The 69,510-nt window shown below is 48.6% G+C and overlaps 1 protein-coding gene across 1 annotated transcript; it reads left to right on the top strand.

The window, feature by feature from the left end:
• The first annotated feature begins 18,078 nt into the window (after window positions 1-18,078).
• Window positions 18,079-67,502, top strand: Slc6a5 (solute carrier family 6 member 5). The gene is made up of 15 exons (XM_050122097.1): window positions 18,079-18,618; window positions 21,045-21,183; window positions 23,515-23,646; window positions 23,897-24,070; window positions 33,927-34,068; window positions 36,876-37,008; window positions 41,624-41,758; window positions 43,426-43,529; window positions 46,222-46,346; window positions 50,483-50,595; window positions 51,479-51,610; window positions 53,392-53,491; window positions 58,419-58,519; window positions 64,322-64,489; window positions 67,347-67,502. The coding sequence occupies exons 1-15, from the start codon at window positions 18,094-18,096 to the stop codon at window positions 67,500-67,502; spliced, it is 2,379 nt and encodes a 792-aa protein (XP_049978054.1). The 5' UTR covers window positions 18,079-18,093.
• The last annotated feature ends 2,008 nt before the right edge of the window (window positions 67,503-69,510 follow it).

Raw genomic sequence — 69,510 nt, 5'->3', positions numbered from 1 at the left:
AATAAATATAAATATAAAAATTATTTTACAAGTATGAGTGTTTTGCCTGCATATATGTATGTGCAGTGCCCACAGAGGCCAGAAGAGAGGCAATAGATCTCCGGGGTCTGTAATTACAGATACTTGTGAGCTGCCACGTGGGTGATGGGAACCCAGGTCCTCTGCAAGGGAGGCAGCTATTGCTCTTAACCTCTGAATCCTCTCTTTAGTGCCCCTCTCCACAATGCCCAGTCTTAACCTCTTTGGAGACCAACAAAGCACGTATGACCTGCATGCAAACCAGCTTTACCATTCCCCTGAGCCGGGGACAAAGCCATCTTGGTCTCCCTCAGGGTTCTTCCCTCCTAACTGCCTATGAGGGAGCCACATGGAGGCTGGGTAGAGTCCAGCCAGAACATTCACCTACCTGCCCCAGCGTGGTTTTGTTTCGAGGGCAGGTTGAGACAGGGCCTCACTCTGTAGCCCAGGCTAACCCTGAAGATTGCAGGGATACACCACCATACTATCACGGAAGTCTTTCAGCCAGCATCAGCCAGCGACTCTTCTCAGCACTTGGTTGGAGATACATCTCACACACCTTTGTAGTTATTATTTTATTACGTATTCATTATTATTTTTCAAGACATGATTTCTCTGTAGCCTTGGAGCCTGTCTTGGAACTAGCTCTGTAGACCAGGCTGGCCTTGAACACACAGAGATCCACCTGCCTCTGCCTCCTGAGTGCTGGGATTAAAGACGTGTGCCACCGCCGCCCAGTGACTGTTTTTATTTTATCCGTTTGTCACTGCTTTATTTTCACAATCTGCCCTCGTTTCCCTGTGCACTTCATGTCTAGGCATCATCTAATCTCCCCAGGTCAGGTTTTAGTGAGGACCCAAGTGGCAGCCAATGAGAATAGCTGCTGTCAGTCCCATGGGTGTTTCTCACAGGTGAGAACATTCTGCCGGCTTCTTCGTTCAATGCAGGACCTTAAGGAGTTCCCTGCATCCTTGAAATGACATCACCATCATCACCCTCCATTTTGGAGCTCCCCGAGTTTAAATTACTTCATTTTCCTATTTAATTTCTAAGTTAGCATGCTGTAGATGATGTATCTTGTGGTCTGCCTTCTGGAATACCCTATATGTATACGTACTGCACGCTAACGCTAACTGATGGCACCAACGAGTGTCCTATTTGTCACGGGAGATAATTAGATCAACTCTCATTTTTCAGATGAAAACAGAATAGTTGAAAAATACGTCCACCAAAATGTCTTTTTCGTGATAAAAACAGGCTAACACCGCCAGAGAACTGAACCGAACCACTATCGCTCTTCTGCCAGCCTTTGCAGAGGGTTTGCAAGGCTGGGTGGTGTCTGCACTAGGTCTCTCTGAGAGCTTCTTTTTGGTCCCTGCCTGGCATAGTAACCAAGTTCTGCAGTCTTGTTAAGCAGGTGTGCCCCTGAGCCTACACTTAACGTAGTCCCAAGCTTGAGGATACAGGATGAGAGTTAAGAAGACTATCAGGGGCTGGAGAGATGGCTCAGCGGTTAAGAGCATTGCTTGCTCTTCCAAAGGTCCTGAGTTCAATTCCCGGCAACCACGTGGTGGCTCACAACCATCTGTAATGAGATCTGGTGCCCTCTTCTGGCCTGCAGGCATACATGTAGAAAGAATATTGTATACATAATAAATAAATAAATAAATAAATATTAAAAAAAAAAAGAAGACTATCAGGTTTCTCCCTATCATTGTGGGAATCTGGGCTTCAAAATCTAAATAAGCTCTATGTTTTACCTCAGGGTCAGGGTCTTATTTTGGAATATTAAGGACAAGGTAGATTTTTGGTGTTGGGGGAGGGAATTAGTATTTCTCTTTGCAGAGACACAGAACCAGTAGAGTGTGGAAGTGTGTAGAAAGATACTTACTACCAGATTGGCTTGTGCTTACAGAGGCTGAGAAGTTCTCCCAGCTACTGTCTGCAGGTTGGAGCCCAGGTTGCTCCAGTACAAGCCTGAGAATAGGAACCCTACGTCCAAAGTAGATAGGCCGGTGCAATCAGAGAGAGTGTTGCCTTCCCTGCACACTGTGACTGTTTCCCCACGGCTGAGCCTGCGGACCACGTACTGCAATGCTCCTCACTGAAAGGGGAGACTGCAGTAAGAAAGCAGAGCAACAGTTACCCGCTGAGCTGGCATTCCTCAGGGGAGTCTGTGGAGAGGACTATTCTAAGTCCCTCATGGGCTTATCCATGCCTGTCTTCCCTCCGCTCTTCACTCATCTTGCAAGCATACCCGTCTATCGCTGTGAGTCAGCTCCGCCTTTATAAGGACACGAATTACATTGAATGAGGGTGCACCTTGAGAACCTCAATTTAATTCAATCACCTCCGTAAAGACCTTACTTACCCGCTAGAACCACACGCTGAGGATCTATCTGCTGGTGGTTTGGACTCCAATCTGTTCTCAAGAAACCCAACTCAACTCTTACTCTGTCAGATCTCAACAGTATCTGGCGCACAGGTTTGTGTGTGATGGACACACTTCCTCATTAAAACCCTCCCAAAGAGTTTAGAGCTCAGAAGGTCGCAGCACCCAGTAAATGGCCTAGGAGAAAGCCCCCCCCCCCCCCCCCGGCTCTCTTGCTCTTAGCTGGGAATGCTGAGGCAGACAGCCTGCTTAGTGATAGACATCCAGTAAGAGCAACACAGGCTGTGGAACGACACACCACCTGGGGCTCTGTATCTGTGTGGCCCCAGGTAACTCACCGAACCTCTCTAATACTGTTTCTTGATCTGTAAAGTACCTCCCATTGTCAGACTGTGGATCAAAGGCACTGAACACGGTATCTGGATCCCAGCAGCCAGTGCCATCTGGGGATGCTGTAGTGAGCAGTGTTCTGCCCTGCATCCGAAAGCCAAACAGTGGTGGCAATAGACACTCAGACTTCCCTGGGGACAGACGCTGCTCACCTCACTGAGGTGACCTTGCTAGGTCAGGTTGAAAGAATGGGTTTGAAAACCAGTTCAGCTCAGTTCAAGAAGAATGGCTGGAAGGTCTGTCAATCAAGTAAGGTGGCAAAGAGTGCTCTAGTTTCACAGACATTGCATCAACTTGGCAAATGTCTGCTTGCTCCATGGTGGCAGGCTTGGTGGGACTTTGCAAGGCAAGTCCATTGTTTGTGTCAGTAGAATCTGAGCTGCTGTAACAAAGATGCTAGCTAACACCAGGTGGCCTTTTCCCTTTTTTATTAGTGTGTTCATCTATGAGGATGGGAAGCCGTTCCCTGGAGCGGTCTGCTTTCTAGGGTGCCGGAGTTTGAGAGAACAAGACAGAAAGACTGACAGAGATCAAGACCAGAGAGAAGAAGGTGCTATGGGCAACCTGGCAGCCATCGGCTTTCATGTTCTCACCGTGCTCTGTCTGTCCCCTGTCAATCATCTGTGTTAATGTTCTAACCATGCTCTGTCTGTCTCCTGGCTCCCTGAGAGGCAGTCATCTTTAAGTTGGGTTTCTACCCCTTGTAATCACAATTCCCGATGAGATAAAGTCCCTTCTTAAATGTCCTTTCTATGCTATAAGACCAAGACTTAGCAGGGCTGGGAGATGGTTTAGTAGTTTAGAGCCCCAGCTGCTTTTCTAGAGGATTCAGTTTCAATAACCAGTGTTCATGTGGGGGTGGTCATAATCAGCTGTAACTCCAGTTTTGGGGAATCCAGAGCTTTCTCCTGGCCTCTGTGGGCACCAGGCACACGTGTGGTACACAGACATTCATAAAGGCAAAATGCTCATATGAATAGTAAAAATTAAATTAAACAACATCATAGAGCTGGGTGTGGAGGGGCACACCTTTAATCCCAGCAAAAGGGAGGCAGAGACAGGTTCTCTCTCTCTCTCTCTCTCTCTCTCTCTCTCTCTCTCTCTCTCTCTCAGTTCTGTTCCAGCCAGGGCTACATAGTAAGACCCTGTTTCAAGAAAAGAAAGAAAGACAGAGAAAAGAGAGAAAGAAAGAAAGAAAGAAAGAAAGAAAGAAAGAAAGAAAGAAAGAAAGAAAGAAAGAAGGAGGGGGGGAAGGAGAGGAAAAGAAAAGACACAGTAGCATCACAGATCACAATAGAACTCTCGGGAACTCAGAAAGCCTTCTGGTAACATGCTGTAGATGCCCTCCGTGAAAGCCTTGTCTCACAAACAACATCCTAAATGTCTTTGCTGGCATCAGGTTGAACAGCCCACACGGGGCACAGTCCACCTTTTTCTCTCAGTATCAGTGAAAGCAGGCCTTCAAGAAACAACGGGAGCATTGAACCATGCCCATCACAGACGCCAACGTTCCCCAAATGCTCCCTCAGGGGTCAGTGACAGAGGGGCTTTCCTTTGTTGGCTCCACCAATCACCCCGACCCTAGGATGGCTTGCACGGAGCTCTTCATTTTGTGCCCCCCTCCCCAAGCTGTGCCCAGGCTAATGACCTGGAAAAGCACGTCATCATGCAGACAATTTGCGGAAAGCAGAGGGAGCCCTGACCCAGGCGTTTTCCCTGCAGAGGAGCTGCTCACGGACCCTGCTTGTTCTGACGACATTTGCATCATTTCCCAAAACTGTGTAATTAAATCCTGTGTAAACAGATGGGCTCATTTGTTTGGTCCTAATCGCTGTAAAACGTGGATATTGTGTGTACTGACAATTACGAATATTTAGATTTACCAAGAAATATTCTTTCATTAAAAAAAAATCCTTTATGGTAAAGAGAAATTCTGTTTGTTCTTTAGAGAAGCACACAATGCCTTTTTCGTCAGCCAGAGGTATCCTGGGAGGAGGAGTGGGGAGAAGCACAGAGCACTGTCCCCCTCTGTAGCTAGCGATTGCTGGGCATCCCCAGGAGGAGGAGTGGGGAGAAGCACAGAGCACTGTCCTCCTCTGCACAGTGTGGGTGCATCTTCTCACACAGCTCTATGACAGTGTATACAAATGAACTAACAAGACTAGATTCCCGGCTATGAGCAGTTTCATGTCAGGCGCCCAACCCAAGAGTCCAACGCGGAGATGTGGGCAAAGATATATACATAGATGACACAGAGTTCAGGTTTAATGGTTCCTGGAGGGAGGGGGACCTTATTCCTCAGTGGTGTAGCCACTGATAAGTAGCCCTCACTCAAGCAGGTAACCCCACTACCTGATACTCATGAGAGAACCCTAATGAAATACAGCAAGTCTCACACACATCAGGACCAGGTAGTCCCACTACCCGATGCTCATGAGAGAACCCTAATGAAATACAGCAGGTCTCACACACATCAGGACTTGAAAGTGGGAGGGAGGCTTATTGGAAGAGATTAGAGGGGACAATGGGGCAATGTGACCAAAGTTCACTCTGTATGTGTGTGTGTGTGTTTGTGCGTATGTAAGGGTAGGGGGAGATAATTGTGAAAGAATGAATATGTCTCTTAAAATCATGCCATCTGCATTTGCAGAGCTCGCAGCTTAGTCCAGTACCTCCCCACAGGATCTCCCAAGGCAGCACCGCTCCATATTATCCAGTCCAGATAGCCAGTGGACACTAGGAATTTATTTACTGTGACTGAAGAATAAAATTTTACATTTAGTTTCATTTTAATTAACTTACATGTAAATAGGAAAAGACACTCGAGGGGTGAACAGTTGAGAGGTAGTGGATGCTAGAAAGGCTTAGGGTGTGTGCAAACCCTGACTATGGAAAACTAGGGAGGAGAAGCAATGAGCCTCTGGGAGGAGGGCTGCGGAGGTTTCTGTAGTTCCAAAGGCAGAGTACAGCAGGAGCTGGCATTTTCAGGGGAAAATACACACACACATGTACACATGTACACACGTACACATGTACACACGTACACATGTACACACACACACACACAAAGAGACAACATCCGTGCCCTGTTAAGAAAGATGAGAAGAATAAAGACTTGGCTAACAAATCCAGACATGCTGGGCTTCACATAAGAATCGGTGACTTCTTGGGTAACTTCCAAATCCAGTATCTCAAGGAAGCTGTTTCATTCTGTCCGTCCCTGTGCTAAAGCCTGCGGGACACTCACTGGAAGTCACTCGCCACTGGGAACCAGTCTTGCTGAAAGGAAAAGCAAGATGGTGAGGCTGAGTAACCGCTGAGGACAAACAGCTGAGGAGTTCCTGAGCTTGGCTCACACTTATCACTCTCTTCTAACTATTGTGAGTTCGCCGCACAGGGACAGGTCTAGATTAGAATGCAAATACTAAGAGAATGCTTAAGAAGATTCAGGATCATTTCCAAGCCCTAATGGTAACATCAGGGTCAGATTCTTCACGGCCATTGTTTGATTGGGTCTCATCCTGTGGCATGCTACAGCCTAACAAAACCGGTAGGCACAAATTTGGCAGTAATGTCCACGGTCCCTTTGACAAAAATTTCAAAGGTGCTTGCATGCACAGACAAAGCCTGACAGTTCTGACCCAGCGGAAGTGCTGTCTGGCGGCTGTTCTCTGCGAATGGCATCAGGGTCTACCGGCACCATCCAGGACCACTGACCTGCCCTCTCAAACTTAACTGAATCTTTGCACAGCCGTGCTTAGCTCCACAAGCTACCTGATCAGCGAAGCTTGCCCGCATTTGTTCCGCTCTGTTTGTGGAGATTCATGCAAGGTTTGCCTGACAGTGAACTCAAATCCTACCCCAGGCTAAGTAGGACAGCCAGAGAAGACCAGGCAAAGTGAGGGTTTACTGACTTGGCAGACAACCGTGTCAATTAACTTGTACCCAATGCATTCAAAGAATTATGGCCTTCAATACTGAATGTGACTAAGACCCACCCTCTCATGGGAGGCTAGATCTCCTACTTTTAGTTTCGGGAATCTGAGCAGATGGATAATCACAGAAGCCTCATAACTGGAAAATTACTGAACAGTTACCAAATGCACACAATGAGTAAAGACGCTACCGAGAACAGGAAAGAACACAGAACTGAATGTATGGTGTTTACCAAAAAGGCATTCATGGGTAGGAAAGAATAAAACTTTAATCTGGTGAAATTCTCATTGTTTTCATGTTTACTGGATGTTAAAGATGGGATAGAAAGAACATGACAATACCACATTTTCAGGTCTCTGTCATCTGAAGGTCTTAATTAGACCTCACTCCCTTCCCAGCAAAGCAAGGCGAGGGGACAGGATTTCAGATGCAGGATTAGCCCTGGGAGCTGGCTCAGCTGGTAGCATGCTTCCTAGCCTGAGTGGAGTTCCAGGCTCCATCTCCACACCTGCAATTCCAGCATTCAGGGTAGGGGCAGCAAGATCATAAGTGCAAGGTCATTCTCGACTATGTAGCGAGTTCAAGGACAGCCTGAGTGTCCGCTCTGGCTTCAGAAATAAAGGAGGACTAATGATATGGATATTGGCACCTTAATTACCGGGCTTCCGTGTTTTGCACTGTCTACAGAGAAAGACAGGGGCTATGGGTACTGACTAACACGCGCGAGTGGGAGGCCTGCTTGGTGAGTCTTCTTGTTAATTCGGGTGACAGATTCAACTGCTGAATCCATTCTCTTAAAAATGTATAGACAGGATTTTAACATAAATTTGTGGGTTATCGTACAGTTAGACTTTAGAGTCTAGCCTCCCTGTCCTTTCCCCTTTCCCCTTGGCTGCCCTTATTGCCCCCTGCTGTGTCCCCAATCACAGTAATGTTCACACCATTAGTCAGTGAGTATAATTCCTAATCGCCTCCTCCTACGTGTGCTTCCACACCTGGCCACAGTGTGTGCACATGTGTAAGACTCTAGCTTTCGTTTGCTTTTTATTTTGAATTTATTTGTTTATTTTGTTTTCATGTCCTGGTCTCAGTTTCCCTTTCCTCTTCTTATCCCAGTCCCCCCCCCCATCTCATGTCTTCACACCTGCCCCCTCCACTCCTCCTCCATTTCTCCTCATAAAAAGGCAGGCCTCCCATGGATATCAACCAGCCATGGCATGTCAAGTTGTGATGAGACTGGGTACCTGCTCTCCTATTAAAGCTGGATAACGCAACCCAATATGAGCAATAGGATCCCAAAGGAAGGCAAAAAAGTCAGAGACACCCCCTGCTCCCACTGTTAAAGAGTCCCACAAGAAGACCAAGGTACACACGTGTAACATCTATGTAGAGGGCCTAGATCAGTCCCATGTGATCTCCCTGGCCGGCAGGTCAGTCTCTGTGAGCCCCTATGAGCCCAGGTTAGTTCATTCTTGTGGGTTATCTTATGGTGTCCTTGACACCACTGGGTCCTATAATTCCTCTTCCTTATCTTCTGCAGGACTCCCTGAGCTTGGCCTAATGTCTGTTTGTGGGTCTTTGCACCTGTTTCCATCAGTTGCTGGATGAAGCCTCTCTGATGACATTTGGGCTAGGCACTGATGTGGGAAGTTTTTCTGTCTATGTGCTGCTTTTATTGGTTAATGAATAAAGCTGTTTCAGCCAGTGGCTTGGCATAATAGAGCTAGGTAGGAAAACTAAACTGAATACTGGGGAAAAGAAGGTGGACTCAAAGAGAAGCCATGTAGCTGCCACAGGACACAGACACCTTCGCTGGAGCCCACTGAAACTTTGCCGCTGTGGCCCTGACCTTGTGGTGTTGCACAGACTAGTGGAGAGGGGTTAGTTTAGGATATAAAAGCTAGCTAGAAATATACTTAAGCTATTGGCCAAACAGTATTGCAAATAATATATTTCCTGTGTGTTTATTGAGGGACCAGATGGGACAGAAGCCTCCCCCAACAAATTGGTGCCAACATAGTCAACTAAATCCACTTAAAAACCTGAGAGATCTTAAAAAGGAATTCTAGACACACACACAAAAAAACCAGAGTTTAACACAGATTCTTGCTCTGTTTGCTGGCAGAAAGCAGAGACGTGGCTCCTTTAAGAGGTTTCCTGACTCAGCTTTAGCAGTAAAAACTACTTGGCTTCTTTAAAAGTGGTGACTTTCTGGTTCACCAGTATGAAAGGTTCTGACTCTTTTGGGAGGTCTAGCTATGGAGCATTTAAATAGGGTCTGTGAGCAGCATGTTACAAATTGCTTAATGGTGACACAGACCTGCTGCAATCCTGGATCTGGGGCAGAAGAATGGCTCTCAGAGGCAGTGAACATGCCTCCACTATGTTGGAATGAAAGGAGCAAGCAGGCAGGACCACAGAGTTGGTCCTAGTCATAGCTGCTTAGCAATTTAAAAAAAGGTGCTTCTGGTCAGAAAATAATTACAAATATACAATAAAGACAGATTCAGATTTAAAACAAAAAGACCTCTATATGGGTCACCTTGTTAGATTAATGTATGTAGGCTTAGGAGAGAGAAAAAATATAGAGTTATTTTTAAAAAAAAGTAAATTGTTAAAAAAAATAAAACAAAATCTTTAAAGAGACAGAATACAGACAGTCATAGATTAAAGAAATAAAGAAAAATAAGCCATGTAAAGATAAAATATCAACCGAGAGTTTGGATTTTGTATATTATTGTGTTTTCTTTAGAATTTGACAGTGAAGGAGCTAAGTACAGAGAGACCTTTCATTGTATGGGCTGATAAGCTAAACCAACATATATGTTTTAAAGGTATCTTGACTTCAAAATTTGGGTCTAAGGTTATGTCACTTTGAAAAAGAGTTCTACTTTTGTTTCCACAGAGGATGTGAACCTGTGGATTCCTTACAGACTAATGTGATTTGATGGATCAAGATTCCCCCCTGAAAGGTCACTATAAACAACCAAAATTACTTCACCCAAAAAAAAAAAAAAACCAGTTTGAAAAGAACTATGCCCAAATTCCCAAATATTGTTTATAAATGTTTGTTTACATTTAAAGGGGGATGTGCTATAGAGATGGATACTTTACATTGGTATGGATCTTGGTTTATTGACTGCTGGCTTCTTTGAGCCTCCAGTTGCCAGGCTTCTTGGTCTCCCTATTCCCCTAGTCATTGCTAGGTCTCCTTATTCCCTAGGGAAAGGTGAGTGCACTATCCACCCATTCTGCAGCCCCACTATGCAGGACAATCAGACATGATAGGGAGCCAAGTCAAGCAGGAACCCAGTTTATTACTGTGAGAGTCAGCTTATATAGCTTAAGTGAGATGGTGTGATGTGGGGTATCCCCATCCAATGAGAGGCAGCCAAACCTACCCTTTGGCTGGAGGGGCATCTCCTTAACTTTTGCTGTTTCATCCTCACTCAAATTTGAGTCAGGCTTTTCTCTGTTCTACAGACCTGAAAGTACTTGAGTCAGGCTTTTTTCTGTCATGTAGGCTTTGAGGTACAGGCCCTGAGATAATTTTGGCCCAACAATTGATATAAACTTAAGGCCAATTTGGTTATATGTATATTTCAGCTCTTAATTAAGGTAATGTGCTGTGCAGCTCATTTAAAAATGTAATGTATAATTAAGAAATTCAGGTAATAGATAATCATCTATAATAGTCAAGCTATTATAAGCATGACTACAGAGTCATGTTAGTTAGGTTTTCTAGATATATAGAGATATATTTCAATTAGATAGATAGGTATTCTTCAAATCTTCCAGAGACCTTCAGAATATGGCATTTAAAATCTTTTAAAAACTTAGACTTTTTATGACAGTGAGACACATCTGTTCCTAGTAGCACCAATCTACTTGGAACCTCCTTATGGAGTTTGTTTGCAAACTCCATTTGGACAAGAAACTGCTCTTGCCTGAACTGCTTGACTGAACTTTCAGGACCCACAGAAAAATGACTACTAAACTTGCCTAAAGGTGAGATAGTCCTTTGGGGTTCCTGCTTCATGAAAGAGTCTGCCAGAAGGGCTGGAGAGATGGCTCAGAGGTTAAGAGCATTGCCTGCTCTTCCAAAGGTCCTGAGTTCAATTCCCAGCAACCACATGGTAGCTCACAACCATCTGTAATGGGGTCTGGTGCCCTCTTCTGGGCTGCAGGCACACACACAGACAGAATATTGTATACATAATAAATAAATAAATAAATAAATAAATAAATAAATAAATAAATATTAAAAGTGTCTGCCAGACATTCTGCAGGATACAGAAAAAAGTTACTGCCGATATAGGCAGAATTGTCTTTGAGATTTCCTGCTTCACGGAAAAGTCTGTTGGATTCTATGGGCCAGTAGGCTGAAGATGGATGCCTGCAATGGCACAGAAGAACTCTGGGTGACTGTCCAGGCAGCGAGATTTCTCTGTCAATTCAAGAGTTTTAAAAGTTGCTTACAATGCTCTTTCTGTTTGCTTAGGTAATATTATATCCTTCTGGAGTCTTTGATGGATTTAAAGAATAGAAAATTATAGTTGTAGTTTCCTCACTTATAACAAAAGATAAAATAGATAGAAATATTGTAACTGTAATTTTTGCTAATACCTGTTTTGTTATATGTAATTTCACTACGTTAAAGCTAAAATGTTCCTTTTTATTTAGACTGAAAAGGGGAGGTGTTGTGGGAAGTCCTTCTATGTGTTGCTTTTATTGGCTAATGAATAAAGCTGTTTCAGCCAGTGGCTTGGCAGAATAGAGCTAAGTAGGAAAACTAAACTGAATGCTGGGAGGAAAAAAGGCAGACTCAAAGAGAAGCCATGTAGCCGCCACAGGAGACAGATGCCTCTGCGGGAGCCTGTCAAAATTTGCTGGTAGGCCATTACCTTGTGGTGATGCACAGATTAATGGAGATGGGTTGGTTTGGGATATAAGAGCTAGCTAGAAATACACGTAAGCTATTGGCCAAACAATGTTGCAAATAATATAGTTTTTGTGTGATTATTCCAGGACTGGATGGGACAGAAGCCTCCCCCAACACAGCACCAATGTATGTATATCAGAATATTATTAGGAGTCATTTCATTGATTTTTTTTTCTTGCCAGTTGTGTTTGCTTCTAGCCAGGTCAGTGGGCTGTCTGGCCTCTGGGTCCTGGCCCTCCAGATAGTTTTATTTACGTTTTTACACAAAATACCATTTTATTTCTTTACTTTGAAACAGAGTCACATGTATCTCAGGCTGGCTTCAGACTTACTGTGCAGCTAAGAATGACCTTGAGTTTCTGATTCTCCTGCCTCCGTGTCCAAGTGCTGACATTGCAGGTGTGCACCACCATTCCCATTGAGTGTAGGGGTTTGAACTCGGGTCTTTGGGCACAGTGAGCAAGTAATCTACCAGCTGAACTATATCTCTAATTCCCCCAAATAGGATCATTTTATACACACTTTGCATATGGGGTTTATCTCAAGATTTTATGAAAATCCCCAATATCCATCTGACATTAATTCACTTTTAACACCAGCAAAATATTGCTTCGTAATGATGTAATGCACACATGCTTCCACTCTCCTTTAGTCTTTTACATTGCCAATTGTGGCACAATAAAAAAAAAAGGTTTTTTTTTTTTTTTAACTGCTTTGGACTACATTGCTAAGCCTGGTGTTGCTAGCTCGAAGGAGGGCACAGTGTGTTTTTCAGAGGAAGATGCTAATAGCCTTTGTTTCCATTGTTACAAGTGACTCTTGGGATTTTTCTCACACTGGGAAAGTGAAGCAGGGACTGCAGATGTCCTTGAAGGTTCTTTACAGCTTGTTCTAAGCTTCCCTGCTTCTGTGGCCAGCACCTACTGGCCTGCAGGCTGCTGCAGTGTTGGGTGATGCGGGACTCCTCATTGCTGCTGCAGCCTGCAGGAGGCTGGATCTGGACCTGCAGTTGGTACAACAAGGTCCTCAGGATGGAATCTGAGGGATGGTCTGGGGAAGGAGGCTTTGAGCTCCTAAGGGGGAACTGGCCTATGAGGCTGATCCAAGCTTCTGAACTGTATTAAGGTGTGATAGAAACCGAGGTGCTTCTGAACACCCCCTTAGCAGCTTCAGGGTTTGGGCACTTTTTCTAGGGCAATTATAAGATTTTAAAGATCAAGGTGAACACTTGATGTATTTTTGGAAAGATAATAGCTCTTTGTATCTTTTAATCCATATTGCACCTTCTGAGCCAGGTACAGAGATCCTGCTGTTTTTACTAAACCTGTGAGTCTTCAAGCATACTGTCCATCTAGACAGAGCAATAGCAATAGGCAAGGCTCAGGCGTACCAGGTAGCCAGGTAGCCAGCTTCAATCTGTTCACTTCAAATGCACACTCCCCTTTCTCCTCAAGCCCCTTAGCACCCTGCCCACTGCTTAATTCTTGTCTTTATTTAACACATAGACAATGTCCTTCAAGGTCACAGAATCAGGAGGTGCTGCATTCTGTCTGCAGAACTCAGATTCTTAACGGGCAGGGCAACACTGCGCAGACAGTAGCAGCAACAGAGAGCGAAATACTGCGTGGCTTCTTGAATGTCACCAATGTCACCTGAAACTCACATGGTGCCCTCACATCCATCATCTGTAGAGGTGGTTAGTGTTGACACAAACCCACCGTTCACAGCGCGATTCATTTCTTCTGTGTGATATGGAGTAGACTGGAATCCACAGAGAGGTTCCCTGCGGCTCCAATCCGGACTCTGCCTGCAGACCCTAGGCAAGTTCCCTGGCCTTTCTGATGAATCACACTGCGGGTTTTTCCTTGCACCGAGTCCTGACGACCAGGGAAAGCTAAGCCACCAGCACGGGGTGAAGAGTGAGCTTGCAGTGAAATACACTTGCCTTCCCCTCCTCTCTTCCTTTGGGGAGAAGGAGGGCCACGACTTGGCTTAGCATGGCTGTCCTCTGAGTGCTCCCAGCCCGCCCGAGTTCCAGCTGCTCCAGAGCTGGCTTTAGTGCTATATAGCCAGACAGTTCTTTTTCCACTAGGCTGCCTCAGCCGGGTGGTAGACACGGTCTTCGCAAATAGCTATTTATTTGCTTATCTGCAAGGAAGGAGGGGAGAGAGGCAAGTGATAGAGGACAAAATCAATTACTATTTTTCATCTTTGACAAAGTAATTAAGGTCATAGCGACTGGCTAATTCCGACCGAACGGTTGTGCACTGATGGATGCGGATTTACAGGCTCCTTGGCTGCTGTGCGCACCGGTCCAGATTATCACTCTGAACAGCCGGCAGAGGAGGCAGGGGGTGGAAGCCTATGTGTGTGGGGAGTGTGTGTGTGTGTGTGTGTGTGTGTGACAGACTTTTTCATCCTGCCCATTTCTGCCTTTTAATTAATTTATGAATTTTATTTAATTCCGCAGATCCATGTTTTGAGCCTCACAGGTGCTGACACACAACTGGACTCCAGATGATGCACCCCAGGGCCAGGCCCTTACTTCATTGGGTTTGAAGGGAGTGTTCCTCTTTTGGCCGGTCACTGTCCTTTCAGAGCGACTCCTCTCGTGTGATGTCTGAACCCTCCCTCCAGTCTATCTGCAGCCCCTCCTCTCTGGAATCTTGCGGCTGGAGGAGGCCCCCTTTGTAGAGCCAGAGCTATAGCGGCTCCTGCACGTCACCCGCCTCTGCAGGGCCTGATTAGCCCCATGCTAACCCAAAAGCGCGCTTGGCTGGGCCACGCGTCAGGTCTGGAGACTGAGCGGGGGCGCCATGCATCACTCACGCTCAGCGACATAGTGTGGGTGGAAGGAGGTGGGGAGAAGTCCCTCACGACTCGGCCACCTAGGCATAACCCTCCATACTGGCCAGGCGTTCACACGCCCCACGTCAAGAGTTTGGCGGGGGCTGCTCGAATGCAAATTTGGAGACTGGCCAGAAGCTTTGAAGTCGTGACTATTTGCTGTCAAAGTGACCTGTGGACCGGAGAGCTAGACGTGAATCTAACTAGGTGCGGAGGGTTTCAGGACTCCATTGAGGTCAAAGCTGCCCTCCACGTTTATCCATTCCCCTTGTTGAAATCTGGAGTCTGTTTCTGAAGAAGAGTAGGGATTTGGGGGGAATATTCCGCTATTGTCGTACCTTCCCGCTTCCAGAGCCGCCTTCTGCCCCAGTACCCCGGAGTCCCCCTCAGTCCCTTACTCCTCCTCTGAGACCTTCCCCATTTCTCGGTTGAGTAGGTGACTGGTGCAGATGACAGGCTGTGGAGGGTCAGTAACCTCTTAGGGGTTCAAAATAGACCTTTCGACCTTAGCTTTCAGAGGCTTGAAATAGTTCCTGAAAGGCGGTTAGCAAACTTAAATGCGATAATTTCATGGAAGCCTTGCAGATGGCCCAGCAGTGAGAGCTCAGTTAAACGTCAATAAAAGGCTGCCTGGGACCCAAAGGCGCTGAAAGGACAGGGCTCCCTGGCTACATACTCACCAAGTCCAGCACCATCCCCCACCCCCAAATAGCGCAGTCCCTGGATCCAGGTGACTGTCCTGGGCGAACCAGGCTCACAGAGACACCTATCACTTTTGGAGTCTTGGAAGGGTAAGGGAGGATACCAGAGCTGGCTCAGCAATGCCCGCGGCGCCCACCACAATCTGCCTCCGCAGCCTGCGCCCTCGGCCGCCGCGGCTTTGTCCTGGCTCCGCCGGGAGAAGGCCCAGTCGAGTGCGACGGTGTGGACCCGGAGGCAGTGGGTCCCCGCTGAGCTCAGCGCCGCGCTTTCCAAGCTTTGCGTTAGGGCGGCCACGGTTCCCTAGCTAAGCTGTCAAGACTAGGGAGAAGGAGGCACATTGCTTCTAGTCTCCTGACGACGTCTTTGTGAAGGGCTTTCCCCTTCCGTGATTGCAGTCGCTGCCTAGTACCCTAGGTAAAGTCCATAGTTCACCTTTACATAACCTTGGCCACCCTAGTCCCCAGCGCCCGTGCCTTTTAGGGTTGACCGTCTTCTTATGGTTTCCCAGAAGACCAGATCTGCCCTGGGTTGCTGGAGTTCCTGGTTTAGGATAAAACCGCACTTTCCAATCAGGCTTGATTTTAAAGGATTTTTTATTTAAAGGGCTATGGAGAAAAAATGGGATTGTAAGTGGCTGAAGGACTAAGTCGGTGCTTAAAAATTCTTATTTTTTTCCCCTAGAAGAGGCTAAAAAAAATTGGATGAGAAACAGCAGTTGTACCCAGGATTAGCAAAGACAAAACAGGGGTGCAAAAACTAGATTTTCTTGTTTAAACGAAAACTAGGGATCCTTCCCAGACTGCTTTCTCAGACTGGCTTCCCGGAAAGGTTGGGGTGTGGGGATCTAGACGCCACACACTGACCAGGTTGGTGTGCCCTCACCAAGTGCAGGACCCTAGCCTGAAACAGGCATTGTAGACCTGTTTGGATACCGGAGACAGGGCCGCCATTATTTTGAGGAGTGTTACTTTAGAATCTGACAGATTCAGGGAGGCCTAAAGAGAATTTGGTGGAAGAGGAAGAGGACCGATTTAACCCCCCCCCCCCCACTACAGCCTAATTCACTTGGTTGCCGGCTGTGCCTCGTCTAGGAGTCTTGGACGCAGTGGGACGTGTCTCTCCCACGTCTCCCCTAATTAGGAGGAGGGAAACTTTTCTTGTTCCCTCCCACTGGCTTTGGTTTAGTAATCAGACCCACATGAGTCACGCCAAACACGCAGCCCCCTCCCGCCGCCGGAGTGACAACAGGGCAGCGTACTCCAGGCTGTTGTCCCTTTAAAAACCGAATCCAGAGGGGTAGTGATTTATCAAACGCGTATTATCAGGAAGGTGTCAAACGAAGGGCACCTTGCTTCCCACTGACGCAAGCCCGGCCTTTCCCAGGGAGATATAGAAAGCGCCTCTTGTTCCAGGGCCAAGCCTAGTCCAGTAGTAGGTTTTACTCTACGTTTCGATCTGCCGTCCACATCAGATACGGTGAGTGCTTGCTTTTATTCTCTTAAGAGGAAAGGTGGGTGTGGGAATCCGGATGGCAGGTTCGTTTAGGGTATTTCATTTTGGAAACATCTGTGCAAGAGGTGGGAGGCAGAGAACCATTTTTGAAGATTGAAGCCCGGGTATTCTGTTCGTACTTGAGAGCCTTGCCTGAGGGCCCGGAGAGGTTCCCTTAGTCGGAGGGGCTGGGAAGTCTGCAGCTCCGTAGCCGGATCCCAGGCACTCTCCCTGGTGCTGAAAGTCAGGATGCTGCACCCACGAGTGGCTCTGGTTCCTAGGAGCTATTGAAAATGCCGGCTGGAGACCAGGGATTGGGTTTTCTACGCTTAAGCTCAGTCTGTGCGTTGGTGAAACCTGCTAGAGGGGAGGCTTTTGGTTGAGAAGAAGGTAACTTGATTAGTTTTACAGTGAACGAATTATTTCTCCTAACATGGAACTCTGGAAGGCAACTCTAGCTTGAGGAAGCCGAAGGGAAACCCAGTGCTGGCGAGTCTTTATGTTTAAAAATCAACGGGGTCGGGGGAGGGGAGAAGCTAATGAAAATTATTGGTGAGTTTTGGTTCTCAGTCAAGATCAGGGAAAAGAAGGCCATTAGGTTCCTGGAAATGGACAGAAAAACAAAAACAGTTGGCAAGATCCCTTACATTTCTAGGGGTCTAGAATCGAATGTAGACTGTGGAAGGGTCAAAGTCAGACTACTACTTTGTGTATCTGTTCATTGTTTCAGTTGCAGGGCCGTTTATTGTTGGTAATATTTTGATAAAACCCTTTATCTTTGGCTTTGCTACCTGGGTTGCTGAGGTAGGTTTGGAGTGCTGGAGTTTGACATTACCCATGTGGCTTCCAGCCCTGGTCTAGGCCAGAGCATCAGTTTGTGATCACAGCTTTTCTATGTGAGAAAGAGAGAGAGAGAGAGAAAAAAAAAAAAAGAGGCAATGTGCATTGTTGAATGACAAAGGAAATGGGGCGGAAAATTAAAGAATCTTTCCACAATGGTGAAAGGGATGTGGTACCCATAGCCTTGATTTGAAATCCACAGAGGGCAGGGAGCTCCTGTCTGTAGCGTTATTTCTACACTGCCCGCCTCCTTTCCCCTTCCCAAACCACTCTTCGTTCTTAGTTCATCCTCCACCTTGAGAGGAGGGAGGGAATATTAACATCTTCATGTCCCAGGGTTACAGACAGCACTGGCGAATTGCGAAACGCCGATTCCTTTTGCTCGCTCCCCCGTGTATTTTGTGTCTGGACCCGGAAGGAGTGCATCTGTGTATGCAGAAGCATATATTTTATTTTTAATGCTGCTGTGACCTTTTTTTGTTTGTTTTGCACGAACTTGACGTTGTCTTTGCAGGATTGCAGTGCTACCAAGGAAATGAATAAGCAACCAACCAACAGCCTGGAGGCAGCAGTGCCGGGCCACCGGGATAGCCCACGTGCACCCGGGACCAGCCCTGAACAGGACCTGCCTGCCGCCGCCGCTGCTGCGGCTACCGCCGCGCCGCCACGTGTGCCTAGGTCCGCTTCCACCGGCGCCCAAACTTTCCAGTCCACGGATGCCAGAGCCTGTGAGGCCCAGCAGCCCGGAGTAGGGTTTTGTAAACTCAACAGCTCCCAGGCACAGGCGACCTCCGGGGCTCTCCGGGACCTAAGCGAAGGGCACAGCGCACAGGCCAACCCCCCTTCCGGGGCCGCTGGGGCCGGCAACGCGCTGCACTGCAAGATCCCAGCTCTGCGTGGCCCGGAGGAGGACGTGAACGTGAGTGTGGGCAAGGGCACACTGGAGCACAACAATACCCCAGCTGTGGGCTGGGTAAACATGAGCCAGAGCACAGTGGTGTTGGGTACCGATGGCATCGCGTCGGTGATTCCAGGCAGCGTGGCCACCACTGCCATACCGGTAAGCAGATCACAAGCGACTGCGCTGCCTGCTGCTCTCCAACCGCGCGAAGGGAGCTGGGCCCTGGCGGGTGCACGTATGCTAATGGAGAAACGGGTTGGCAATGCCAGGTGGTGGATGCTGGAGGCAGCTTTGGGGCTTCGGAAGCTCGCATTGCTGGAGGCGGGGGTCAGGTGATCAGTTAAGGCTTGGGGTGTTCGTGTGTGTGTGTGTGTGTGTGTGTGTGTGTGTGTGTGTGTGTGTGTGCAGCGACCGTGCCATCAAGGTTCGGACTTGCCCTTCCCAGCCTCAGCGGTAGAACCGGTGCAAATCCGTTAAATAAAAGCAGATAGATTCTGTATCTTGCAGCAGACGCGAGTCTCCATCCTATCAGTGTCTGAGTCCTTTTGTTTCTTCAAATATAAAATCTCCGATTCAAAAAGAAGCACGGAGACAAGCCTGGGGTGTATGGGAGGTGGATAGAGCTGATTCTGAGGGCTTTCCGGTGAGCCAAACTTACTGTGAACTCTTTTAATGAGAGGCTGCTGAACTTAATTAAGCATCAGGGTCTCTTAACCTGGGCCCTTCCAAATCTCAGTACATACTTTAAATTTTTTTCTCCTTACACAGGCCCTCTCAGTTGCATAAGGTTCAGTTCAGGCTCTTCCCATTGGGATTTACTCCTTAACCAGAGATAGGAAAAAACCCTACAGGGCGAACCCCAATCTCTGCACCAGTGCTAAAGGCAATCTTCCTTCTCTATAGGCTTTTGTTTGTTTCCTTTCCACCCCAGAGATTTCTCTTCCTTCTCTGATTTCTTCTTTCCCTCATGCTGTTTCAGGGATTCAAGCTCTCTTTTTTTTCCCATGGCCTGCCTTTCCTCTAGCTTCCCTTGGACTTCTGGGCTAGGTGTGTGGCCAGAGCGCAAGCTGAGAGTGGGCCAGATCACATCACATACCATGTAGGGTTTACAGAGCTTTCTCTCCCTAATCACTTGCACCTCATGCCCCAGAACTTACACAGTAGGAACTCAGCCACCCAGCCATCAGGATAACTAGAAATGACCTTGCATTTACAGGTATCTTTGCTTTGGGCATTTCTTTCTAGAACACCGTTCTGCATATATTAGGTGCTTTTAGCAGCATGTGTCCAGCGGTGGAATAGAAAATATGTCTCACACACCTCCCTTTACCTCTGCACTGCGACAAAAGAGCCAGAACTCCCTTCTGAAGTCAGCTGTGTTGGAGGGTGGGGCTAGGGGTGGAGACCGGTGTGTGGGTGGAACAGCAATGGAACTTTAAAGAGCCAGAGAGACCTAAGTGTACCAACGTCTCAGACCCCTCTGACACTCACTCAGCCCTTCTTCGCCCGCCCTAGGTTGCCTTCTCTCTTGATCATCCCTGCTTTATCTTCCATGACCCGGAGAACCTGGTGAAGCCCTCAGAGTTGTCACTTGCTAGGTGAAGGGTGACTGGAAAGCAGGGTATCCCAGTGTCTGGGTGTCAGGGACACTTTCAGAGTTCATGCAGAGTGCCCTCCCCATTCATTTTGCTGAGGCTTTCTAGAATCATGAGCCCTGAGGTTCACAGACTAAGCTGGCAGATGCCTCAGAGACAGGTATTCAGAGGCCTCCATTGTCTAGGTATGGACCCAGGCTGAGCCCAAACCACCCTCAGGGAGTTGTCTTTGCTTAGTAGTAAGATCTAGATCAGAAGTCATGGTTTTGGCTGGCCTGTCTCTTAACCACATCAATCTTCTCTATTCTTTCTCTTGTTTCAATTCAACTCCAATTCTCTGTCCAGCCCATTTTCCTTGCTCCAGGTTTGAAGAATGCACCTTTTCAAATTAGCTGACTGGGCAGGTTTTGCCTGTAAGCTTTGGCAGAGAAAGCGAGGCAGGAGCTATGGCTGGCTTTAAGCATTACAAGTCTTATTTCTGGCACACATTTTGAAGAAAGGACCGAGGAGGGGTGTGCAGTGAGGGTTTTTTTTTTTTTTTTGGAGGGGGGAGGAATTGGTTAAGAACCTGCTTGCTGGGAACTCCAGGCATGATGTTGGGGGTCTGCTTGCCAAATGAACTCCTGGTACCAAGGGACAAACATGCTTGCTAGCAGAAACAGGGTTTGGGGAAGGTTGCTTGCTGGCCTGCCCTGTCTGTAGGATTTGGGGGGAAAAAAGGTCAGAGGTCTGATTAAAACAGATCTTTAGAATAAAATTTGGGGGCCTGCTTGCTGAAAGACTCAGTGCAGGGGTGAGGGGGTGAGGGCTCTGCTCGTGGATGCATCCTTCCTTCCGATTTGGGGTCTTGCTTGCCGATGCATCCTCTGTTGGAAACTGGGGGTCTGCTTGCCGGGGAAGGCCCCCCCAGCTGTGGGGGGGAGGGCGGAATGGGGCCTGCTGAGGACCTACCTGGGTCTCCTATCCGACAATGTGCTTTTCCGCCCTCAGGAGGACGAGCAAGGGGATGAGAATAAGGCCCGAGGGAACTGGTCCAGCAAACTGGACTTCATCCTGTCCATGGTGGGGTACGCAGTGGGGCTGGGCAATGTTTGGAGGTTTCCCTACCTGGCCTTCCAGAACGGGGGAGGTATGGCTTTTCAGCTCTTTCCGCCTGCGGAGGGGGCAGGGGGCGGGCACCGGAGGGTGGGGGGTGCATCTGAAGACCTCAGGCAGAGGTTGGGAGGGAAGTTTGGGGTAGCCTGGTTCTTTGCAAGCCAGACTGCAGAAGCGAATGGAACCCGCTGGATTTCAGAGCAGAGATGGACTGAGTTGAGGCATAGGCCTCATTAGGGATCCTCTATTGGCCCAGACTGGGGAGTGGGTCTCCAGGCAAGTGTACAGGGAAGCAGGGATGTCCGAACTCTAATAAGATGCGATTAGTCAGGAAGGGTGTACCTGATTGCTGGAGATGCACTTTCGAGCCCATGCCCTGCTGTCCCGGAGGTCGAACTGTGTCTGTCTTAAGGTTTTAACTGGGGAATCTGAACCTCCTTCTCGGTTGGAGACTGCGAAAAGAAGAACTGTGTCAGAATGCAGGGTGCAAGCGAGCAGTGGGAAGTGTGGGGTGCACCTAATCAGAGGTTTCTCAGGAGCACCCCAGCCCAACACCCCTTCTTGGGAAGAGGCAGGAGGTTTTTTGATTTTAGTTAAATCGTTTGCCAAAGATGAATCTTCTCCCGTGTGTCCTCACTGTGTGAAAACCGCTGCCTTTGAAAGAAGAGTGGGGGTGCCAAGGAGCAGGCGTTAGAACTCACTGGATCTCGGGTGTACCCACCAGGAAAGGGACTCAATACAGTCAGGGTCCGTTGGCTGGCCGTCTGAGGTTGAGGTGAGGGACCGGCTGCTCGTCCCAGGCCAGCGGACAAGAACCCTCCAGGAATTCCACTTCTACTGGACCAAAGGTGCAAGGAACGTGCCCCTCCCCCCGGTTCTCTCAGCCCCGGAGGTATTTGGTGTCCGGATTGGTACCCATGCGGCAGCAGGGGATAGTTACGATGTAAAATAGAAGACACCCTTCTCCATGTCGTTTACTTCCAGTTTCAAACAAGACACTTCACAAACACTAACTCAGCAATCAGGGGTGCCCAGAAATTGTGTGGACTAGGTTTCCATTTTTTTCCCCAGTAGGGCGTCCCTAGGCCTGAGTGCCGGGTCGGGAGGAGGTGCTGGTTCTAGGGCTGCAGGGACCGGGAAGGGGGTTTGCGTGTGGGGGATGGAGCCAGGGGAGGGATTCCATCAGAGCCCTTCAAATGCCCGCCCTTGATTCACCGGGGTCCTGTGGGCCTTAAGGGGGCTGAGGAGAAGAGCCAGAGCGTTGTCCGCAGTGCGGCTCAGGTGCCCCACAGCCCGCAGCAAAAGTGGGGAGCTTTGCTCGATCTCCTCGGGACCGGAAGGGTCACACAATGAACATTTTTATTTTTAAAAATTTCTACCCAGAAGAGAGTAGAGAGGGAACCCAAGCCTAGACCCCAGTAGTTCTTTCCCGCCTGGAGGCTTAGGAAGGAGATGCCCTTCTGCGGGACCAACCCGGAAGAAATTGGGGCGGGGGGGAGCTGTTTTCTCAGCTGAGCAGTCTTCCCGACTCTGTTCATTCTCAACTTCCCAAATTAATCTTGACTCCTGGGTGGGCATTCGCTGGTAATTCTCAGGCCTGAGAATCCTTGAAGAGAAAGAACGCCCCCAAACCCCTCAAGGCAGCAGAGGCCCCGCATCAGCTTCCGATGGGCCTTCTAAGGAATGGAGTTAAAGGAGAAATGCTTCTGGGGGCTCACAGTTTAGCCGAGACAGCCACAGGAATACTCAGAAGAGAAGGGCGCTTGGGGCAAGGGACTGTGGGAAGACTTCTCCCCAGAAGGAGGGCTAAAGAAAGCTCTGAGAAGGAAGTTGAGAAGTGTGTGGAGGCGATGCCACCTGGGGATGTTGGTGTGGGCCGGGGACTGAGTGGTGGGCATCCAGCGGCCCTCAGACAGAGCCGGCCTGGTGGGTTGAAGGTGTGTGGTCCCTTGGATTACTGTACAGGAGGCTTCCCAAATCCAACTTCTCTGAGCGTAGGTCCTTAGAGGGCTGAGGTATTGATGGGAATCCGCCGCCTCCAGTGAAAGGCGTAGATTTAGGGAACCACAGAAAGGCTTAATTTGGGGTTGGGGCTGGGAAATGAAGCTGTGTAAAGAACAAAAGACCATGATCACACAACTTCCTGTCTGGTAGGAAGTTGAAGCAAGTACTGGATCCCCATGCATAGCTTTATGTTGTTGGAAGAAGACCCTCCACTGCCCCGTGGGTGCCTTCTGTTGAGCTGGGACCTCTCAACAAAAAGAGCACCTTCGGTTTATTGTAAGGAGTCCAGCCCCAGTTCAGAGGGTTAAGCTGGGTCAGAGCCCTGCCTGTCCTCCTGACTCTTCCTTCCCCTCTTTCCAAGGTGCTTTCCTCATCCCTTACCTGATGATGCTAGCACTGGCTGGCTTGCCCATCTTCTTCCTGGAGGTGTCACTGGGCCAGTTTGCCAGCCAAGGGCCCGTGTCTGTGTGGAAGGCTATCCCAGCTCTACAGGGTGAGTACTGCCCCTGCCTTCCTTGCCATCTTCCCAACTCAGGGAGGGAGACCTGCTCGGCTCTGTCCCCTGCCCCCCCTTCCCCTGATCATCTCTGCCTCTGTGGGGTCCTTGCAGATTGTCTCCCTCTCCCTGGCAGACAGTCCACTCCACTGTCTGTGCACCCACCTGCACGGAGCATCTGTGTGGGTGTGCTTCTTGCATGCGTGGGCTTTGGGACGACATCAACACAGCCGTTTCCCCTTTGCAGGCTGCGGCATCGCGATGCTCATCATCTCGGTCCTCATAGCCATATACTACAACGTGATCATCTGCTACACACTCTTCTACCTGTTTGCCTCCTTCGTGTCTGTGCTACCCTGGGGCTCCTGCAACAACCCGTGGAACACGCCAGAATGCAAAGATAAAACCAAGCTTTTGCTAGGTAAGTTTGGACACGCCTTCACTCCGCCATTCAACAGATACTCAGTGAGCACTTAATATATTCAGGTAAGACCTTATACTAGATTGTGGGGCATGGAGGGGAATCCAAACATACTTAACTCTAACATTTAAAAAGCTCATGGCTAGCTGGGCGGTGGTGGCACACAGGCCTTTAATTCCAGCACTCGGGAGGCAGAGGCAGGTGGATCTCTGTGAGTTCAAGACCCAGCCTGGTCTACAAGAGGGAGTTCCAGAACAGGCTCCAAAGCTACAGAGAAACCCTGTCTCGAAAACCAAAACACAAAAAAAGAAAACAAACAAACAAAAAGCTCATAGCTAGAGGCTGGGAGAGAGAAAAGTTTTGCTTACTGCAGGGAGCTGGTGCATTTGTTAAATGTGCAGGCTAACCCTACTGCCTTTATTAGCATGGGTGAAGCCAGGAAATTTGCATTTTTACCAAGGTATCTAGGACCTTGTTTTGTTTCATTGAGTGTTTGATCTGGGCAGGGGTGGGGGTGGAGAGTAAGGAACCCTTTTTGGGTTTTATTTTTCTTTTTTGCCATGATCCTCCTTGGCAGACTTCTCAAAACAACCCCACAAGTTTTAGACTCCAGGAGCCCCACACATGTGATCCCTGAGGTCTGAGTGCAGACTCTGAAGACTTTGCTAGAGATGTGCATCCTGCACTGCTAGGGCCCAGGAGAGGGCTGCCTGCTGTGGGTGTGCTGGGTGTGCGCAATGCACTGGGTGTACGAGATCCTCCGAGGATGTGCACAATGCACTGGATGTACGAGATCCTCCGAGGGTGTGCACAATGCACTGGGTGTATGAGATCCTCCAAAGGTGTGCACAAGGCACTGGGTGTATGAGATCCTCCAAAGGTGTGCACAATGCACTGGGTGTATGAGATCCTCCGAGGGTGTGCACAATGCACTGGGTGTATGAGATCCTCCAAAGGTGTGCACAATGCACTGGGTGTATGAGATCCTCTGAGGGTGTGCACAATGCACTGGGTGTATGAGATCCTCCGAGGATGTGAAATCCGCAGGGTTCAGGAGTCTCGGGATACAGGCTCAGCTCACTGGGTAGAAGGAAAGAATGAACGCCTGGAGACTCAGGAAATAGAAATAGTTCTGTATTCTGTACTCTACCTGCCTCTGCTGACCAAAGGAAAGACCGGGGTAGGGTATGACAGTGCCTGTGAAAGTGCTAAGGCCAAGGCGGCGGTGGGGTGGGGAGTGTCAGTCACTGTGGGAAACTATGGTCATCTTAATGGGTACCTATAAGCAAGTGGTCTCTCCCAGAATACTGCAGCTTTCCATGTAAGGTGAGTTCTTGCTGAGGCCAGCTGCAAGCGATCTCTGTGATTTGTTGCTAACACTCACTTCCCCAAACAGTTTTTTCCCCATACAGAGCCCATACTTTGCAAAACTTGGCCATTAGTCGCCCCTGTAGGTGTGTTAACAGCATAAAGTGAGTTCTTCCCTCCTGTAATAGTTACTTCCTGTTGTTCTGATGAAACACAGGTGAGTTTTGGAAAAAACAAATTTATTTTGCCTTATGGTTCCAGGGTGAGGGAAGGTATGGCAACAGCTAGCTGGCAGGCATGACTGAAGGAGCAGGAAGCTGAGTGATCACGTCAGGAAACAGAGAACACACTGGAAATGGGGTGTCTTAGTGAGGGTTCTAGTGCTATGGAAATGGGGTGCTTAGTGAGGGTTCTAGTGCTCTGGAAATGGGGTGTCTTAGGAAGGGTTCTAATGCTCTGGAAATGGGGTGTCTGAGGAAGGGTTCTAGTGCTCTGGAAATGGGGTGTCTTAGTGAGGGGTTCTAGTGCTCTGAAGAGACATCTTGACCAGGGCAACTCTTGCAAAAGAAAATGTTTAATTGGGCGCTTGCTTATAACTTCATTCGGAGGTTTAGTTTCCCATCAGGGAGGGGAACATGGCAGCAGGCAGGCAGGCATAGTGCTGGAGAAGTGGCTGAGAGTTCTACATCCTGATCCTCAGGTGTGTAGAGTTTAGGCGGAAGGGACACATCTTTCTATCATTCCTCTCTTATTCAGAACTTCTCCAGGTGGAGGCTGAGTGTGGCATGTGTTACATACGTGTGTGTGCGCGCGCGTGCACGCGCGTGTATACGCACTATAGTGTAACTGTATCCTTAGATACCCGATGATAGCTTGAGACTACATCAGGCAGCAGGAAGACAGAGACCGGGCCTGCTGTGGGCTTTTGAAATCTCCAAACCCACCACAGTGGCACACTTCCTCCAACAGGGCCACACCTCCTCTTACAAAGCCACACCTCCCAATCCTTCTCAAGCAGTGTCACTTCCTGATGACTAAGCATTTAAATATGCAAGCCCATAGGGGTCATTCTTACTCCACCCATTATATGGGGAAAGGGGATCAACCCTCAAGCCTGTTTCCAGCTACTTCTTCCAGCAAGGCCACACCTTCTAAACCTCACCCAACAGCACCGCCAACTAGGGACCAGGGGGACATCCATCTCTCACTGAAATCACCACACCTCTGTAGTCCCAATATATCGTCCCATATCTAAGGACACAGTTTACACTGTAGTGCTTTCTACATCCACACACACATGTTACACACACGCCACTCCCAGCCTCCACCTGGAGACGTTCTGAATAAGACCACAAGAGAGGAACAGTAGAGATGCTTCCCTTCAATGTAAACTCTGCACACCTGAAGTGCTCAGGAATGGGGCATGGGGGCTTGCATCGGTCCCCAAATTCAAGATTCCACTCTGAATGTATGACTACATGTTCCCAGTATCTATGGGACTCAGCATCTCCACCTCTACTGTCTACTGTTTCCCTCTTCATGGGTCGCTTTAAAAAAAAAAAACTCTTTACTTTTTGGGAGCCCACTACCCAGCCCCCAAATAAACACACAGAGACTTATTCTTACTTATGAATATCCGGCCTTAGCTTGGCTTGGTTCCAGCCAGCTTTTCTAACTTAAATTATCCTGTTTCTCTTTAACTACGTTTTGCCTCTGGGCTTTTACATTTCTTTCCTTCTTACTCTGTGGCTGGCTGTGTGGCTCTGCAGCTGGTCCCTAGCATCCTCCTCTCCTCCTTTGCTGGCTCCTCCATCTCCTCTTTCCTAGATTTCTCTTCCTAATTATTTTGTTTGCATGCCAGCCCCACCCATTTATCTCTCCTGCCTAGCCATTGGCCGTTCAGCTCTTTATTAGACCAATCAGGTATATTTAGGCAGGCAAAGTAACATAACTTTACAGAGTTAAGCAAATGCAACATAAAAGAATGCAACACATCTTTGCATCATTAAACAAATGTTTCACAGCATTAATGAATGTAACAGATCTTCAATGAATATTCCATAACACCTCTTGATAGTTTTCTCAGGGTAGAACAGTGGCACCCAAACCTGGCAGTTGCAATATCAGAATCACCCGGGAATGAGCAATATCACTTAAGGAACAATCCTGATGAATTGGAAACCAGACTGTGGCGATGAGTCACTCTGGGGAATCAGTAAATCAAAAGTTTCTCAGATCTGGACTTAGGATGTACCTCAGTTGATAGAGTATTTACCTAGCATGCATGAAACACCGAGTCTGATCCAGAGCATGGCCTAAACTTGGTATGGTAGCACATGCCCGTGACCATCCCAGCACGCTGAAGGTAGAGCAGGAGGAATGGAAGTTCAAACCATCTTTGACTCACAGAAAGTTTTGAGCCGCGTGGGTTACATGAGATCCTGTCTTAAAAAAGAAACAGTATTTTTTTTTTTGCTTGGATCCGAGCCAAGGGAGGAACTGCTAAGTTGGTGTTGCTCCCCTCCTTTTTGTTTTTCTTGCTGTTGAGGACGGAATCCAGACATGTGGTCTGTCACTGAGTAACACCTTCCTCGCTCCAGAATAGCAGTTTTGGAATGGATGGCCTGCCTTCTTTCCCCCATGCAGCACTTACCTCTCTAATCTGTGATCTTGGAGAGATCCACTTTGTAGCTCTTGACAGAATCACAACAGTGATCAGCTGCCAGAATGTCTTCCTGGGAACAACTGCCAAGTCTAGAGAAAGCACACTTTCCAGGAGCTGCAGCCTGGCGTGGAGACACATGTCCTAACCCATCCCAGATCCCTGCTTCTCCTTGCCAGACTATGGCCAGAAGGGAAGTCCCATTCCATGAGAAGTTCTGGATCAAATTTTGCCTGAATTCAGTCTTTAAGGATGCTTTCCGGAGCTCACCCGAGGGACCACATGGTCACAGTGATCAGTGCCCTGTAGCTGTCCCCATTCAAAAACACAACAAGGTCCACTATTATCCATGCAGCATGCTGAAGCCAGCTGCCTTCACTGCACTGGTCTCTCTGAGAAGCTCTTTTTGGGAAATGCCAGTGTTAATACGGACAGCAAGCCTTCATAGACACTCCTTCACTGTTTCCATTTCCCAGGTGAAAAACCTGGAACATAAGCCCTGAAATTAAGTGTCTGGTCATCTTGGGACTAGGGTCCAAGTATGCATGCCTTTCAAGGCCATGACCTTACCTCAGTGCCAAATGCTTCCATCCCTCCTGAAGAGAGCCCTATGAATTACAGACAGCAAGCGACATGATGTTTTGTTTCTAGGTGGCTAAGTGGATTTTCAAACTTAAACTGTAAGTTGCGAGGTAGACAGACCCAGATCTGGACTTTGGGCCTCGAGACCCCAGATTTCTGCCCATCCAGGGTGCTTAAAGAATCTGGCTGTGCTCTAGTCTCTCAAGTCCCAGCAAAGTGGCACCATCCCAGGTGCTTCCTAAGCGATGATATGGTTGATATCTGTGAGATATAAACACGATTATGTGCACAGTAGTTAGGTCAGTGATTTCACATCTAGGCTTCTGTTCAAAGGGAAAATTAGAGGCCAGCAAGTTCTGCACAAAATGGCTAATCGCAAACACAGTCCCAGTATTGAAAAACAGTAGTAGCTTAGTATGTGACAAAATTCACATAATTGGTGTGTCAGTTCCATAGTTCAAATAAATAATGGCTTATTCAAAGGACAGGGCATTCTATCTATAATCACCCAAAATAAACATTCGTAAATAAAACATGGGGAAATCCTCACCACGTCATAGGAAATGTAAGACGTATGTTCAAAGTGGGATTTTGTCTTTATTAGCAAGACCTACATAGATTGAAGGCACGGACGTGTGAACAGTTGGGGGCCATCCTTTGCCCCGCTTCCTGTTGTAGACATGCACTTACTGTGTAGTTTATGTGTGTGCTTATTCTTTTTAAAGTAACCTGGATATTATAGACTGGGTCAGGCTCATGAATGATGTCCCAAGAGACAGGCATGACCTAGTCCTAAGTTAGCCTGAGAGGCAGAGGGATGGAGGCCTCCCATGACTAGGCATCTACTCACCAGCGACACCCACAGCCGGAGCTCAGAGTGCAGACCGTGGGCACACTTCACCCTTGTTATTCCCAGGAGCCTAGGGACGAGTCAGAGCCCACAGTACTCTTAGCCAGTGTTTTAGCTGTTTCGTTGTTAGTTAAAGAAAACAAGCGGTCAATATTGCCCCTCTGCACCCACACCCCCTCAGCCCCTGTCATCTCTACATGGGTGGCTTCTACACCTGGCCACAGGTTTTCCTTGGCAAGTGTGTCACTTCCATTGTGGTTTTGAGGTGACATAGGAAAGGTGACAGTAGCCTTATCTACACTGACATAGAGTGGCTTTAGAGCCCCTCTGCTTTGCCCAACTATTGGGGGTTCAGGCTATAGTTTTTCCCATGCCATCCCCAAGATGGACACACAAGCCAGGCTTCTTTGGGAGGCAAGCCCGCTGCCCGCCCCATCAGTGTTTCCCAATTGACCTCCCGGCACATCCCCTCAGCCCCATTAACCACCTCCTTTTCCCCAGTCCGAGAGAGGTGATGAATGAATGAATGAATGAATGAATGAATGGCTGGACATTTTCACCTTCACACACAGTGGGTGGACGTTGGTCCCATGCCTGGTGTTATTTGGATTGTGTCGGTCTGACTGGTGTTAAGTCACCATGCAGACGGTAAGTACTGCGTTCACTCTAGCCTGAGCCAGCCCTGGGTCTACCTACAGATAGACATAGATTATGCCCAGATTTTTGTCTTCTTCTTTCTCCTTCCTTACTGTTTTCATTAAGACAAAGCTGTAGTGCAGGCGGTGGTCCTCCTGTCTCAGCTTCTTGTGTCACAAGGTACCGCTTGTAGCACAGGCTACTGCTTAGGCTGGCAGCCCTCCGAGGATCCGCAATGGAGGACAGTTTGTCCCTGCCCTGCGGAATGAGTCCAGCCACCGTTTTGTGCAAACAGGGCCTTAGCTGGGTCAGCTCAAATGGGAACAGTATAAACACCATTTCTATTTCTGGAATGGCTTAATTTTCATTAGAACTTTAATTAAATGATCCCTTTTCTCCCCGGTCTTTCCTGTGCTTTCATTTATTAATAATTGCCTGAGTAAAGAGAATCCCATTCCAACAGCTTTCCAATTTAGCTGATCATTATCGCTGTTCTTTGTTCGGGGTTGCTGGGCCGCGGAGCTCTGATGAGATGGCCTGTCAACCACTTCTCTGGCCAACCGAAAGAGCGGAGTGCCGGGAAGCACGCTCCTGCCGCCCAGTGGTGAGAAGGGACATTGCAGGAGGTTTGAGGCTGCTGGTGGCTCTGCAGTGTTGCTGCGGGAACTGGGAACTTGACCTTGTGAGGCAGCACTAGTGATGCTCAACGGGACGCCCACCGCTGCATTCTAGGGAGTCTTTACAGGGGCAATTTTGGAAGCCTGCAGGGAGCCCTGCGCTCTTCGCCGAGAGGTTGCTTTTAAAAAACCACAGCACCCTACAGATAGCTCACAGTAGGTTCTCAGAATACCTTCTCCCCTCCCCTGCGCGCTAAAAGGATTTGGGTGGAACGTTAATTGCCTGGTTCAGGTTGCTGCTGGGGAAGAAAAAAACCGTCCCAGTAACTTTTTTTTCTCCTGGTTTTTCCAGACAGGGTTTCTCTGTAGCTTTGAGGCCGGTCCTGGAACTAGCTCTTGTAGACCAGGCTGGCCTTGAACTCACAGAGATCCGTCTGCAATTCTCCTGAAACTTTTTCTTAAAATATTTTTAAAGAAGATAATTTTGAAAAGGCGGGTACTAGGGAAGATAGATTTAGCAAAGCTAATTTTGGTTTGCATCTGGTCAGGGAACAGGCGCTATTGCCATTTGGTGAGCAGTGGCCAATGGTTCTTAACACACAGGACAGCTTCCTTGTCCGACCTGGACACCCGTCACAGAGGAATCCTGGTCTGAGGAAGCCGTCAGGAGGGACGCGCAATGACTGTCCTTTGAACCTTGCTTGATTGAGAGATTGAGATAAAGTCAATCTCGTGCTCCTGGCAGTCCTCTGGCCTCAGCCTGCCACACGCTGGGGTTATAGGTGTGCACCGCCACCCAGGAGTGATGGAGTTCACCAGCCCACGTTGTAGTCCGAGATACCTGGGGTGGGGAGGAGCCGCAGGGAATGGAGGCAGGCCAGGTGCTCATCCACTCCGTGGACAGATACAATGATGAAGGTTGAGTTCCTGGTAGGATTTATTGAGTATGAATCTTGAAACTCCCCGTCTTCCTTAACTTGGTTTCTGCAATAGCGCTGTGATTGGGTCATTCAAACTCAGCAGCTGGAGGTGCTCCCAGGCGGGGTGGCAGTGTGAAGCTCTACAGTCAACCCCGTGGTTGCGTGGTTGTACTCACAGAGGGTGTGGCATGGGGGACACACTGCATCTTCACCGCAAGTGTTTGTCATCGTATCTAGAGCAATTTTAACTCACGCCTCACAGTTTGGGAAGACTGCATGCAGATTGGCTTCCTGTGCCCCAGCCAGCACATCGGGAAAAGGTCAATGTGGATCGGTGGGACACTCGGTCGCCTGTTCCAGGTCACCCGCCCCCATTTATGCCTTTTTCCTTGAGTGTCCCTCAGGACTCTCTAGGTACCTGAGTTCGTGACCCCTGCTGTGTACTTCAGAGTGGGCTAGATCAAAGTGAGTGCTTTGTCCTTCCAGGCAGGACCTTGGCAACGTGGCTGCAAGTTCTGGGTACCAGCTGACTCCAGGACTAGAGGGGGTGATCTAAGGCTGAGGGCCATGGACACAGTATTTCAGACAGCCCTAAGACGCAGTCCTGCCCTCACAGCACAGTGACAGTTATGTCTTTATGGAGTCCTGTGGGTTGTTTATGTAAAATATTAGTCCATTTGTATGCACGTGTTCCTTTCTGTGGTGCTGGAAATGGAACCTGGGCCTTAGGTATGCTAGGTTAGTGCTTTACCGCTGAGCTAACCCCCGGCTATGTGTCTGTTTATGAGGCTGCTAGAAACATACTGTGAGAAGAAGAAGATCCTAGCTTCTTCCTGATGCAGGTGAAGAGAAAATAATCCATGCTTGCCGGCTCCATGGAAGACTTCTTGAGCTGGGCCCAGCATGGTGCCTGGCCTGCCAACACTTGCCTGATTGATTTTCTCTCCTTCGCCCAGGCCTTCCCAGCCTCCACGCTTCTGACATTTTTGATAAGATATTTCTTTGTTGTGGGAGAACTGACTGGTGCGTTGTCGAGTCAGTAGCATCTTTGTCTCTATGCACTTGATGTCAGTGGTGCCTGGCTTCTCAGATGCAGAAGTTAAAAAGGTTTCTGGATATCATTGTATGTCCTGTGATGATCAAATTCGCTGAGACGCACTGTTAGGTCTGGTTGAAGGCTTTTTAGCACACAGTGTGGTTACTATGTCTTCTAACTCATGTGAGGGTGAGAACTGTCTGTAAGGCGATGTGGGCTTTTAAAGTGAGCCTTAGCATTGTTCTCTGTTTGACTCAGAATCTAGTCCAAGATGCCCTAGAACTTGCTGTAAGGCTGAGTATGACTTTGAACTCTGACCCTTGAGCATCCACCTGCCCAGTGTTGGGATTGCAGGTGTGAGCCGTGGTGCCTGGTTTCATGTGGTGCTGGGCATTGAACCTGGGGTATCCTGTATGATTGACAGCCTACCAGCTGAGCTGTATCCCAGCACGTTTGATCCTCCTGCCTCTGTTTGACGCTGTTGTGATTACAGGGTAGTGCTCCTGCGCCAGGCAGAGTGCGCACTTGCTAGCAAGCCTTCTATAGAGACAGCACTTAAGAAGGAGCTATGCCTGCTGGTGGTGGCGGTGCGCCTTTAATATGAGCTTATAGAAGCAGAGACAGGCACAGCTCTGTGAGTTCAAGGCCAGCCTGTTCTACACAACAAGTTCCGAGCAGCCAGGGCTACATGGAGAAACCCTGTCTTGGAACCCTCCCCACAAGGAGCTTAGTCTGGCATATTTGCCTCTCTGCTGAAGTTCATTTACATAATCCCCTGTCTTCTGTAGTGTCCTAAGAATCTGGGTTTCAGTTTTGATCTCTTACTCACTACCTATAGGACTCAGTAGAGTTATTGACCTTTACAAAGCCCATCTTCACTTAAAAAATTAGTTAATTACGTAATGTTTTGGGGACAGGGTCTTACTGTATTGCCCAGGATGGCCTGGAACTTGCTATATAGTCCAGGCTAGCCTGGACCTCACAAAGATCCACCTGCCTCCCCAGTGCTGGGATTAGAGCCCCCCTTTTCCATTTTAAAGATCCCGGTGCTATGGAAATGTGGGTTTTAGTTACTAGCACAAGGTATTGTGTTGCTGGGGATGTGGGGTGAGAACTGTACTCTGCTGATAGTTCCCCACTGTTCCCAATACTTGGGGTCTGGCTTCTGTCCACAAGCAGGCAGAGGGAGACCCTGTGTATTCTCATACTTACCTCATTGTTTCTGCTCTGCTCTCTCCTGAACAGATTCCTGTGTTATCAGTGACCATCCCAAAATACAGATCAAGAACTCAACTTTCTGCATGACTGCCTATCCGAACTTGACAATGGTTAACTTCACCAGCCAGGCCAATAAGACGTTCGTCAGCGGGAGCGAGGAGTACTTCAAGTAAGCCTAGAGGATTGATTCCCAGACCAGACCTGTGAGATGGGAGGGGTGGGTGTCCTCCCTCTCTCTGCACCCTCCTGATGCCAGTGAGCAGAGAGTGAGACTGTGTCCTGGATGGGCTTCCAAAAGCCATTTGCTGTGCACTTGGGCCTGGAAATGAGGGGTGACCAAATGACGGCAGGTACGAACAAGATGGGTACCGCGGCAATCCATGTGCCGATGTGATGAGAAAAGAGTTCTAGCCTTGACTCATGCCATCAAAGCAGACTTCTGCCTCCCCCACTTGACTTCCAGGGAAGTTGAAATAAGAAAACAAGCCAGGCTAAGGCTTTAGTTTAAATGAGGAAACAGCCTTCCCTCCCTCCCTCCCTCCCTCCCTCCCTCCCTCCCTCCCTCCCTCCCTCCCTCCGTCCCTCCCTCCCTCCTTCCTTCCATTCCTCATATTCTTCCTCCCTCTCTCCTTCCTTCCTTTCCTTTTCTCACTCTCTTCCACCTCCCTTTTTCTCCACCCCCTTTCCCCCTTTACTTCCTTCTGCCATTCCTTCTTTCCTTCCTTTCCTTTGTCCTTGCTGCCCTTCTTTCCTGGCTGGTTTGGGACTCACAGGCATTCTCTTGCCTCAGCCTTTCTGGGCCTGGGCCTATAGGCATGAGGCCGCATGTCTGGCTGCATTTTGTCCTTTCTCTGTGAGTATTGTTAATGTTGAAAATGGGTTCAGGGTTACTAGAAGCTGCTTAGCTGGGAAGAGTACTCACTGAAATGTTTGTGGAGGAGGGCACTGTAAACTTCCTGGAGGGGAGCACAGTGCTATCCAGCTAAGCTGAGGATGTTACGCCCGCCTTACACGGGACCCCCCCCCCCCAAATCACCACAGAGCCAGTATCTGATGCAAACACACTGGGGTTTGTTTACAGGTTAGCTAACTTGGACCAGACCTTATTCAGACACACACCATGGCAGTGGGTGGGGGAGAATGGCCCTGAGGCTTCAGGGTAGGGTTTTTAAAGGGGGAAACTGCAAGCAGGGTGTCAGACGCCTTGACATTTCAGGATTGGGTAAAGTATGCAAGTTTTGAATTCATTGGTTGGGTTATAGGGGAATTTCAAAACAGTGACTGTCAGCAGACAAGAATTTCTAAGCAGCCGTTAATCAGCTATTTACAAGGATGTTTGGAGCAAGCAGATGTTGTTCGGACAACTTGCTGGGTCACTTTAACCAGGGCTGGCACAGTTTCTTGGGGATGTTTATGCCTTTGCTGGGCTGCATTCACCCCCTAGTTAGGTCCTGTCTAAAATGGAGTTCTTTCTCAAAATGGAGTTTGTTCTGCTCCTTCATTATCCTGAGTGCAGATGCGGTCTGGTGTGGACAGGACTGTGAATGAATGGAATAACAAGGCAATGGAGAAGGGTGGGCTGAGGCAAGCTAAAGGGATGTCTGCCAGCCACCAGGAGGCCAGGGTGCCTGGCTCTGCCTGATCTGTTTTGAGGTGATATGAGCCAATGCTGTTGGGGTCTCCAGTGACCACTCCTGGTTCACTGAGGTAACTTTGCATCCTAAATCCTCCGTCTCCCAAGTGCTGGGATGACAGGCGTGCACCATCATGACCTGTTCATACCATGCTGGGGATTCAAACCAGGACTGCATGTGTGCCAGGCCAGCACTCTCTAGTGAGTGCTTTCCTATTTCAGTCAACGGCAGCCTTGGAGCATGCGTAGTACAACTTCAACAATAACGCAGAGGTGCATTTTGAGTCTGTGTGGTCTACCATTCCTAGCTTCTAAAGCTGGGAAGTACAGTGCTGCCTGGATGTTCACTTGCAAAGAGCAGATGGCACAGAAAAGCCTGGCACCATTCTTCGCTCTTCAGACTTTCTTCTTCTTTTCAACAAGATTGAGTGTGTGTGTGTGTGTGAAAGAGAGAGAGAGAGAGAGAGAGAGAGAGAGAGAGAGAGAGAGAGAGAGAGACACTGTGTAAGTGTATGCCCATATGGATTTAGGTTTTTGCGCTACTCTCTGGCAAGAAAAATAAAGCAGGTTTTGAAACAAGCTGAGGTTGGCTGCACCGAGCCACCCTGATCTCACTGACCGTAGAAGCTAGAAGACATTAAAGGCTGGAGTTTGGAGTGTTTGTGGACTTCTGGGCTCGTCACATGAGGACTGGGGTCTCTATTCCTGTCCTCAGGATTGTAGAGTCAGCACTCTTAACCACTGAGCAGCCTCCCCAGCCCCACGTTCAGAATTTCTATTGTGCATCTTCCATTTTTGTGTTTTGAGAGAGGGTCTCATGTAGCCCAGACCAGGTTTGAACTTGCTACATAGCTAAGGATGACCTTAAACTCCTGCTCCTCCTGCCTCAACTTTCTGAGTGCTGAGGTTGCAGGCACGTGGGTCAAACCCAGGGCTTCGTGCATGCTAGGCAAGTGCCTTAACACAGCCAACCCCCCAGCTCTTCTGCTGTGCTTTCTGTGTGGTCACTCCAGATGTCATGCCAACTGTCTGCACAAAATCTGTGCACTGGCCACGCATGGCCTCCCAGCTCACAGCAAGTGCTCAGTAGGCAGCTGGGGGCAAGAGCCAGACCTGCCCATCCCTCTAGTCTGTCTGAGAGGTTCCTGGATGGAGGTTGTGGGTGGTGCTGGGTGTGTTTAAACCTGGTTTTGATGCTCTGATGGGAGGTTAAAGCTTGCAGATCCTCACTTTCTGTCCATTCCTTCCCTTCTCCTCCCTCTCTCCTTCCCTCCCTCTCTTTTCTCCTCCTTCCTTCCCTCCCTCCCATTCCTCTTCTTCTTCCATTTCTATCTGACCCTTAGGTACTTTGTGTTGAAGATTTCTGCAGGGATTGAATATCCGGGTGAGATCAGGTGGCCCTTGGCCTTCTGCCTCTTTCTGGCTTGGGTGATTGTGTACGCATCGCTGGCGAAAGGAATTAAGACGTCAGGAAAAGTAAGAACTTGGCTTTATCTGAGCTCACTTCCTTCCTTTTCCTCCTCCTCTTTTGCCTATTTTTTGAGACAAAGCTCTTTCCGCCCACGGCCTTCCAAGCCCCTGGGGTTTTGTAATGTCTCTGCTTGAGATGTGACACTCCGCAGAGCTTTTGATTTTTACTCTTAGCTTTTATTTCCTCCCCCCTACAAACAAAAAGCCAATTTTCTCATCTTGGCTATTTCAGAGGATTTCTATTTACTCAGTTTGAAGGTGAAAGTTGTTGCATTGGGAGATTAAGTTTAGGGTGTTTCAGTTCCAACACCGTTCTGTTTGAGCACTCACTGAAGGAACTATCAGGGCCCATATATTCTCTAAGATCAGTTTTCTAATCTGTGATGTGGGAGTTGGGATTGAGGCCTGAAGACCCCACTGACTCAGGATGAGCACTGTGGGGCTATAGGAAGATAGAGGATGTTGAAGGGACCACGCACCCATGTCCAGGCTGGCCTGTGCTTTCCCCATTTCCTTGCCTCTCATGGCTTGGACTTGAGCTGAATGGCAGTTCCATCTTCTATAACGATGCTTAGAGCAACCAGCCAAGTGTCTGCTCAGCCACAGCCCCACAGGCTAGAGGGGGAGATGATATGGCCTGGCCATGGTCCACTGGAAAGGCTGCAATCACTTCCAAGCTGTGTAACTATGGACATGCCAGTCAACCTTGGGAGCCTGTGTCTTAACCCTCAACTACCTAACCTGGGCATGGTAGCCCACACCCTGTAGGATTTCCACAAGGGGATGAGAATGCGCGTAAAATACCTGGTGTTCGGCCAGGACTTCATTAGCGCGAGTTCCTTTCACTTGGTTATAAATGCCCGATGGGCTGGTGGTCATCCCGTGGACATCTCAGAAACAGTGGCTTCACCGGGGAAGCACGAAGAGTAGGCACCTTGTGGAGAGCTCTGTGGGGGGGGGCACAGCTGACGGCTCCACGTGCACCAGTATCTCAGACCCGCACTGCTCCACCGGTTCCCTTCTACACACAGGCTGTGTTCACCTAGCTGCCCGCGAGCACACAGTTCATGAGTGGCAGCAGGGACATCTGAACATGGATGGCAGAGCCTAGAATCTATATGAGTTTCTCTGTAAGAAACCACGGGTCCCCATTTGCTAGGTCTCCCGGCCTGTCTCAGCTCTATCACTGATATTTTGGATAATACTAGGGTGTGTCAAGGCCTTTTTGTGCTTGTGTGCAAAAATCTAGCACTGAAATAAGTATTCTGCAAGTTTTTGTTTGTTTGTTTTCTGAGGCCGGGCATCACTGCGCAGTCCTGACTGTCCTGGAATTTGTTATAGGTCAGCGAGCCTTGAACTCACAGATTCCCTGTCTCCCTCCTAGGCGCTGCCTCTGAGTGTGCACCGTCACATCTGGCCTCTAAGATTCTTTTCTGCGCCAATCATCTGTGCTTTTGTTGGAGTAGCATAACACTGACTCTTTCAAGTGGTTAGAGTTTAATTTTTTGGGCTGGATTTCGTGGGCTTTGGGGATGGCAAAGTTGAAAGTACTCTGGAGCCAGGAAGTTTGTCATTGACACCTGGCATACTAATCCTGTTTCCCTTAGGAAGGTTTCCAATCAAATACCAAGGAGGACTTTTGTTTTCCCTTCCTCAAAATGAAGATTGCCACCAGGAACAATGAACTGCGTTTTCTTATCCTGAGCTGGGCTAAACTGCCATAAATCAAAGATAGTTATCTGAGAGCCAGAGAGAACATGGGACTGAGGGGCTCATATGTGATATGAGATTCCACAAGCACTGCCCAGGCCAACAGAGATGCCCTCTTTCCCTGGGGTGATGTGAGCTCAGTTTCTCTGGTGCAGGCCCTGAGGAGACAAAGTTGGTCTTTGGAGACATGGGCCTTTGAGCAGGTAGAGCTCTGCAGGTGAGGGTAGGCAGCCTAAAGCGCCCCAAGGTCGCAGGCAGATCCCCTGGCCCCTGGGCTACTCGACTGGAAAGTTCCAGCAGCACAGCAGAGCTAAGCTGATCACTGTCTGAGTGAGGAGGAAGCCAGCAGGGGTCAGGCCAGTCATTGCCCCTCCTGCCAAGCATGCCTCATTAGTGCTCACCGTTAGTCGGACAGAGCACGTGAAACAGGTAAGCGTGGAAGCCCACCTGACGCAGGTGAGCAGCGTGCAGGAAGTCGCCACCTGCTCCCCGCTCACTTCCAATGTGCAAGCCCAATGCTACTCTCTCAGGTCACCAGGAGTCAAGGAGCTGGACCACCTACACATGGTGTGGGTTCTCTCTGTGCCTGGGGTGTGCATTTAAGGAGACTCTCAGGCTGGCTTGTAGGTCCCTGCAAGTGGCACCTACTGAGGCCTTGTGTCCTCGGCACCTCACGTGCTGACCTCCAGCCTCCAGCCCCCAGCCCCCATTCCTGGTCTGGCAGCTCACAGAATGACACTTAATGGCCCTGATGGCTTTGGAGTGGCTTCAGGTTTGGATCTTGGTCCATGAATGGAATATTTAACCCCCTGTCTTGTGGTTAGCCTGGGTCTCAGCGTCTTGTGCCACAGTGGCCATGTGGGAACAGCTGGCTCAGCTAGCTCAGCTGTGCCAAGTGAGAGGCGGGGTCCTGATGGTTCCTCCCACAGGCCCCTGGGGACTAGAGAGTCTCTTCTCGGTGTCCGGTGATAGCCTTCCCTTCCCATCAGCCCTAGGTGGTCCTCAGTTGCTCCGTCCCTGATGGAGGTAAGAAATGAGCCTGAATGTGACCAGGTCCTGCCTTGTAGCATCTCCTTTTCCAGACTCACAGCCAGGAGGCCAGTCTGGCCAGCTTAGGGTGGACTGATTTAATTTTCCCCCAAGGTGTCAGATGTCCTTGGATTTTGGAATGCCTGTACGCAAGGCCTTCACCTTTCCTTCAGACTTAGAGGGAGGGGACAGAAGTAAGTTTGGAGATGCAGGAGGGGCTTGGATGCTGGCCCGACCTCACTTCTGGGACCAGAGGGAGAAACAATGGATGTTCCTTGGGTCGGAGGAGAAGTGACTTGGTTAGCATGGTAGCAGGGGAGGAGAAGGCGGCCAACTCCTTGCATGTCTGTAGCCAGCAAGTGAGGGCGTGGCTTTGAGTGCCTGGGTGTCTCAGTGTTAGGAAGCTTCACCCCGAGGTCCTTGACAGGCTCCCAGTCCTCTTCCTCTTTGACTGCCCTATCACACTTCTCTAGCACTCCTAGTGGAGCACGCGGATATTCCCAGCTGCAAGTACTGACACATGTCCAGAGAGCTTTAACCACTCCTCTAAGTGACCCAGCTCAGAATGGAGGAGTCAGGATTTGAATCCGGCCCCCGTGACTATGGAGCTGGGGAGGCACAGTTCACTCCCCCCCATCTACTAAGTCTCAATCTCAAGCCCTCCCTTCACCCCAAGGCTTGATTAACAGGCAACGAAGTACTCCTAACTTATCCTCCTTCAGCACATCCCCGAGGTCTGTTGATGTTTCTCCAGATGTTGTTTTACTCAGTCCCGGCCCACTTCCCAAAGCCACAGCTACCTGTTTGCACTCTGGGCCTCCTGAGCCCCGACCTCCTCCAGCACCTCTAGCTACCCCCTCTTCACCCTTGGCTCGGGCCTTCTGCCATCCTAGTAGTGAGGGGCGAGCACCCTTTGTGTTCCTGCCTTGCCTCTATCTCCCCTCCTCCCTCTTCCCATCACGACTCCACACTTTGCGTTCGCCTTCATGCTCTGAGACCCAGCTCGAGTGACATGTCCGTGAATCCTTCAGACGCTGCATACTTCCCTGGAATCCCACGGGCCTCCTATGCATGGCTCAGCCCCTATTCAGACACTGGGGCCTCTCCGTTATGTACCCCCTCTCTGTAGAGCTGGTGTCTGTCACAGCAGCCAGCTCACAGGGAGCCCTCCACAAATGCCTGCGGAACTGAGCTGTATTTCATGACTTTCTTATGGTCAGGCCCTGCACTGGGCTTCCACACAGCAGCCTGTATAATTCTCAGTATTGTCTTAGGACAATAACTCTATACCCATATATATAGATACATTCATATATATACATTAACATACTACATTAATATATGTATATGTGAACATTAACATATATGTATATAAACACATTAATATATATGTACATACACACATCAATATATGTATATATACACACATTAATATATATTAATATATTACAGCTATTTGAACTGAGGTTCAGAGGCTTTAAGGGCCTGCCCAAGATCATACTTCAGTGTCAGAGATTGGATATTTTTTGGATAGAAGAGTGTCTAATTTTAGGCCCTCCAGCAGAGATGGGGTAGGACTTTTGGTGAACACAGCACAAAGCCTCCCTTCCCACCTGTGGTCTCTCACATTGTTGGTTAGTTGGTAGCTGTGTAGGGTGGCATCTCCCAGGCTTGACTGACAGGAAAGGAAGGAAATTACTCTGCCTTCTTCCCTATCTGGTTTCCACCTCCGTGTTTCGCATGGTTCTCCAGTGCCGTCAGAGCTCAGGGAGAACTCACTGTTGGGCATGTGTACCCGGGTGCCAGGTCCTCGGTCACCTCCCCTTGGTAATATCTTCAGGGATGCCCGCTCACCCGCCTCTCCGTCCCTCTGCCCTTCCAGGTGGTGTACTTCACAGCCACGTTCCCCTATGTCGTGCTGGTCATCCTCCTCATCCGGGGGGTCACACTGCCTGGAGCTGGAGCTGGCATCTGGTACTTCATCACGCCGAAGTGGGAAAAACTCACGGATGCCACGGTGGGCCCCTTACTCTGTTTCTAGCGGACTGGAAGCAGGGGTGGGGGGAACTATCGGAGATGGGCCACAGTCCCTGCCCCCATGGGAATCCCCATGCCTACTTCAGGTCTGGGAGATTTTGGTGTGCTAAGGCGTTGATGGGCAGATTCTGCGGCTAGAGTTGTAGGGTACGCTCTATTGAAGACCGGGGTCTTTTGATAGCCCTGGGCCACCTCATGCCTCGTATCTGTAGCTTGTTGAAAGTGGAATTTTGTTGTCTGGAAAATCAGAGCACGGGCAGGTCTTCGATCTTCAAGGCCCTAGACACTTTGGATACTTCCTACACACTGATGTGAGACATGCACACACTTGAACGTCCTCCTTGCATTAGGTGTATTGCACACCACACTCTCAAAAATACACACTCATACAAGCATCCCTTCCTGTGAAGGGTGATTGCGCAACCGCAGACGAATCTCCTCTGCTTTCCTAAGGTACATTAAAAACTCCTGGCAAGGACTGAGTTTGGCTGCACGTACCACAGTTTCCAGACACGGCCTGCGTACACAAGATAGTGGTTGGCTCTATTCTTGTGGTAGTTGGTTAAGAGCCAGTTTAAGCCTCGGTGATGTCATGAGGGGTGAAGGGTCTAGTCTTTCCTCTTTACCTTCCTTAGGGACTAGACTCCCCGGAACTTCCGGTACGCCTGCCATCATATCAACATTCCAGGTAGCACAAAGGTCTGAGAGGAGAGGCAGAGAGAAGCATGCCTCCTCTTGAGGAGGAGAGACTGCAGAGACTCCACATAGTAATTTATCCTCACACAATTGGTCGGAGACTAAGTGACATGGTGATTTTCCCCACTGAGCCTCCTGATGGAGAAGCTGGACACACGACTGCTCTTCCATGAACCGTAGCTTTGTTTCTGAGTAGACAAGGAGAGTGGATGTTGGCGGATGTAGGCTTTGCCAGCCTCATACTTGATATCTACCTTTGCATTATTTCAAGTACATTAAAATTTTTATTAGACATTTATTTGTATGTGGGGTGTGTGTGTGTGTGTGTGTGTGTACACAAGTTTTAGGAGTCCCTTCTCTCTGCCATGTCAGTCCTGGTCCTCAGTTTTTGTGGCAGTGACTTTAATTACTAAGCCTTCTTACCAGCCCCCTTAAGGACAATTTCAAGTTGATATTAAATTGATGAACATAGGTCCATTGTAGATGCCATGTGAGGTTGGCCAGCAAGAATCACCCTCTAGAGCCAGGCTCAGGGGGAAGGTGACCCCATGAAGTCTGTCCATTTCGTTGCCACTCTGCTCAGACTGGCGACCTGTGGAATCTCAGGTTTTGAGTGGCAATTGTCATAAAGCATAGGACTGTCAATTGAATCAGATTTTGTTTTGTATCCATGACTTTATCTTGTTGCCGTTGATTGTCGCTTTGGTGTGTGACTGTTTTTTGATGTGGAGGGGCATGTAAGCCCAGGTCTGCCCATAGATGGTTCCAACCCTTGCTTCGATCACACTGTGTCAGAATGTCCCAGCTAACTCCTGTGCTGGCTTCAGGCACAGGAGAGGCACAGCTTCCATCTGTGTGCTTAGGACTCTCCTGCCGCTAATCACCTCCCATTTACTTGGGAAGGCGACACGCTGGTCTCTCTCATGACGTGGCTCTCCCGCTTCTTTCCAGGTGTGGAAGGATGCCGCCACTCAGATTTTCTTCTCCCTGTCTGCTGCCTGGGGAGGGCTCATCACTCTGTCTTCTTACAACAAATTCCACAACAACTGCTACAGGTACATGTGGGCCTGACATCCAGAGGGAGAAGGCCCGCGAAGTTAGCGCAATGAAGCCTCCACAGGCCCACGAGGCAGAGCTAGAGCTACGCTAGGGCTCAGGAGGAGCTCTCTGACCAAGGTCTGGTCACCGACTCCATCATCTCAGCTGATCCCACTGGCCAAGGCGCTGAGTGGAGAATACTATCTAAGGATGCAGCGTGTCCCTGGAGAGGTCACTGTGGCTGCTTGTGTCCCATGGGAGTCCATGTATCCAATCATGGAGTAGCTATGTGTGTAGTAGGGTCCCTGATCACTTGATAAATACTTTTCAAGGGGTTTCATAGAAAAGAAAGCCTGATGAAGAGGGAGGGGCAGCATGGAGCTAGGGGGCATTTAAGGATATCATTGCCATGTGCTACACACACAAGGCGCAGGCAGGATGTGCCCCTCTGGACATCCATCTTCTCATCCGCAGAACACAGAACTCAATGCTTTGTGGGTCAGAGGTGGTGCATGCAGTTACACATAGTAGGTATTCATTCAATAAGTGACTATCTTCATTCAGGGTCAAGGACCCAAAGTCAGGATACAAAATTCACCCCATAATTCCTTGAAGGCCAGGTGCCAGACTCAGGCATTTGAAGAGTGTTGGTCACACCGCTCGGCAGCTGCTGGGGCCAGCTGGTCTGGACACCTTCAGTGGGTAGGGTACTGCTGTGGGCCTCACAGGAAATGAGGCTGTGTGGCCTGGCAGCAAGGGTCGAGGCTGAGAGCTAGATGCAGTTGATTCCGTTTCTGTTCCACCACACTCCCTTGCCCCAGCTTGCTCTTTAGAAGCCCAGGGGTTGGTAGGGCAGGTGTTTTCTCCACATCCACTTTGTGCCAGGCTGAGTGAGCTGCAGACATCACCTGTTCTGTGTTCCCAGTTCCTGAAAGAGAGAGGTGACGTCATTGCCACCATTACAGTCTGAGCAGAAAGGAACCGCTCAGGGTCATTTTAGGTCATGCATGAGCATCCTCGCAATGATTAATAAGTCATGGGAGCTACCACAGGAAGTATGCTGTCAAGTGGTCGCTACGGGGGGGGGGGGGGGGGAAGAGGAGAAAGAAGACCAGGATCCAAGATTTCAGTGCAGGCCCAAATGCTCTATCTATCTGAGGCCTTACATTTGAGCCTAGGGCAGACTCTGAACCCCTGGCTGTGCTACCTGCAGAAGGCTCTAGAACGGTGGTTCTCAACCTTCCTAATACTATGTCCCTTTAATACAGTTCCTCACAGAGTAGTAACCCCTAACCATAAAATATTTGCGTTGTTAGTTCATAATTATAATTTTGCTATAGTATGAGTCACACTATAAATATTTTGGGGGCTAGAGTTTGCTGGACGGGTTGAGAACCCCTGCTCTAGAATGAAGGCAGTGATGGCCGTCTTGTTCCCGTTGTTCCGCTTGCCCTTTGCAGCCCTGTGACCCTAGCTCCAGGATGCCGTCATAACGTGGGTGTCATCTCAATGACCCGCTGCCCTTCTATTCCTCATACTGGGCTCCTGCCTTTGAACTCTCCAAGACTGTGTCACCTCCTTTTTCACTGTGATGGCTGGGTCATCTCCTATCATGATATCACCGTTACTCTGGCCTAGTATTACAAAAATACTTGACACTGGGTAATTTATAATTGATAGAAAAGTATCACTCATATTTATAGATACTGGGAACCCTAGGGTCAAGGTGCTGGAAGATTCAGTGTCTGGTGAGGTCTCCCTCCAGGCTCCAGATGGCACCTTGTGGCAGCTGCCCAGTGGTGGGCGTCAGGGCACCACACACCTCATAGCATCTTTCATGAAGGCATCGTCCTTTTTATGGGGTGGTACCATTCTTCCAAAGCCCTACCTTGTAATCTGATCACATTGGGGACTGAGCTTCATCACGGTCGTTTGGGGGAGACTCGAGCATCTAGCCGCTGTGAATTAGTTCTCCTAAGCATAAGGCACTAGCGCTTCCCCTCAGAGATCCTCGGTGGGGTCATTATAATTATATTTATTAGATATATTATAATTATTATAATATAATAAATATATAATATCGTTATTAAGTCAATGAGAATGTCCCACAATGTATTTTAGTCACACCCACGCCCTCCTCCCAATACACCCCCTTCCCGACCTCTCTTCACAGTGTGTCTTTTCGTGGTTAGAAGAGACTGTCTCACGGCAGACATCCTGGGTCTCTGGCTCTGGCACCCATTCCGCCCCCTCTTCTGTGATGGTCTCTGAGACTTGGGTGTAGCGGCTGTGTTACAGAAGTATCAGCTGGGGAGTTAGAGACCAGCACCTCACAGTCGTTCCCTGCCACGTGGACAGTTGTGGATCTCTCACATGGTCTCCATCTGCTGACGAACGCTTTTGAGGAGGTGTGAGAGCTACACTTCTATCTGTGGAAATAAGGATGATGATTTAGGACACAGTAGAAACCATGCCGGTTTAGGAAAGTGGCATTGGAGTCTCTGGGGACATTTCAGCTTGGCAGAAGGACATCTGGGCTCAGGACTGACTGCTTGCTTCTTTCCTTGGATGTACATACGTGGGCTGATGACAAGCCCATGGGTGGACCCACATGCTCATGGAGTACAGATACATGGCACACGTTTGTCCTTCCCCATCCCTTCCTCCTTGCGAGGTTTAAGTCACCAAACTCTGGTCTCTTCCTTCCAGGGACACGCTGATTGTGACCTGCACCAACAGTGCCACTAGCATCTTTGCTGGGTTCGTCATCTTCTCTGTCATCGGCTTCATGGCCAACGAACGCAAAGTCAACATTGAGAATGTGGCCGACCAAGGTACAGGGCAGTTTTCACCTCGTTAGGTCGGGAACTTGGATGGATGGAGTTGGGGTACTCAAGTATCTTGACAATGACTAAGACAGGCCCTATGGGAAGCTCATGAGTGCTGACCTTAGAGCTTTTAGGCCTCTTTCCTCCGCCTCTATTTTTTTTTCTTTTGTCTTCCTTGCTCTCTTGACCCTGCTTCAGCCCTCACTGGTCAGGGCTGTACCTGTTAGACCTGTTAGGCACCAGTAGGGGATTCATTAGGCAGCCCACAGCCCGGCTGCTGCTCCTGGTACCTGCTCTGTAGATCCTTAACGAGCTCTGGCTTGACTTCAGGGAGGCTTGTCCTTACAAAGCACTTTTCCTAAATGTTGGGTCAAGTGTGTTCTCAAGGCTTTCTGCTTAGCATGGCAGACCTGCAGTTTTCTCAGCAGTGAGTGAGCAGGTGGTGGGGGTGGGAGTGGGGCCTGAATGTTTACACTGTGCCCAAACGATGCCAACATTTCCATAGGGTTTGGGAGTTTGCAAGAGCTCTCCTCTCATCACTTACATTTCCAGGACAGCATTTATGGAGGGAGTAGTTAAGATTTTTATTAACTTTATTTCCACTCTGCCTTGTTCTACAGTGGATTAGGGTATTGCAAAGTCGTGGCGGCTGGGGACCGTCATTGTGGGGGTTGTCGATCATTCTGGTTGTCTCATCAAGCGTATTGGCTTCAGCGTGTGACAGGTGCGGAGAGGCATAGCCATGAGCCCCAGGCCCCCCAGAGGTGGGAGGCTCACCTGGCAGCTGTCCTTCAAGTGACTCCCAGTGGTTCTCAGAGCAAGCACATAGGAGAAGCCAAGCGCTAGGTCACCTTTCAGAAGGGACGGCCCGGTCTCTTCCTGTCCACCGGGGACAATTAATCATTGCTTCCTTTGTGCCAACACGGCCTGGAGGAGTTAAGGTGCCAGCGTATGCCAGGGCTGTCATCTCTCCCTGGAGAGAGCACGAGCCCCAGAGAGCTTGGTTCTGTATCAGTGAGCTCTGCGGTGCTTTCTGCTGGCTGAGACTTCTCCAGCTCCCTGGGAGGCAGGGCATGCTGAGAGGGCCTTATCCTCCGGCTCTGAGCCACCCCTGGCTGTTCTATAACCTCAATTTCTTCCAGCACAGTCATTGAGGCCGATAGTTTCCGCCCCAGTTTCTAGAATTTCTGAGGCATTTTGCTTTTTTTTTTTTTTTAACTATCTTGTTGGGAATTAGTGGATGCACCGACAAAAAACAGTAACTGGGGACACACAGGCCACTTAAGCCAGCTGCTCTGAGCTGTCTCCTGTCCCAGCAGGCCTGGGGAGGACAGGTGCTATTAACACTCAGATACAAATTTGCAGATCTTCCGCCTGCAAAGCAGCAGCAATTTCCAGCAAGTCTCTCTGAAATTCCCCTTCCTGTAGTTGTTCTCGCCCGCCATTTTACAGGAAGAAGATCACATCTAACCCAGGTGCAGAAACAGTGGGCGCATTCCCCAGGAGGGACCCTGAGTCCTGAGACCTGTCCCAGACTCTTTGTGGGACTCATATATATTCTTTATAAAAAATTTGTTATATATTTTTATTGTTTCTTTTATTTTTTCAGATTATAAAATAATTACATAATTTCCCACTTCTCTTTCCTCCTGTATACCCTCCTTGCTCCTTTTTAGATATATAGCCTTTTTCATTAATTGTTGTTGCATGCATGTATGTACATGTATATATATATGTATACACACATACATATACATACACACATATACATATATATATTCCTAAATATATTTTACTCAGTCTTTGCAATGTTACTTGAATGTATGTTTCAGGGCAGATTGTTTGGCACTGGATAACCAGTTGTAAAGTCTTCCCCGGGTAAGGCTATTTCTCCTGCTCCCAGTGTTCCTTAGGTGCCCGTAGTTTTTGTGTAGGGTTGAAGCCTCATGGTCTTCCCCTGTCTTCTTTGGCATGTCTCTTGTTGTCCTCGTTTGGCTCATGTTTAGGCGGTCGTGTCAATGAGACTTTATGGGGGCAGCTCACACCCCTTCTTATCTGTTCTTCTTAGGTGTAGTTCCCCTTACTCGAAGGAGGCTGGCTCTACAGGGTGTGTGGGGTTAGCTTCGCTCCAGCCTAGCTGAGCAATATCAGCATAGCCACATGCAGGACAGTTGCTGATCCAAATGCTGGCCACTGTGTTCTGATCGTTAGTCAGAAACAGCACCATCATGAAGTTAACTGATGGCAGTGACCACTCCCTTCTCAGGGAGGTCTGTCTGTCAAAATTGTCCACCCCCCTCCAGAGTAGTAACACCCCAGAGACAGAATGGTGTTCAAGAACTACAGTGAGTCTTCTGGTGGTAACCATTCCAGAAATGGCTTTTTGGGTCTGTGTTTGAGACCTGTTTTCAACTCTAGTTTAATACAGACTTGTTCATGTCAGGGGCATTTGAGGGCTGGTTCTATAGTCTGTTCAATAAATGTATAGGACAGGGGGTATCTGAGGCCTTTGGGTTTTTATATTTTACATATCCTGAGGCCTTATGCAACATCAGAAACTATCTTATTAGGGTTTCTATTACTCTGAAGAGACACCATGACCACAGCCTCTTATAAAGGAAAACATTTAATTGGAATGGTTCACTTCCAGTTCAGAGGTTTGGTCCATTACTGTTGTAGTGGGGAGCAGGCAGCATGTGGGCAGATATGACACTGGAGTTGAGAGTCCTTTATATCCTCATCCAAAGGCAACAGGAAGTGAACTGTCTCATTGGGCGTGGCTTGAGCATATATATATATGAAATCTTAAAGCCCACCTCCACAGTGATACACTTCCTCCAACGAGACCACACCTACTCCAACAAGGCCACCACCTCCTAATAGTGTGACTCCCTTTGGGGGCCATTTTCTTTCTAACTACAACAGGAACCAACCATCCAATAAATTCCAGTGTTTAAAAGTGCTTTAATGTGGGCTGGGTCAGCAGTTAAGAACACTTGCTGCTTTTTCAGAGGACCAGAGTTCCATTCCCTGTACCTATACCAGACAGCCCACAACTGCCTATAAGACAGCCCCAGGAAAGCTGAGGCCCTCTGCAGGACACTGTGGGCACCTGCCTGCCAAGAAAACTCAAGCTCTGCAGAATCCCCCTCTCTCAACCCCTGAGAACATCTCTTAGAAAACCATTGCCCCTGGCCTCTGCTTTCTGATTTCACTAGTTTTCTGTACTTTTCTTCCTGTTGTTACAAAATCCCTAACAAAAGCAGCTTGGAGGAGGGAGGGTTCATCTGGCTCAAACTTTGAGGGGATGCATTCCCTCGGGGCGGGGGGGCGGGGGTAAGGTAGAGGACAGGGACTTGCTGCATCCGGTCACATTGTCTCTGCAGGCAGGACGCAGAGAGAGACACACACTTGTGTTCTCCTCGCTTTCTTCCTCTTTTCAGCCCAGAACCCCCACATGGATGGTGCTCCCCATGTCAGTTAGCTGACATAGGGACTTTATCGCAGACATGCCCAGTGGGTTGTTCCCTCGGTGACTTTAATTCCTGTCAAGTTGACAAACTGATCATGAAATTAGCCCATTTCATTCCAGTTGTGAGAAACAAAGTCGTCTCCAGACACTACCAGGTACCCCTCAGGGCTCAATGTCAACAATTCTACTAGAAGGTGATAGTTATCAGCCGGGCGGTGGTGGCGCACGCCTTTAATCCCAGCACTTGGGAGGCAGAGGCAGGCGGATCTCTGTGAGTTCGAGACCAGCCTGGTCTACAAGAGCTAGTTCCAGGACAGGCTCCAAAGCCACAGAGAAACCCTGTCTCGAAAAACCAAAAAAAAAAAAAAAAAAAAAAAAAAAAAAAAAAAAAAAAAAAAAAAAAAAAAAAAAAAAAAGAAAAAGAAAAAAAGAAAAAAAAAGGTGATAGTTATCTTCCCCTCCAGTTCATCAAATGAAAGAACGTAGCTTTTTAGTTTTTGCATGGGAGGTAACATGGTCTAATTAGCAGAGATGAGCACAGATAACCAACAGTGGAGAAAGAACTGTAACATGTAACAGTTCAAGACTTCAGGGACTGAAGGCCTGTGGGCTCTGGGGAGAGGAACTTTGAGCTGGGTCTGCCTGCCACCATCTCTCTTGTTCCTTCTAGGGCCAGGCATTGCATTTGTGGTTTACCCAGAAGCCTTAACCAGGCTGCCTCTCTCTCCATTCTGGGCCATCATCTTTTTCCTGATGCTTCTCACTCTTGGACTTGACACTATGGTGAGTCCCCATCGCTCTCATGCCTGCCCCACATGTCCCTTAAAGATTCTACTTTCTGAGATCCCAGATCCAGCCTGTGAGCAAGACTTAGGCCAGTGGGTTACATGGAGGTTCCTCCTGCGTAGTCTTGGAATGGCGAGGCACCTGTGAGTCACAGTAACTTTGGGTGTAGCTTTTTAAAGACAAGATACTGCTATGTAGCCGAGGATGGCTTTGAACTCTTTAGCCTCCCCCCTCAGCCTCCCTCCTCAGCCTCCGGGGTGCTGGGATTGCAGGTGGGCACCACCACACCCAGCTTAACCTCACATTCTGGTGATCATTTCACGGCGTGAAGGAACCTCCCTCTCTCCTCCGTTCTCTCCTTTTGTATTTTGTGCCACGTATTTGTCTGCATCCTCCCCTGGTTGGCATCATTTCACCATGACAAATCCTAGAGGGTAGCACGAGAGATGATATTATGAAGTCAGTTTTAGGAAAATGGCCGTGAGGCTGAAGCTGCTACAAATCACGCTGACAGGCGATCAGAGTGTAGTCACTGGGTGCAAAGAGGGTTTTCCCTCAAGTAGGAGATCAAATGGCAGAGAACTAGAGGAGAGGAATTTACATCTCATGAATACAAAACGAAGCTAAAATGTCCTGATGGATGATTGTGTATTCTCCCGGGGCTGGAGGTGGAGTTTCTGGAGCTCATATTCTGCTTGAGTTCTCCTGACTTTCTGTGTTGGCGTCCAGTAAAGCCATTTAGACCACGGAAGGGATTCCACCCTCAAAATCAGACCAAACCCAAGCACGGCTTTCCCTGGTGACACCACAAAAGACTTTGGCGGGAAGTTTCTGACAGGGACAGTTGCACTCACATGCTTTTGTCCTGGTCCTGCTTCAGTTTGCCACCATCGAGACCATCGTGACCTCCATTTCGGATGAGTTCCCCAAGTACCTGCGCACACACAAGCCTGTGTTCACCCTGGGCTGCTGTATCTGCTTCTTCATTATGGGCTTCCCGATGATCACACAGGTGAGAGCCCTCTGTGTGTGGCCGGCTATTCTGGGGATGTATGAGGACTGTGCAGCGGTCACTCTCGGGTGAGAGCCTGCTGTGATGATAGGTTGACTGGGAGATGTATGATGGCTGACTGCCATCACTCCAGAGAGGGGCTGCAAGCCATAGGCCTGATGGGGAGTCCCTGTGATGACTGTCATCCTGTAGTCTCATTTCTCAGACCTCATACCCAGAGTGAAATCACTGCTACGACCATAGCTGGCACGAGTTCAGAAATATTTCTGACCACACAGGGAAATATGTCATCTTGGCTCCCAGTGAGGCCACTAGCATCTTCGTAATTGAGACGTAGTCTTCTTGAGCCAACAAGACAGGTGTGTCCTACATAAAGGAAACAGGAAGCCGGAACGTCCAGATTTATCCATCAGCCACATCTCCAAGATATTTCTTGTTCTATATAAACACCAGTGTCACAGGAGTTTCCCCCCAGTCCTAGATATGGTGGCAAATTGCACAGTAACACTTGGGACATACAGTGTCCTTGCTTGCTCTGTGATCTCGAACAATCCATTCCTCTGGGCCTTAGCTCTTCAATCTATAAAATATGGAGTGGAAGGAGATGGTCTCCAAGCCTCAGAGGTAGCAGGGAGACGTAAAGAGCAAGGGGGAGAGAGAGAGAGAGAGAGAGAGAGAGAGAGAGAGAGAGAGAGAGAGAGAGAGAGAGAGAGAGAGACTCGAGAGAGAGTGACGAAGGTCCAGTATATTAGTTAGGGATCCCTAAAGAAGCAGAACTGGTAGGAATCAAAGTGTGGTCAAAGTCCACAATAGCTTCTCAACCTGGGGAGCTGAGAACCCACGAGTTGTTCAGACCACGAGATCTGTGCCTCAAGCAGTCCCAGTCTGGTGCTGAAGACCTGGAAGGTTCCTGGAGAAACCCTGGTCCTCAGTTCACCTTGGGAGCCCAGAAAGGCTACTGCTGATGTCGGGGAAGGTGTCAGTGGCAACAAGGTAGATTGACTCTGAGGGGAGAGGGACGGCCAAGCTGACAGAGGGCGAATTCTCCTCCTTCTTCCGTGACCTTTTCCATCTGGGCTGCTCCCAGAGGGTGCCAACCATATTGAGGGTGGGTCTGCCCAAGTGAGTTCAGGCAGTCAGGAAAAATCCCTCAATGAGGCTCCCGGCGTAGGTGATTCTAAACTAAACTCACACCCGTAGCTAACGGTCACATGGGAGTCAATCAAGCCCATCTACGCGGCTAGAAGTGGCCATGGAGAGCTCACAGCAAACACGAGGCAGGTGACTGCTTCCACAGCTCCTTCAGAGGCCGGCCTTCACCTTAAAAAAATAGAAGATATTAAACCAGCCCCCGTTTTTTAAAAAATATTTATTTATTCATTTGTTATGTATACAATATTCTATTTGTGTGTATGCCTGCAGGCCAGAAGAGGGCACCAGACCTTATTACAGATGGTTGTGAGCCACCATGTGGTTGCTGGGAATTGAACTCAGGACCTTTGGAAGAGCAGGCAATACTCTTAACCTCTGAGCCATCTCTCCAGCCTCTTAAATCAGCCTTTTTTGTGCTTGCCTTATGTATCACCTTGGAGGCCATTGAGGGATGTCTCTGTTAACCTGGCCAGGTCTCCACTTTACACACCTAGCCTAGGTGTAGGTTTCTTCTATGGTGTACGGAGGACTTCGGACTCCTATCTGCCTGCTGCCCTCAGGAGGGAGGAAGATGGTGGGGAGAGGCCCCAGAGTCCTATTTGATGGTGGCTGTTTCCCTCTTTCCCTAGGGTGGGATCTACATGTTTCAGCTCGTGGACACCTATGCTGCCTCCTACGCCCTTGTCATCATCGCCATATTTGAGCTTGTTGGCATCTCCTATGTGTATGGTAAGGGAACACTCTGCCTTCCTGGCAAGCGCGTTCACCGTAGTTAAAGGATTTCAATGCCGCTATTTCTGAGCTTGCCTCGGGATCACGGTGGTGAAACTGAATGAGAAGCCAAAGGCGGTGAATCTTAGAGTTGTGTGGCAGAAATTGTAGTACCTGGCCCTGGCTACGGTCTGGCACAGTTAATGCCTGTGGCCAGTGACCAGATAAGGAGGGAGGGCTCCTTTGCTGGTGTGCCATTATTCTTGGTCTTGGCAGAGTCAAGGCCCATGTGCTTGAGCTGATTGAGGCTCTCCACAGCCCCAGGGTACCAAAGGCCACCTGATCACAGAGCCTTCTGGGTTTGATAAGCACCTGAGGGAACTTGCCACATAGTATCTAAGTACCCAGATTTTCTCAGCAAGGACGCTTCCAGTTCCTTAAAGGTTTACTCTTGCTACCATCACCATGGCAACCTGCATCCCATCCACTGGAAAGCTGTTATCAAGGACAGAAGGATAGCAGCCACCAGATGCCACCTCTGCCCTTTGTGCGGAAGTGTTTGTCCTGGCGGTCCCACCAGGGAACATCCTGGTCACTCTGCACAGTTCGGTTCAGGCATTGCTGACTCCCTTGTGCCTAGACATCTTAGAATGGTCACTGGATGAGGCCAAATAGCAAGTATCAGGGAGATAAAACTTTGGGGGTTCAATGATCTAATCATATTGCCATCCCCCGAAGAGAGCAACTTTTCTTAAGTGAAAAATAAGTGAAATGAATTGCTTGGGATAGAGGCTGCAGGCACCCCAGACTATGTTGTGGGGAGTCCAGAGGTAACGTGTTCTCCGAATGGGGAAAAACACCCCCAACTTCTGTGTGTCCTCTGGACAAGTGTCTTGATTCTGAAGTGATTGTTAGTCTCTAATGACAGCTATGCCACTGTTTCTGGGTTGCCAGGTAATTGCATTAAAATAAAAGAGAAACAGAGCAGAGACTCAGGAGAGAAAATGGAAATCTTTTTTGTAAAATCCAGGTGCCCTAGAAACAGAAAGAGGCTGCAATCCTTAATTTAAAAAAAATTAAATCACATGTATTGGATATGTGTGTCTGAGTGTGGGTATATGTACCTGTGCAGTGTCTGTGGAGATCAGAAGAGGGCATCAGGTCTCCGGAACTGGAGTTCCAGGCAGCTGTGAGTCACCTGCTCTGGGTGCTGGAAGTTGAACTCTGGTTCTCTATAAAAATTGTATGTGTAACCGGGCGACAGTGGTACACACCTTTAATCCCAGTACTCAGGAGGCAGAGACAGGCAGACCTCTGTGATTTCGAGGCCAGCCTGGATTTACAAGAGCTAGTTCCAGGCCAGGCTCCAAAGCTTCAGAGAAACCCTGTCTCGAAAAACCAAAACCAAACCAAACAACAACAACAACAACAAAACTGTATGTGCTCTTAACTGCAGAGCTGGCTTTCCAGTTCTAGAATTACTTTTGGATGGGAGCTGAGAAGGAGTTTTTAAGACTAGAGATCATCTCGCTGGCAAGAGGAGTCTGCTTCCTTTGTAGCCTATGCACAACCAGGCCCACGTGCAGGAAGTTACCCCTTCCTCTATTTCTCCACTGCTAAGGGCCACGAAAGGCCCATTCGCAAAGTGTTTTCTGGTAAAACAGGCTGGTTCAGCGATGTCTGAAAGCAATTAAACCAGACACTTTTTAACGCATCTAATTTTAGAAGTTAAATTGTCCCCTCCCAGGCCCAAGCAAATCCACTAGTAGATGTCTTGGTTGTGAAGGACGAGGTGAAGTGTAATTGTTTCAGTCCTTGGGCTCTTCTGATTTCCTTGGGGACAGGAAATCCTTTGGTCTCTAAGGAACGGTATGGGGCACCCTTCAGAATCAGATAGAGCCTGTGATAGACCCAGGCTGGACTTGGAATTGCATCTGATGGATATTTAAGAAGTAAAGCTTGGGGCTGCAGAGACGTCTCAGTAGTTAAGAGCACTGGATGCTCTTCCAGAGGATCCAGGGTCAGTTCCCAGCACCGCACACAGCACACAACTGTCTATAACTCCAGTCTTAGAGGATCCAATGCCTTCTTCTGGCCTCTGTTGTCACCAGGCATGCACATGGTACATATACACATGAAAGCAAAAACCTCAAACACAACACATGAAAATAAAATAAAAGTGTGTGTGTGTGTGTGTGTGTGTGTGTGTATAAATTTGGGGACTTGAGAGATGACCAGAGTTTGGTTCCCAGCACTCATAATTGTCTAAAACTCCAATTTCAGGGTATCTGGTGCCCTCTGCTGTCCTTTGTGGGTACTGTACTCACATGCATGTACACATGCATGTGCACGCATGCTCATAATTAAAAATATAGGAAATCTAACAAAAAGTAAATTTCAATCTCTTCCCCCATCCTTACCTCTTCCCCTCCCTCCCTCCCTCCCTCCCTCCCTCCCTCCCTCCCTGTCTCATCATAGAAGCACAGTGCAGGATGAGCTGGAAAAGAGAGGGTGAAGGGCGGCTGTGAGCAAGCCACCGCAATGTATACACAACAGAGTATCACAGCAGAGTCATTGCTCTGATTGCTAACTAAAAACAAAATAGGAAGAAATAAATCCAGGGAGAAAGGATTATTTGTTAGCGATGGGAAGAGAATCTGCACAAACGCATGAACTGCATCCCCGAGAACAGTGTGTTCTTTCTAAGATGACAAGGCCCCAGTTCTGTGAACAGGCATGAGAGGGCTGAGCGCAGGTCTGGGGAGAACGGAAATGAACCTGGTTGATCTGGTGCGCGACTGCAGAGCTGAGGAAGCAAGGGCGTGATCAGAGGCTTTCAGTTCACTTTAAGGGTCTCTATATTATAGAGGAGGCATACAGACATTTGCTCTATGATGGGGACGATTTTGGATTTATTATGGGATCAAGTAGCCAGCTGAAATTCTCCCATTAGTATGCTGCAGAGGCCAGGCTCCACAGACACGGTAAGACGGTTGAGGAGGTCAGCCCTAAGCCGAGCTTCCCGACTGTGAGCTCTTTGACTGTTCAGAGAGAAAAAAGAGGGTGAGTGGCCAGGAAAACCAGGAAAACGACCCTGTAGAGATGAAAGAAATGAATGTGGAGACTGAGAGAAGGTTCAGCTGAGTTCAAGGTCGAAACCTTTCAGGAGAGGGTTTAGCTTTCAGACACGGGCATTCCTGCTGCCCAGATTAGAATGACTGGGGTTGCCCACAGCTTCACTCCAACAAGAGACACAATTTGTGCAACCTCACCCAAAATGAAAATGTGGAATCTCAAAAAAAAAAAAAAGGCAAAAAACAAAAACAAAACAAAACAAAAAAACAAAAAAGAAAATGTGGAATCTCTCATTAAAGTTTGGTACAGAGTTTTGAGCTGGTGGGCGGAGAGCATTGCACCAGGTGCAGGGTCCTCCTGAGCGTAGGGTCCTGGTCATCTGGTCGACCTTTGTCATGGGGTTCAAATGACACTGCCTATATATATGTGTGCAATGCAATGATTGCATCAAACTAGCTAACACAATTATTACCCTAGACACCCCCAGTGCTTATTCTAACAGAAACACCATACCCTTGACCAGTATGGCCCTATGTGTACTCCTCAGCCTCTGGAAGCTACCATTCTGCTCTCTGTATCCAAGGCTATGTCTGCTTGCTTGTTTTAGATTCCACATAGAAGGGAGATTGTGTGGCATCTGGCTTTATCTGGCTGACTTTACAAAACATAATGTCCCTCAGGTTCCTTGGTGTGGTTGATTATGATTTTTATTGTGTGTGTGTGTGTCTGTGTGTAAATGCATGTGTGATGATGTGTATGCATATGCATACGTGTGCATGGATATTTTGTGTGCATGTATGAGCTAATGTGCATGTATGTGGATGCGAGCTTCTCTTCACTCGCCTTTGACAGGTAGGTAAGTTCCTGTCATGACTGGGTGACGGCGAATAGTGCCACAGTGAGCTGCGATCAGACATCTTCAGCACACTCTCCCACACCCGCTGGCTGTCTCCTCACTGTGGGAATGAATACTGGTCCCCTGTTAACCTCTGCTTCTAACTTTTTGAGGAATCTCTAGATTTCGCATGATGGTTCTGTCCCCAGCACATCAGGGCTCCCCTCTCTCTATGAGGAACACATCTCGAATACACCAGGGTGGGGCTTTAGGTATTCCCGGTACAGAGATGTGCACTCAGGAAGCTATCAGGCCCCCCTTTGCATATTGACCCCCTAGTTCTGAGGGTTCTTAGGATACAGTGAGTGCCTTTCCTTCCAAGCCATGTTCCAATCCCACTCCTAAACTAAGAGGTTACCAGGAGGGTGGCAGCGTGGGACTGGATGAAGAACCGCCTCCTTTGCATTTTACTTGAGTGAAGTTGGGGAGTGGCCAAGATCCCAGTCATTCCGTTCCAGCTGCGTGTGATGGACACTAGGAATGCACAGTGGTTTCACCTGTAATCATGATCGGACACCAAGCAGAGCTGTGCGGACGCGATGAAAATGCTCTTGAGAGGCGCGAGCCACACACCCAGCCCACAGAAACTCTTGCTAAGAACCAGGCCTTTCATATTACAGCATCTTGGTTTTCCAAAATCTCTTTCTGCCTGTCTTGTCAACAAGCACACCAAGCCACCCGCCACAGCAGCCATATGCATATAAGGACCACTGCCAACACTCCAGGAACTAAGCCTTGGGGATGCTGCCATGACAGCTCTGAGCCTCACTGGAGAGAGGGTTTAGGATCTGTTTCCACATTCAGTTAGCCCCAGGGTCCCTGGCAGTGAGGCATCTGTCCCAGGGTTTCTTGTGCAATAGGAAACTTCAGTTGGGTTCTTCCTTAGCAAGGTTCTTGAGTGAGGGGCCCTGGTGTCTGCCTCTCCCTGCCCCTGCCCACTGCACCTCACACATGGCCTCTGTTGTCTCTTTGCAGGCTTGCAGAGGTTCTGTGAAGACATTGAGATGATGATTGGATTCCAGCCCAACATCTTCTGGAAAGTCTGCTGGGCGTTCGTCACCCCGACCATTTTAACTGTAAGGGCTGAGAGCCTTCTCTCAGAGACACTGCCTTGTGTGCTTGCCAGTGTTCTGCCTTTGAATGCATGTGCCTCCCGTGAGCCTGGGGAGCTGGTGGGATGGGTATTGCCCTTGTCTTTTAGGGGGGTGAACTGACATTCAGAACGATGAAGCGACTTACCTGCAGGTGCCCAGCTGGTGAGGAGCACAGCTGGGACTGCGTGATAGGCATTAGCACATCTGTATAGAATGCTTACCTTATATCCATCTGTCTTGTGTGCTAGCAGATGGCACTCCACAGCCATGCAAACCATACATCTCCTTGGTTCCGATTCTGTTCGAGGTGATTTGTGTGTAGAGCCCCCCCTCTTACAGAACTGCCAGGCTGTCTTGCAGAAGGGGAATGGCCTATTTCCTTTCCATTTGCCCTGATAAGATGTCCTAACAACTCAGAGGTCGAGAGGATTCATTTCCACGAACAGTTCCAGGTTGTAATTAATCATAATGTGCAGCCGGAGGCTTTTCTCTGTCTCCCCCTGGGGTCCACTGAACCGGTTTCTCTCCTGCCCGCCAGTCCCCGCAACTGTTTATAGAATAATCAATCATTGGTGCACGCTGTTAGTCCCAGCACTCGGGAGGCAGAGACAGGCAAATCTCTGTGAGTTTGAGGCTAGCCTGGAGTTCCAGGACAGGCTCCAAAGCCACAGAGAAACCCTGTTTCAAAAAATGAAAAACAACAACAACGAAAATACAAACAAAAAAAATAAGAAAAGAAAAATAGGCCGGGCGGTGGTGGCGCATGCCTTTAATCCCAGCACTCGGGAGGCAGAGGCAGGTGGATCTCTGTGAGTTCGAGACCAGCCTGGTCTACAAGAGCTAGTTCCAGGACAGGCTCCAAAACCGCAGAGAAACCCTGTCTCGAAAAACCAAAAAAAAAAAAAAAAAAAAAAAAAAAAAAAGAAAAGAAAAGAAAAATAATAATCAGTCACTCAGAAACATATTGCTTATCTAATGGTTTAGGCTATTACTGACTAGATCTCACTTGTAAATGAACCCATTTCTAAAAATCTATATGTTGCCAAGTAGCCATAGCATTACTTTAAGTGTTCTGTCCTGTTCAATGGGCGGCTGGCTGGCATCTCTCTTGACCCTGCCTTCTTTCTCTCTCTATTTCTGCTTGGATTTCCTGCCTAAGCTACATTCTATTCTGCCATAGGCCAAAGCAGGTTCTTTATTAACCAATGGGAAGAATACATATTCGTAGCCTACAGAAGGAATCCCACATCAATAACAAGGACGTCACAGTGGGAGGAGCCTGAAGCAGCTAGCTCCACCCACAGTCAATAGCAGAGTGATGCGAAGGCACCCAGGGTTGTTGGTGCCCAGCTAGCTCTCCACTTTCCAGGAAAGGATGTATTCTGATATTTCCTTACATGTGTGTATATGTGTGTGTCTGTGTGCATGTATGTGCAGGTGCATGTGGGTACCTGCAGACTCCAGAAGATGGCATTGGATCCCCTGGAGCTGGAGTTCCACATGGCTCCAGCCCCGGATTTCTATAGTATGAGATCCCCCTGCCTAGGGATTGATGCCGCCCACAGTGATTGAATGACCCCACATCTGTTAGCATGGCAATACCACAGGGCCACCTGATCTAGAGAGTCCTTCATTGAGACTCCCTTCCAGATGATTCTAGGGTGTGTCAAGTTGGCAAGCAAAACTAAATACCACTGCCGGGTAGTGGGGGTGCCCTTCCTGAGGCAGGTGGATCTCTGTGCTTTTGAGGCTAGCCTGATCTACAGAGTGAGTTCCAGGATAGCCAGAGCTGTTACAGAGAGAAACCCTGTCTCAGAAAACCACCACCAAAATATCACAGGGAAACTGAAGCCTGGAGTTATGTAATTGACCTAACATTCAATATACAAAAGTTGGCTACAGTTAAGTTTCAAACTCACGTATTCTGGCTCCTAACCACCACGCTACGTGTCTGCTCTACAATTAATGTCATTTCAGTCAGGTTTTAACTGTTGATTTTATTGCTTTGAGAGCTGTTTTGTCATCTTCAAGTGTGAGGATGGTGTTTTGAGATTCACTGACATCCACCTTTCTAACGTGATCTGTACAGGGACTTAGACACGCACTTTGTCACCCCCATTATTGTGCCAGAAGCTGTCAGTGTGGCCCTTGCTCTCTTCACCAAGGAAATTAACTAGCAGAGATTTTGCCTTTCCGATCCCCTGAAGCTTATCTTTTTCTTTTTTTTTTTAATTTATTTATTTATTTATTAAAGATTTCTGTCTCTTCCCCACCGCTGCCTCCCCTTTCCCCCCCCCCTCCCCTATCAATTCCCCCCCCCTCTTCTTCCCTAATAGCAATCAGGGTTCTCTGCCCTGTGGGAAGTCCAAGGACCACCCACCTCCATCCAGGTCTAGTAAGGTGAGCATCCACGAAACTGCCTAGGCTCCCACGAAACCAATAGGTGCAGTAGAATCAAAAACCCGTTGCCATTGTTCTTGAGGTCTCAGTAGTCCTCCTTGTCCGCTATGTTCAGCGAGACCAGTTTTGACCCAGGCTTTTTCAGACCCAGGCCAGCTGGCCTTGGTGAGTTCCCAATCCCCATTGTCTCAGTGTATGGGTGCACCCCTCCCGGTCCTAAGTTCCTTGCTTGTGCTCTCTCTCCTTCTGCTCCTGATTTGGACCTTGAGATTTCAGTCCGGTGCTCCAATGTGGTTCTCTGTCTCTGTCTCCTTTCATCGCCTGATGAAGTTTCCTCTGGCTTTTGGGAGTCCTTTTTTGGGCAAGCTTGAAGGAAGTTGTTTGTAATTTCTATTTGTCCCAGTAGGTGGCGCTAGAAACCACATAAAGAGCCCGCTTTTCACTACCAGACACCAGCTTTGCTTAAGATGCAGGCTGGCTAAAAGCAGGTGCAATGAAAATACATGTTTTCTTCATCTGTTTGCCTTTTCTTTTCCCGTCTCAGAGTGTGTTTTAATCAAACCGTATCCTTCTGAAACACCGGAGATTTAGATAGAAAATCCATTCCGCTGTCCTCATTTTCTGCACTGACATCAATAGCTTACCCACATCCATACTGTGGTCTCAAGGTCCCCCCAGAGTTGGGGTGTGACACCTGGGAAGACTTAAAGACAGGTACTCGGAGCTGGATTGGGTGGGGAGCCGGGCTTAGCTTGTGGGTATGAGGACGAGGGTGCTACCATGGTCTGCAGAGGCTGCCGTGGTGCATCCTGTCCCTGCTGACCTTTGGTGTCCTCACCCCCACCCCTCATGCTCTATTATCAGCTAAGTCAGTGTTAGAGTTTGTTCTAGATCCTGCCCTCCTTTCCCTCCAGTCCTAGAAGACTGTTAGAATGTGCGCATGTTCTGTGGAAATACACTGCACGGCCCTCCTGCTGCTGCTGCTGTGTGGAGGTGTGTTTGGGGCAGGCCCTTCACCAGCCTAGTCGTTGAAGTTTGCACCCATGCTGTCTCTCTTTTTACAGATGTGTTCACAGAGGCTCAGACATAGTGAGGAATCGCTTGAGGCCACACAGCCATAGAGTCACATGGCCTCTGAGGTGGGGTGGGCTTCAAGCCCACCCTCTGCCTCTGACACTCTAGCTTCTTATCCTCTGGTGGAACATGGCCAGTTTGGGTTAAAATAGTCAAGTCTTCCCAACCAGGGAGAAGGAATTCCAGGAGCTTGATTTTTTTTTTATTTTTTATTTTTTTTAATTTTCATTCTTGGGAAAACGCCTCTCAGCTCTGCTGGGCTTCGCGTGATTTCATGTCAGAAGCTGAGGAGATGCCCTGGCACTGTCTTGAGGGAGATTTGCTGTGCTGTTCGGGGTAGATGTGGTCAGCTCCATCCTCACCAACCAGGGTCTCCTGGGTCTGTATTGGTAGCTGTCAGTCAAAGGCAGGGGTGGGCGTGACTCAGTGGCTAGATCCCCCGCTCCCCCGTGCGCCGAAGCCCACCCAAGGGCAGCCTTTCACCAAAGCTGACTTGGCAGAGGGAAATTTATGGCAAGCAACCGGCTTGCGCCTAAAAGTTTGATGTGATATCTGCACAAGTGGGAATGGCCATCAAAGGTCTCAGCCCTGCCTAGGCTCTGCCCTTTGCCTTCCGTGGCATAGATGTCTTTGAGGTCTTGGACTAGGGTAAGATTATGGGTTTAAAATTAGTTCAGGGCCTCTGAAATAAAATCCATCATTCTTCTATGTGCCGTCGCGGATTTATGGAGCCATAAATATCCTCACGCAATTAACATATGCATAGTCTGATCACGTTCCTGACTAAGACACACACACAAGCAGATGCCTTGCTATTTATATAGTAAACGGAACAGAGCAGCAAGCCGTAGTGATACTGGGCCACACTTCCAATAGACTGGCTAATAAAGCTTATGACTCCAGGGGCAAATGTTTGAGAGGGGGCTAACGTAGCCCTCATTCTCCATGGAAGCCTTGTGTTCAGGCTCACATTGCTGTGAGTCAGTGTATGAATCACTGTTGCATTGGAAGAATCACGCGCCCTGGAGCCCGGGTGCTGCAGCAGTGGCGTGGATGCCTTGTGCTTGTGTAGAGTTCCACGCTTCTCCAAAATGCTCCCAGCTGTAATTTTCACTAGCGTGATTCCCTCCAATCACTCTGTCTCCAAAGCTCAAGGTAGGAAGACAGAGGCAGAGCCGGGGAAAGGACTTTTGTGGCCAATCCCAGGCCAATGCTGCCACAGGCAGGAAGGACACACTGAACCACATTGTCTTGGGAGATGGAGTCTACAGGTTGGGCTGGGGCTGTCTGAAGCCTGGCTTTCTGTAAAGGTGCCTCTGTCTTCAGCACACGCCTTCCTTCGACCCTATCCTGTTACCCAGCCAAGCCCCTGGATGGATCTCAGATGGACTGATAGCAGATAATTGGCAGAAGCCAAAAAATCATGGACTTTTAAAAAATGAGGAAGGGCTCTGGAGTTAACGCCAGCCTCCTGACCCCAGCACTGTGTGAAGGGTGTGAAACAAGCCCGTTTTGTTGTTGGGATGTCTGAGAGGCCCCTCAGCTCATTAGCAGCAGAGCGTGGTCTCTGGACTCACTGGTGATGATGCTGTTCATCTTGAGTCAGTGGAGGGGGGTTGTGCATCCTTTCCCTCTACCGTGGTTTATTATAGGACCATGCTTCCAGATCAGTCACCTCTGAGGGACCGTTCTGGGTCTCACACAGTCAACTTTAAAGGCAGCTCTTCTGTGTGGGTCATTCCTCGTTCTAGGAGGAAGCCAAGTGGATTCAATGAAAACGATTGAAAGATATAAATTTAACACACCTTTTCCCCATGATAAAAAAGGCTTGATTATCAATGTTAGTTCAGACGATCTCATCAGAATTCTCAGCATCCCCTCTCCTACCCATCCCAAGAGTCACTGTGCTCTTGGTGTGGTCTCTCCATGTATAGACCCTGCCGACTTCCTATGAGATGGCAAACACAGGAGCAGGAGCTGAGTGTACGTAGGCCACCTTCATCTCCTTGGGATTTACTTTCTTCAACTAGAAAATCCGACAGGATTGCTCTGTAGCTTTGGTGCCCGTCCCGGAACTAGCTCTTGTAGACCAGGCTGGCCTCGAACTTCCAGAGATCTGCCTGCCTCTGCCTCCCGAGTGCTGGGATTAAAGGCGTGTGCAACCATCGCCCGGCTTGAAAATCCCTTTTCAGATGGACAAGTGTATGCATACGATGATGTAAGGGAAACGAAAACATGGAACACGTGCTTGCTGAGTGAATGAATGACCCAGCCTTCATCATCCTAACATACCTCTCTCTTCTCCCCTAGTTTATCCTGTGCTTCAGCTTCTACCAGTGGGAGCCCATGACCTACGGCTCTTACCGCTACCCTAACTGGTCCATGGTACTTGGGTGGCTGATGCTTGCCTGCTCTGTCATCTGGATCCCGATTATGTTTGTGATAAAAATGTATCTGGCTCCTGGCAGATTTATCGAGGTAATTCCACTGGCTCCGTTTCCCTTGCTAGCCTTTCTCAAGGGAGAGATCCTAAAAGGCTCTATGCATTAAAAACAAAAGATTCAGTAAACGTATTCAAGACGGGTACTGGGTGAGTAAGTGATTACAGTTGCCGCCGATTCTATTAAGCCCATTTCTATTATGTATTATTCCTGTACCGGAGGAGCCCAGCCAATCGTGGGGCTGAGCTATTATTGTGCTATTCCTCCGCGTGCCGGCAGCCCTGGGATGGATGATGCCAACGTGTCCTCTTTCCTAGAGCTTCCGTCCCCTCCTCGGGCTGCTATTTACATCTTGGAGTTGGTTTTTTAACCACACAGAGGGTTTCCCCTTTCCTAGTGTTCCTCTACAACCAAGCCTCCTTTCTTCCAAGTGTTTATTGCCATTAAACTTAAACTCACCACCACCCCCTATTGTTCCCGGGTTAAGAAGAGCCAAGCTGGTTAAAAATACAATGACATCCCAGGGCGTGGCTGGAATGAGCGGAGGCTGGCTTTTCTTTACCAAGTGTCCTAGCTAGGTTTCCGTTGCTCCAATAAAACCATGACCAAAAGCATCTTGGGGGAGGCAAGGACTTATTTCATCTCAGTATTCCCAGGTCACAGTCCCAGGGCAGGAGCTCAAGGCAGGAACCTAGAGGTAGGAACAGAAGCAGAGGCCACGGAGGAGTGCAGCTTACTGACTTGCCCCTCGTGGCTTGCTCAGTTTGTTTTCTTATATCCCCCAGAGCCACCAGCCCCTGGTGGCACTGCTCCAATGGACTGGGCCCTCCCACGTCCATCATTAATCAAGACAATGTTCCAAGTCTTGCGTACAGACCAATCTAGTGGAGAAAATTCTTCAGTTGGCACTCCCTCTTTCTAGATGTCTGTAGCTGTGACAGGCTAACTAGCTCACCAGCCCATTCCTTCCCTATCTGAACCCATTTCACTCTTGTCCTGAAAATAACCCCTGCCTTTTCCATGGAGTGGATGGGACTGCTATTTACTTCAGCCGCCACTGAAGAACCACCCAGCATTGGTTACTTATGAGAACTCACTTGTTCAAGCATACCAGTAATTCTAGCCCGTGAGAAGTAGAAGCTGGAGGACCATGAGTTCAAGGCCATCCTTAGCTGTAGAATGAACTTTAGACTAGCATGGGCTATCTGAGACCCTGTCTCAAAGAAAAAAGGTCTCTTACCTAGGTGGGCTGAGGATGAATGAACCCTGCCTCCATCCTCAAGGTGTTTGGCCCATATCAGTGCTGGATCAGGGTCTGATCCAGAGGCACCTGAGAGCTTGTCATAAATGCACAGTCAGATTCTCATGACTACACAGAGCTCAGATCTCAGGGAAATGCAACCTTGGCTTCATTTTCCAGTGATTCAGATGCATGCTCAAGTTTGCATGGATCTAGACGAGTGTTTCTTAACCCTCCTTCCCCAGTGCTGTGACCCCTTATTGCAGTTCCTCATGTTGCGGTGACTCCCAACCATAAAATTATTTCCGTTGCAAGTTCATAACTGTAATTTTGCTAATGTTAGGAATCATTATGTAAACATTTTTGGAGCTAGAGGTTTGCCAAAGGGGTTGCAACTCACAGGTTGAGAACTGATGATCTAGAGCAATACAAAGAAATACCTGTTCACTGGGGTAGAGAAGGGCTGCGTGGGTTCTGCTCTCGGTCAGCGAGATTCATATAAGAGGCTGGAGGAAGAAGCAGGATGGGGGTGAGCTGCTGGTCGTCACACAACATAAGTAGTCACTTGAGCTGGGCCAGCGGGTAGCCATTGCTTTCACTCACCCCTGTATGAAAATGGTATTTTGGTTTACATCCCCAGAATATTTTGTTCATTATCCTCTGGTGTAAATCAGCTTGGTCCCAACCACTCCCAGGATGCCAGCTTCCAGCCAGAGGATCCAGGGATCTCTTTCCCCTAACAACCTCCTGTAACCTCTGCTGCTGTCGTTGCAGCCTGGAATTCTCTAGATTGATGAGTTGGCTGTGCAAATTTATTATGGTTAATTTGGGACACAAAGGTTGCAAGCTGATGATTAAGGGGAGATTAAACTAACAGCTATGAGAGCCAGATTCTCTTTAATCGGTAATAAACATATAATTATTCCCTCTTATATAGTAAGAAATAAGTTTTTTTCTTTTTCTAGATGCTTCTGTCAGATTTTATTTTCTATAAAAAGTTCTGTTGAAGGACTAGAGACAGCCCTATTATTTTAAAGCTTACCTATATGAACCTGCACTGTGGAACCAAATCAGAAACATATATTTTTTGTCCACAGATAATTAAAATCTTTGTTCATGCTTGGTCATGTATCTTCAGGGTTGGCTCTTTTTCTTTGCCATTTATATACTTTGGGGAAATATGCTAAACAAAATCCAATTATTCTGTTGTAGCAACCACCGTTGAGACCACTGAACAAATGTAATTGAGCCCATGGCTTTTGCTGTTGGGGAGCAGAAGTAGAAACTTGGGGGTTCTCTTCATTTGTGGGGAGAGATGTATAACTAAATCTGGGCCCTTTGTCCTCTACCAAACTTGTGCAAGATAACCATGGAGCGATCATAATGTTGTTTTCAGGGTGATGTAAGTAATTTCAAGTGAACAAAACTGAGTCTTGATTTTTCTATCGCTGCCCTGGTTAAGGAATGTGGGCTAGTCTCCCTGATTGTCTCCCTCTCTGCAGGAACCTCTTGGTTTCAGTGAGGGAGGGATCTGGAGCAGAGATTCCTAGCCTTTTAGAGATGGCTAGGTGCGCCATAGTGGAGGAAGGTGTAGTCCTATTGTAACTATGTGTGTCTTTGCCTTTTTTTTTTTTTTTTTTTTATTTTTCCGCAGAGGCTGAAGTTGGTTTGCTCGCCACAGCCAGACTGGGGCCCCTTCTTAGCTCAGCACCGCGGGGAGCGTTACAAGAATATGATCGACCCCCTGGGAACCTCGTCCCTGGGACTCAAACTGCCCGTGAAGGATTTGGAACTGGGCACCCAGTGCTAGTCCAGGAGTGTGGACGGTCCGGTGTTACTCCTGGTTGTCCTCTCTGCCTCCCTCACACTTTCCCCAGCTTTATTCCCAGTTTTCTTCTTTCTCCCCGTCCCTCGCTTCACAGCCGTGCATGAGAGTGTCCCATAGAAAAGTAGGACATAGTGTCTGTCGCATGCTGTAGTGAGAGTCACACGGACCACTGGAAGCGCTGTCTGCCTGGGTCTGTGCTATCCGTGTCAGGGAGGATTGCTCCCCATCAGGTGCTCCATTCGTCCTGCAGGGGTGGGTTGACCAGGTGGGCGCTGGCAGGTGCGTGGTTTGGCAGTAGAGAAATTCTGATGTGTGTTCACATTACTGGAAGGAGTAGGGCATGAGGAGAAAGCAGACTTTCAGGACTGTTGGTTCGTCCTTGACACCGTCCAGCAGAGCTGGGCAATGTCACGATCTCATTCAGAAGCCGGAAGTTCAGGTCAGGTGCTTTAGGGTGGATGGCAGTGCCTGAGACGGCTCTAGATGCAGACAAGGCTGGTAGGTGGATTTGGGCACCGTTGGGTAAGGTTTGACATGCATATCCGTTTCTTTTATTTTGACTGAATATACCATGCATTTAGATGTCTCATCTCTCTACACTGTAGATTTGGAGGGACTGTTCATTCTCTTCCCTGAGTTTGTCTGTTGTCCTCTCCTTCCTCCTCTCCCTCCTCCTCCTTTTCCTCCTTTGTAATAACCACATCTGGGAGTTAATTCTTTGGGTCTTTTCTTTCACCCTCTGTACAAGAAGCCATGCTCTGATTTGCATGTCGACTTTTGTACCGACCCACTGTCCCATTTGCCACGATGTCTTCTGCACCACGGCTCAGCGTCAAATACTGTCTCTTTGCCTCCGAATCTCTTTCTATAAGCTGTATAACCTCTGGGAAAATGAGACTTAACCCGGTTCTGTCTATATATTACCTATATATGGGGCACGAACTCTTAAAAGATACTTTCTCAATTTTTACTCCTTTCCAAGTAACAGTAAATGCCAGTTGGGGCCATAGGGAAGTCAGAGACATCAAGAGATTGGTAGAAAGCCATTCTATTACTACTCTTCCCTGGGGCTGTACATCTTCTGAAAATCCCTGTATTTTCAGAACTTCCTGATCAAAACAGCTTAGCCAGGTACTGAGTAATCCAACTAAGACCATCGCTCTTGAGCCTGCATTCAGCCAGTTCAGTTTCCAGAACTCCCTATCCACAGCATCATTGTCGTTCTCCAGTGAGAATGAGCACCCATCTGCAGAGCCTGGCCAGGCCGTACCCTCGATTGCAGCATCTCTCCAGCAGGCACATAGGAAAACTCTTAAACTGTGGTGTGTGCTCCTGCACTATGTACATGTAGCATGTAGTGGTGCTTTCTGTCCTTATAAATACCTTAGGAATCACCACAGAGATGGCGAGTTTAGAGCAGCATAGTCTGAGCTCTTTTTTTTTATCTTTTCCTCTTACGGTATTAATATCTCAACCTAAAATCATCTCCTCCAGGGGAGACTGGTTCAATCGTTTTCTTATTAGTTCGTCTTCATCTAACAGGGTCTCAGGCAAAGTTTTCAGTTCAGATCTTGTCGATTGATGTGACATTTTCCTCCCGCACATCGGCAATGATGCCCCAACAGCAGGTATAATGGATCCCTTTAAAAAGATGACTCAATTTGTGTAAAGTGTCTGAAGCCATCTTACTGGAATTTCTCTTTCCCAGGGCAAGCGCTCACGCCACCTGCCGACAATGATGGGTACTTGGGTTTCCCAGAGTAGCCATGACAGGATTTAGGAAAGAGACCATGGTGGGCTTTGAACTTCTGGCTTTCATGCCTTTGCTAGCAGGGTTTGCTCTCCCTCTTCCATTTTCTCTTTTCTCCCAATTTCCCAAAAGTAGGTCTCGCTAGACTGTCACAGAGATGAAGCCTCAGGCTTGCCCTATTTTAGGAAGACGAGCTGTGGGCTCAGTTGTCTCCTATCTGCTGTCATTATGCTTCTCCCA

Source organism: Alexandromys fortis, unplaced genomic scaffold (genome assembly GCF_014885135.2).
Source record: "Alexandromys fortis isolate MF-2015 unplaced genomic scaffold, M_Fortis_MF-2015_v1.1 scaffold_170, whole genome shotgun sequence".
Classification (NCBI taxonomy): Eukaryota; Metazoa; Chordata; class Mammalia; order Rodentia; family Cricetidae; genus Alexandromys; species Alexandromys fortis.
This window is presented reverse-complemented; position numbering and strand designations above follow the sequence as displayed.

What these genes read in the sequence shown, in the direction of transcription:
- Slc6a5 (XM_050122097.1), top strand. Translation starts at nt 18,094, where the DNA reads ATGAATAAGCAACCAACCAACAGCCTGGAGGCAGCAGTGCCGGGCCAC. An exon ending in TGGCCACCACTGCCATACCG is followed by an intron (nt 18,619 to 21,044) that starts GTAAGCAGATCA and finishes TTCCGCCCTCAG; the next exon opens with GAGGACGAGCAAGGGGATGA. An exon ending in TGAGAATGTGGCCGACCAAG is followed by an intron (nt 46,347 to 50,482) that starts GTACAGGGCAGT and finishes TGTTCCTTCTAG; the next exon opens with GGCCAGGCATTGCATTTGTG.